The sequence below is a fragment of the Octopus sinensis genome, linkage group LG14 (genome assembly GCF_006345805.1).
Source record: "Octopus sinensis linkage group LG14, ASM634580v1, whole genome shotgun sequence".
Taxonomy (NCBI): Eukaryota; Metazoa; Mollusca; class Cephalopoda; order Octopoda; family Octopodidae; genus Octopus; species Octopus sinensis.
The window spans coordinates 13,740,101-13,803,780 of record NC_043010.1 but is presented as its reverse complement, the minus strand read 5'-3'; the positions used below and the strand labels follow the sequence as shown (position 1 = coordinate 13,803,780).

Genomic DNA, 63,680 nt, shown 5'->3' with positions numbered 1-63,680 from the left:
GTTGCTATTTAGACCGATGTTTGTTAACTAAATGAATCATAGGACGCATGAAGGCTTCACGAATATTTCAATGCTTATGACTGTAAATATATATATACTCAACGTTGCTTTAAAAATGATAATAAAATAAAACATTTGTCAGTCACGGTCTCTTTGCTGCTTGAAACATGGATCTTTTCGGTTTGAACGGCAGTTTTTTAAAAATAATTTCCACGTAACTAAACACTTTTAAACTTCGTATACTGCTGAAATGTGTTTATAAAACATCTTTTTCTCTTGGCTTTATTGAGAAAATTCTATAGTTTGTAAGATATTTGTTGTTGTTTTTTCTTCAATTTCTGAAATTTCAACCAATCAATGACGTCTATTGAGGTGAAAACATTCTGTGCCGTATGAATATGTCCCTCGTTTAAGAAACAGATTGGGTTTATTTACATTTGTGAAGAAAAAAAAGATACCCTTCCCCCCCCTCCTAACCCTAACCATAACCCTAACTAACCCTAACCCTAAGCAGATCGATAGATCGATACTAGGGTCATAATTATGGGTGACAATTTCATATGACACCGCTAGAAAAACCTGCCGTTCAAACCGAAAAGATCCAAATTGGGTCTATGTGATGTAAAATATGGAAATGAAGCAAATTCCTACGAAGATAGACATAAATGATGTCATAAGAATTTATAAACCTCGAAATAACGTGAAACAATTCTTTGGGATGGGTAAGCGGTGGATCTCGAAGCAGAGAGAGCTATAAATAATCGTTTCTTCTATAGGCACAAGGCCTGAATTTTGGTAAGGAGGGTTGAGTCGATTTCATCGACCCAGTACTTTTATCGACTCCGGAAGGATGAAAGGCAAAGTTGACCTCAGTTGAATTTGAACTCAGAGCGTACGGTAAGAAAGGACAGACGAAATGCTTCTAAGCATTTTGTCCGACGTGCTTACGATTCCTTTCTACTCTAGGCACAAGGCCCAAGATTTTTAGGGGCACCAGTCGATTAGATCAACCCCAGTACGCAATAGGTACTTAATTTATCGACTCCGAAAGGATGAAACGCAAAGTCGACTTCGGCGGAATTTGAACTCTGAACATAGACTGATGAAATACCAATTTCTTTATTGCCCACCGGGGGGGCTAAACATAGAAATGGACAGAACAACTGATGGGATCAGTAATGCGGTATGATTTTACATAAAATGCGACTTTTAAAAATTAAATACAATATATAGAAAATCGAATGAAATTAACAATACAGGGACAACACAAATGAAGCGACAACCAGGCCGCGCTCCGACCCCACAAGCCCCGATCTATCGCTGGTATCTTTTTTTGTTCTTTTTTCCCCGTCTGTTTACACGGTTCCTTGCACGCACAACACTCGTGCAACATGCTTCCATCTCTTTTGGAACGTACACTCCGATAGACATCTCTTCTCCAGCCACACCTTCCTTTTCAAATGAAAAGAAAAAAATTATCGTAAATTGTGGCCAGAGATAAAGTTGCCTGTCTAAATTCCTTTTATCCTAGTCTTCCATGCTGCCTCTTTCGCTATTGCTACAACCGTGAGAAAACAATTCTTACCTTCGTTCGTTAAAACTCCCGGTGGGGCAATTTTTATAATTGACTCAGTTAACAGCGGTACTCTTCCTTCGCCGGACAACAGGTGTTCAGCATAAGCCCACATTTCAGATATCTCCGGACACTGAACAATAGCGTGATGGATGGGTTCCCTGTCCGCACCCCCCCCCGCATCTTGGACAGGTCGGCGACTGACGCTTACCGTGTCTTGCAAGCTTATCCCAAACGGGCAAGGCACCTCTGTAGCATTGCTAGGTTAAGGAATTTTGGAAGTTGTCCAACGTGCTCAACCCGAATGTACGGTAAAACAGGCTGTCCAGTTGAATAAATCCGAGATGTAGAGTCTCCCCCAAGGCCATCGTCGCATTCAGACTCTACCAACCCACTATATAAAATCCGTGTGGAACCCCCACCGCTGGCGTTGTCCGAGCGTCGGAATAGCAAGAGGGCCTTACGGCACTCTTTATGCCATTCACTCGACCTCGGTCTACGAGAACACCAGGCTTCCTGTTCGTAAAAACTTTTGAACTCGGGGAACATTTGTCTTGCCAGCGGAGACCACACCCGTTCACTATCCAGGAGAATCCAGAGGTGCTTCAACCTCAACGCATGCCTGCGCATCATTAACCAAGTCATCCCTAAACCTCCCTTTAAAGGCTTTTGACAGCAGACAGAGCGTTTCACAAGTGGGGACCTGCCCTTCCACAAAAAGCGAAAGAGCTGATCAACCACGAATCCGGACAGGGCACGACGGTCAGGCGGTAGGTAATGACCGATGTGATAAACACATTGGCCACCTCCGCCCTCCCTTTCAGGGATAGCCACCGCCAAGACCAGGTCTTGACTACTGCAGCCACCCTGCTCAATACCTCCGTCCAGTTCTTCTCTCTCTGGAGGCCTGGTCCAAACCAAACTCCCAGCAACTTAACCGGTCCCTTCGTCCAGCGCCCAACAACGCTGTCTGAAGGCATCGACTTGCCAACCCAGGTGCCGAGCTGCAAGCCGACCGACTTTTCCCGGTTAATCTCTGCTCCTGCCACCTCCTCGTAAGCCTCAATAGTCTTACCCACTTCACGTAGGCGTGCTACTGAGGTTACGCTGATAGTGATATCATCCGCGTAAGCCGTAATAAGCTCATCTAGACCTGGTTCTCTCGGGATGCCACTCAACCTTCGCAGTAGGGGATCGAGAGCCATCACATACAAAAGTGGTGAGAGCGGACATCCTTGACGAACCGAGCGTCTGATGCAGAACGGCTTCGAAAGGAAACCGTTCACCCGAACTATCGAGTCAATGTTGTGGTACAAAGCGATAAACCACCTGAAGAAGCCAAAGCCCAGGCCGAACCGCGCAAGCACCGTCGCTAAGTATCGATGGTCAACCCTATCAAAAGCTTTAGACTGGTCTAAATGTACCAATGCCCCACCTTTGCCAGATTTATTACCAACCCTCTCTGGTATAGCGAATAAGATGGAGGGTATCCTGAATGGTTCTGCTTGGGATGGCACATGTCTGTGACTCCCCGACTATACCATTCGCAACACGCGCCAATCTTTTTCCTAAGACCTTGGCCAAAATCTTAACTTCTGCGTTTAACAGAGTGATGGGCCTGAAATTCTCTATAACGTTCTCCTTGTCCGGGTCCTTTCTGACCAACGTCACTACTTCCCGGTGCACAGATCTGGGGATAAACCCATTCTGTTGCCAGTTCGCGTACATATCAGCCAGTAGATGCCCGAACAAGTCTGGCATACATTTATACAGCTCGTACGGAAGACCATCAAGTCCCGGCGACTTACCTAATTTACAGTCGGCCAAAGCCTCCATCACCTCCACAGGCGTGATTGACCCTTCGCAAGACTCCGCATCCGACCCCGAGAGGCATGGCAGCCCGGTAAGAAAGTCCTCGAGGGCTCTCCCACCACCAGGACTGCCGTCACCCCCGAACAGCTGGGCGAAGTACTCCCGAAAGGCCTCACACATTTTCTCGGGTTCGTTTACCAAGACACCATTTTGATTCGTCAAAGACCGAATAGTGGAACTATTTCCTTGCCGAGCTTCCACCACCCGGACCCATCCAGCGGCCTTGATTCCTTCACTTCCCATTGCACGTAACTTAGCTCTGGCAATACTTCCCATGTGTTGGGCTTCAAGATGCTGGTTTAACTCCAGTCTTTTCACCCTCGCTTGGTCCGCATTACCAGTCCTCCAGGCTTCTTCTAGTTTCTTAACTAGACCATCTCCTATTCTCTATGAGAACATATTTCAGTGGCAGGAAACATTTTAAACTATGTAAAACACCAGAGAAATAAACCTAGCTGTTTCTTGCAATATAGACATATGAAAGTAAAATTTTCCACGGACCCTTTAAAATACTACCATGAATCCCCAAGTTACTACTTTGCTTTCATGAACCCCACAAAATCTTATATGAACACCAAGGGTCATATGGACCCCAGTCTAGAACCGCTAGATGTTCTCACTCCCGTGCAAACCGGGATCAATAATGTGTCTTGTGACTCTAATGACACTACAGAGTGTCCCTGTGCTGTTTCTGCGTTCTTGAACTTCGTGGAGGCGCAATGGCCCAGTGGTTAGGGCAGCGGATTCGCGGTCGTAGGATCGCGGTTTCGATTCCCAGACCGGGCGTTGTGAGTGTTTATTGAGCGAAAACACCTAAAAGCTCCACGAGGCTCCGGCAGGGGATGGTGGTGATCCCTGCTGTACTCTTTCACCACAACTTTCTCTCACTCTTACTTCCTGCTTCTGTTGTACCTGTATTTCAAAGGGCCGGCCTTGTCACTCTCTGTGTCACGCTGAATATCCCCGAGAACTACGTTAAGGGTGCACGTGTCTGTGGAGTGCTCAGCCACTTACACGTTAATTTCATGAGCAGGCTGTTCCGTTGATTCGGATCAACGGAACCCTCGTCGTCGTGACCGACGGAGTGCTTCCTTCCTCTTGAACCTCACCACGATGGCTCCAAACTTCTTCCCTCTGGCTAGATATGTAATGTCCTGCCAGATGGCTGGGTACACCATTTGCATTTCTTTCTTCGCTCCAAGTAAATATCTCTTTTTAATACAGATCGTATTTAGTTACTCTTTAAATGGCAGTGAAATTCTCCGCATAGTTGCTCTCTTTGAACATAGTTACTGATTTTGTAGCAGGTATCTCATTTACTTTGTGAATGTCGAGGGTATCATTTGAGCCATTGTTCTCATTGTAACAAGGATATTAGTTACACGTTCACTCACTTAGGAAAAACAGAGATCTCATTAACATATTTGCTCTCTTTGTAGCATCGATCTCATTACATTAATTTCTATAATTTTTTTTTTTTAGGAATAGAAGGCGGCGAGCTGGCAGAAACGGTTGCACGCCGGGCGAAATGCGTAGCCGTATTTCGCTGCCGCTACGTTCTGAGTTCAAATTCCGCCGAGGTCGACTTTGCCTTTCATCCTTTCAGGGTCGATAAATTAAGTACCAGTTACGCACTGGGGTCGATGGAATCGACTTAATCCCTTTGTCTGTCCTTGTTTGGGCTTTGGGCTTTGTGTTTAGCTCCTTGTGGGCAGTAAAGAAATATATATATTTTTTTTAGGAATGGTGAATCTCGAAGCAGATAAACTTAAATGACAGTGTGTAATTACTGAGTTAAAAAAGCATTTTGGAGAGAAAAAGTTGAAGGCTCCCTCCCACGCAGTGGGACTGAACCCGGAACCATGTGGTTGGGAAGCAAGCTTCTTACTACACAGCCACTGGCGTGTTTCCACACACTTTCTGTCAACCAAGTTCATTCATAGGGCACTAGGGCACTAGTCGGCACGGGGCTGTAGAAGAAGACACTTGCCCAAGGTACTGTGCTGTGGGACTGAACCGTAACCACATGACTACAACCCGAGCTCCTTAAGCAATGCTTCCAAGAGAAATGTGGGAAAATTAGATCCTGATGACAAGATAACTAGTCCGCGCGGGACTGTAGAAGAAGAGACACTTGCCCTAGGTACTGTGCAGTGGGATTGAACCGTAACCCCATGGCTACAAACCAAGCTCCTTAAGCAATGCTTCCAAGAGAAATGTGGGAAAATTAGATCCTGATGCTGAGATAACAGTTCTGTGAATAAAATCGTATAAACATTTTAAATAAGTCCGCATCTTCTAAGCGAAGAACTTGCTGTTATAGAAATGAGATGCGTGACTATAATTCTTAACATTGTAACTGCGTGTGTAAGGTTCTAACTTATAAACAATGGTAAAGAAAATGTTGATAAAATGTTTCATTTCATAGTTTAGCTCTGAGTCACAATTGTTTAATACAAATTACGGAACGTTATTTGTTAGATAGCTTTAGCATTCTATGGTATATTGACTTAATGATTAGGAATAGAAGAATGTGTTATCAGAACTTAAAAAGAAAACACACACACACACACACACAATATTTTATCTTTCTTTTTATTACAAGGTATTGGTATATATATATATATATATATGTGTGTGTGTGTGTGTGTGTGTGTGCGTGTGTGTATGTATGTATATATATATATGTGTGTATGTGTGTATGTATGTATATATATATATGTATATATATATATATAATATATATATATATGTATATATATATGTGTGTGTGTATGTGTGTATGTATGTAAATATATATGTGTGTGTGTGTGGTGTGTGTGTGTGTGTGCGTATGTATGTATGTATATATATATATATATATTATATATATATATATATATATATATATTATGTATATATATATGTATATATATATATATATATACCGGAGTAAACACATAAATGTGAAACAAGGTGGAAAAAAGAGTACTCAAATACCAGCGGTAGAGTAATATGCTTTATTCAAAAGCAGCAGAAAATTCAACAAAACCTGTTACTCTGAGTTTCACGTTACCGTTCGTCGGACAGTTTTTGCAAGAAAAAAATAATATATATGTAACATACATACATTCATACATACATGTGTATGCGTCCACACACTGACCCACACACATGCGCACAAACAAACAAAAAGAACGCTGCTCGGATAACGGACAGAAACATACGCGTGCACGCACGCACACACACACACACATGCACATATGACGAGTTTCTACACACTTTCTGTCCACCATGTTCACTCATAGGGCATTGGTCGGCTCGGGACTATAGTGGAAGACACTTGCCAAAAATTTCATGGAGATACATGGCGTATTTCAATCATTAGACTACACTATGCTGGGATACAGCCTCGAACAATTCAGGAGAATAGATACTTTTAATATTTTTTGTTTAAGTCTGGTTCTTATTGTATCGGTCTCTTTTGTCGTACTACTAAGTTATGGGACATATACGAGACAACGCATACCCCTCACACATGGATCTAAGAAAGAACTTATGCGTAGTAGAAAGATGGATCTAAGAAAGAACTTATGCGTAGTAGAAAGATCACGTATTCTTTTTAGATCCGAGAATGCTACTACACTGCTTAATTCCAGATCTGAAATTTTTAGCAGGTGCAAACATATGAACAAGTTTCTCTTGTCGAACTGAAGTTCACAACCCGCTCCGAATCGAGTGGTTGTCTTCCAGACTTTGGTATCCTTTCCGTTATATCGTTCCGCACCAGTTTCATTAACTATTGATTCTACAAACAAACAGGACGAAGATCTTGGTTTTCTTGCTTTTCTGTGTTTTTTTCTTCTTCTCATTTTCTCACGGTCCAGCATCCTTATTTTTAAATAAAATCTAACGCATGAATTGAGACTGAAAGATTTTTTTGGAGATACATGGCGTGTTTTATAAATCTGCCAATTTAAAGTATCGTAAAAGCTTGAAATTATTAGTAGATTTTTCATAATTGTATATATATATATATATATAGGCGCAGGAGTGGCTGTGTGGTAAGTAGCTTGCTAACCAACACATGGTTCCGGGTTCAGTCCCACTATGTGGCATCTTGGGCAAGTGTCTTCTGCTATAGCCCCGGGCCGACCAATGCCTTGTGAGTGGATTTGGTAGACGGAAACTGAAAGAAGCCTGTCGTATATATATATATATATATATATATGTATGTGTGTGTGTGTGTATGTGTGTTTGTCCCCCTAGCGTTGCTTGACAACCGATGCTGGTGTGTTTACGTCCCCGTAACTTAGCGGTTCGGCAAAAGAGACCGATAGAATAAGTACTGGGCTTACAAAGAATAAGTCCCGGGGTCGATTTGCTCGACTAAAGGCGGTGCTCCAGCATGGCCGCAGTCAAATGACTGAAACAAGTAAAAGAGTAAAAGAGTATATATATATGTGTGTGTGTGTGTGTGTGTGTGTACAGGAGCATTGGTTATAGAACAAACATTAAATTTGGGTCGACTTTACACACAACACCACACCTCAAACATAGACGTCATTGATTGGTTGAAATTGCAGAAATTGAAGGAAAAACAACAACAAATATCTTACAAACTATAGAATTTTCTCAATAAAGCCAAGAGAAAAAGATGTTTTATAAACACATTCTACCAGTATACGAAGTTTAAAAGTGTTTAGTTTCGTGGAAATTATTTTTAAAAACTGCCGTTCAAACCGAAAAGATCCGTATTTATTATCTCTGTTGGTAATAAAAAAAAACAGATACTAAATGCATAAAAGTAGATGATATTTGCCCAAGTTACCACCCAATGGGATTGGAAGTAAACCCCCCACGGGTTTGTGATGCAAACTTCGTAACCTCATAACTACACCTGCGCCCTGGGAATCTAACTTTTACTGTTCTCTCCGGACAAGGCAACGGCAAGGTTTTCGTTTTCCTTCTCCGTCTCAGAGGAAAATCTCAGATACTTGCGGTTCTTTCTTTCTTTCTTTCTTTCCTTCTTTCTTTCCTTCTTTCTTTCTTTCTTTCTTTCTTTCTTTCTTTCTTTCTTTCTTTCTTTCTTTCTTTCTTTCTTTCTTTCTTTCTTTCTTTCTTCCTTTCTATCTTTCTTTCTTTCCTTCCTTCTTTCTTTCTTTCTTTCTTTCTTTCTTTCTTTCTTTCTTTTTTGCGTTAGATCACAAACAACATCAGCTCTTCCATTTTAAAAAAATTATCCTCCGGTAATCATTTTTATATTCACTATTTTTTTTTTCTAATTTAGCCAAAAGACCAACAACTATAAAATGAGAAGGTTTCTATAAACCATCGAGTCCAGAACTTGACAAGCACTTTACTTTATCGACCTCGGAGGTATGAATGAATTGTGGACATCAACGCAATTTTCCTTCAGCTAGTGTTTGCAAGGGACATTACTCCTTTTAATATATTTGTTGAAGGGACATAACTCTCTGCTCGAAGTCAGCCTTGGTGACGCAAATCTATGATAAAGGCATTCCAGGCACGATTGTCAATCTCTGAATCAGAATGTGCGTCGATGACAATTTATTATAGTATGACGTTTCCTGGTTTTAGATAGTGTGTAATTCGGGGGGAGATTTGGCTGGTATTTTTTAACAGCTTTTGTTCTTTTGTTGGTTCGTGGAAGGTCAACAGTGATGTTCGGGTGAATAAAGGATTGAATAAAGTGAATAAAGTGTGCTTGTTTTACGAATGTTTGACTCATCTCTACATGAGTTCGACATTAAAATCTGTGTCTTACTTGAATATATTCGTGTGGAAATGCTGAATTACAATACAATAACGACCTATATCAAAGGTACAGATTTATTTAGCTAGAACAGGTTACAAGCCGAAGCGGCGAAGAAGGGGGCAAAAATATATATAAAGAATTTGAAAGACTGCCTTTTAGGTCTTATAAATTGAGCGCTTCTATGCGGTCTGTGTTTCGTAAGAAAATATATAACTATTTATATCTATGTGTATATATACATACATACATATATATATACATATATATATACATATATATATATATATATATTATATATATATATATATATATATATATATATATATATGTATGTATGTATGTATGTATGTATGTATGTATGTATGTATGTATGTATGTATGTATGTATATGGAGGCGCAATGGCCCAGTGGTTAGGGTAGCGGACTCGCGGTCGTATGATCGCGGTTTCGATTTTCAGACCGGTCGTTGTGAGTGTTTATTGAGCGAAAACACCTAAAAAGCTCCACGACGCTCCGGCAGTGGGTGGTGGCGATCCCTGCTGTACTCTTTCGCCACAACTTTCTCTCACTCTTTCTTCTGTTGGCCTGCTCGCTTAGCCAGTGGGGTGGCGTCATTTGAAGGCCAAAACAATGCGAAGCGCATTGTGACCAGCGATGTGTAGCAACATCTGATAGCCTGGTCGGTCACGTGATGGTGGTGATATATATATATATATATATATATATGCTTCACAATTTCTGTACACCAAATTCACTTATAGGGCATTAAAGTATTGGGACTATAGTATTAGGGACTCCAGCTCCGGATTTTCTGTCGGGGTTTACTCCCTTAGCCTTCCCCAGGAGGGGGTCTTGCCGTAAGGCAGCGGAGGTTTGAAATTGGAGTTTCTTTCTCCTAGTTGGGCTACCCAGTCAAGGCTATCGAGTCCCAACTACCCGAAGCAACTGAATGTGCGTCTATGACAATTTAATATAGTATGACCTTCCTGGTTTTAGATAGTGTGTAACTCAAGTTTCCCATGCAATTGGACTGAACCCAAAAACCACGTGACTGAGAAGCTATCGTCTTACTACGCAACGTAAATTGGTCGGAATTGGCACCGTTTTTAGATTTAAAATAATAACAAAAACACATAAAATAACAGGAATTCATGAATGATCAACTTTAGGCAAAAAATTAAAAAAGAAAGGATAAAAATAACAGTACTTGACAGTAATCAATTCGTGTGTTGTTCAAGTCGAATGAAAGCTGCAACATTCTTTAGAATGATATTACTGAGAGACCTTCTCACGCTATCTCTAAACATTTATTTAGTAGATAATTTCTGTTTTTTCTGAAATAGAAAACAGTCATAATTAGAAAAGCACGAAGTTATAATTAAAACACGCCAGGTGACTGTGTTGCTAATTACACTATAGAGTCCTCATTATCACCTATGTATAATTATAAACTTAATGATTTGAAAGAATCTCGTGACCTTAAACGTACTGGGAAAAGTTCATCGACCTCTCTGTTTTCTTTAATGACTTTAAAACGATTACGGACGATGGCAGTAAACAAACACAAAAAGCTCATTTTTCTGTAGTGGAATGGAAGCACTCCGTCGGTTACGACGACGAGGGTTCCGGTTGATCCGAATCAACGGAACAGCCTGCTCGTGAAATTAACGTGTAAGTGGCTGAGCACTCCACAGACACATGTACCCTTAACGTAGTTCTCGGGGATATTCAGCGTGACACAGAGAGTGACAAGGCCGGCCCTTTGAAATACAGGTACAACAGAAACAGGAAGTAAGAGTGAGAGAAAGTTGTGGTGAAAGAGTACAGCAGGGATCACCACCACCCCTGCCGGAGCCTCGTGGAGCTTTAGGTGCTTTCGCTCAATAAACACTCACAACGCCCGGTCTGGGAATCGAAACCGCGATCCTACGACCGCGAATCCGCTGCCCTAACCACTGGGCCATTGCGCCTCCACATCATTTTTCTGTAGTGTAGTATTTACGAATATATATAAAAAAAACCCTTGGCGGACCAACGAGAAACATATTATCTACATCGAAAAGGAAAGTTTAAAAAAAAACTGTCGTAGATCGAGACTGCAAAAGTCACGAAGAAGTCACTTAATCTGCTTATATGACTGAATCGATTTAATCCGTTTGTCTGTCCTTGTTTGTCTCCTCTATGTTTAGCCCCTTGTGCGCATCCTTTCGGGGTCGATAAATTAAGTACCAGTTATGCACTGGGGTCGATGTGATCGACTTAATCCGTTTGTCTGTCCTTGTTTGCTCCCTCGGTGTTTAGCCCCTTGTGGGTAGTAAAGAAATAGGTATTTCGCCTGTCTTTACGTTCCGAGTTCAAATTCCGCCGAGGTCGACTTTGCCTTTCATCGTTTCGGGGTCGATAAATTAAGTACCAGTTACGCACTGGGGTCGATGTAATCGATTTAATCCGTTTGTCTGTCCTTGTTTGTCCCCTCTGTGTTTAGCCCCTTGTGGGTAGTAAAGAAATATATATGTAGCACCAAAAACCCTTCAAATATAAACTACCGTCTTAAAACAAGAAGTATACATTGGACATAGCCGGGAGTGGTAGCGGGGATAAGCTCCCATTGCCTACAAAGTGTTCCCACGGCGTGCGTCTCAAATAGTCTCTGACAGTCAAGTCCAACTCCTGGCCTTCCCGCAGCGAAACTGTTCCCACTGAAAGGAGAAGGGGCAAAGGCGAGTCACTGGCGCCTTAAAACCAGTTGCTTCGGGTAGTTGGGACTCGATAGCCTTGACTGGCAGCCCAGCTAGGGGAGGGAAACTCTGATTTCAGACCTCCGCTGCCTTGCGGCAAGACCCCTCCTGGGGGAAGGCTAAGGGAGTAAACCCCGACAGAAAATCCGGAGCTGGAGTCCCTAAGGCGGCCTGACACAACACGTCATCACCGGCAACTCCCGCGACGCATCTGGTGCCAAGCTGTATCGACCCGTCGTTCCCTTGGAGCTACCAGCTGCGTGGAGAGGGGGGGGGGATCAAACTGCATGGGTAACAGCTGATCCCTCATACAAACCTGCCCAGGCCTTGTAGCTCAACATCCGAGCTACACCATCGTCTCTCGAGACGGACGGGTGCCGACGACGACACTGGACAATGCTGTCGTAGCGATATGGCTGACTTAGGGCAAAACAACAGCTGCCAATGGAAAGTGCAGACGATTATCTGAAGGAAAGAAAAACTTGATTTGTTTTCATACCATCTCCATATTGGAGTTCTGCCCAATATCTATTTATGGTATACTGCCACTAATACATTCATACTTCAAGCTAATTAACATCTAACACAAGGTGGCGAGCTGGCAGAACCGTTAGCACGCCGGGCGAAATGCGTAGCCGTATTTCGTCTGCCGTTACGTTCCGAGTTCAAATTCCGCCAGGGTCGACTTTGCCTTTCATCCTTTCGGGGTTGATAAATTAAGTACTAGTTACACACTGGGGTCGACTTAATCCGTTTGTCTGTTCTTGTTTGTCCCCTCTATGTTTGGCCCCTTGTGGGTAATAAAGAAATAAATATACAGATGATTTGAAAAGGTTCTATCCATTAACTCACAGATGTGCTGTCCACTCTAGGTTTTCTTTTCTTTTTTTTTATTGCAACTACATCGGCATATGCTCCTCTGTACTATCTACCTCAGCTTCTCCCCTTCAGTTGTGTAGCTAGCCCAAAATAGCCTTTGAGTTTGCATCTCCGCTGCCCCACCCCTCTTGTACAAGATTATGCAGCAGACCCCAAAAATGCCACCTGTGAAAAAGCATCGCCCCGAGTGGACCGCCCTTGTTGCGCCTTCCTACTCTAGATCAGCATCATCCACTATATCTTTTCCTCTTCTATCTTCTAGTAACAATAATCCTTTCTACTATATGCACAAAACCTGAAATTTGGGGTGTGTAACGGGTACTTATTTCATTGACCCCGAAAGGATGAAAGGCAAAATCGACCTCGGCAGAATATGAACTCAAAATGTGAAGACAGACGAAATACCTATTTCTATTTATTTACTACCCACAAGGGTCTAAACACAGAGAGGACAAACAAGGACAGACAAACAGATTAAGTCGATTATATCGACCCAAGTACGTAACTGGTACTTAATTTATCGACCCCGAAAGGATGAAAGGCAAAGTCGACCTCGGCGGAATTTGAACTCAGAACGTAACGGCAGACGAAACACTTATTTCTTTACTACCCACAAGGGGCTAAACACAGAGAGGACAAACAAGGACAGACAGACAAACAGATTAAGTCGATTATATCGACCCCAGTGCGTAACTGGTACTTATTTAATCGACCCCGAAAGGATGAAAGGCAAAGTCGACCCCGGCGGAATTTGAACTCAGAACGTAACGGCAGACGAAATACGGCTACGCATTTCGCCCGGCGTGCTAACGCTTCTGCCAGCTTGCCGCCTTTCTAGTAGTAGTAATAATAATAATAATAATTTATTCTTTTATTGGCCTCAAGGGCTCAGATACAAAACATTAAAAGACATGCAGCAACATTAAAGACAAAAACAGGACGATGCAATGGGTTTTCGCGTGTATATAATGTAATTAAAAAGGGGAACAAATTAAACTCCCAATAGAAGAGGCGTTTTAAGGTCCTCGTGGAAAAACCCACAAAAGCCACGGGTGCCTGAACAACAGAGCAAAAGCCCTTCTACTTTTTTTTACAGGTGTACGCTCAGAACTGGTCCTTTCACACTAGCCATTCTTCCAACATTCACCCACCTTTCAAAAAACTTGCTACAAGGCAACACTTCCCTCTCCAACCGCAACTTCCTTTTCAAGTTTCTCTTGAAAAAGTTGATGAAGGTTTGGCCAAAGAGGAAAATGTCTGTCTTTGGCCCTTTCAAACGGATCCACCATACTACCTCTTTTGCTACAGCCACTAGACAAATAAAAGTTGCCTGCGCCTCCCGGCCAAACGAGGGTGGCGGGGAAATTTTCACAATGGATTCAGAAGATAGCCGGATTCATCCTACACGCGACAGCAGGTGTTCAACATAAACCCACAGGTCAGCAATACTCGGGCACTGGACTAGGGCGTGCAGAACGGTTTCATCGTTCTGGGCGCACTTCGAGCTGGCCCGGCTGACGGCACTTCCGTGTCTGTAAAGTTTATCTCCAACAGGCAGCGCCCCTCAGTAGCACTGCCAGGCAAGGGATTTCTGCAAGTTATCCATAGGCCCTGGCCCGAAAGTTCTCCGAAACAGACCGGTTAGTTGATCTTCATCGACACCCAGAGTTACCCCGAGAACGTCGTCGCACTTTCCTTTCACTAGCCCTCTATAGAACGTTAGAGTAGAACTACCATCGACAGCATTACCCGTCAGGCGGAGGGCTGTGAGCGCTTGACGTCACTCGAGGTGCCAAGCGCCCCTCCTCGGTCTACGTCTAATCCAGGATTGCAGCTCAGTCAAAGAGACAAACTGTAGAAAAGTGTCCCTTACAAACGGTGGCCACACCTGCTCACTGTCAAGGAAATGCTGGAGATGCCGCAACCTGAGCGCTTGTCTGCGCATCAGTAACCACGGCATGCCCAGCCCTCCATTCAGCAGCTGTTGACAGCAGATGGAGCACCTGACCAGTGGAACCTGATCCTTCCACAGAAAGCGGAAGAGTAAGCGCACCAGCTTGGTCAACCAGCAAACAGGGCAAGGGACGACTGTCAAGCGGTAATAGATGACGGATGCGATGGTCGCATTCGCCACCTCCGCCCGACCTTTCAGGGACAGCTTTCTCTCGGCCCATTTCTGGGTGAGAATGGCTACCCTGCTCATCACTTTGTCCCAGTTCTTCAGCTGGGAATCCGGACCAAACCAAACTCCGAGCAACGTAACGGTACCGTCTGTTGAGCGCCCCATCACGCTGCTGGACGTCATGAACTTGCCTCTCCAGGTGCCGAGTTGCAAGCCCACTGACTTTTCTGCATTAATTTTAGCTCCTGTTACCGCTTCATATTCCTGTAGTGTTTCTCGAATCAGGTCTATATGCCTGAAATAATTGCATAAATACCAAATACTATACTACAATAACTACTTCCTAAGCGCCTCGGTAGCGCAGTAGGCAGCGCGTCAGTCTCATAATCAATGCGAAGAAAGAGCCATCTGAAGGTCGTGAGTTCGATCCTCACCCGGGGCAGTACTTTTTTTTTTATATAAATTGTTAACGAAATGTCTATGTCAGTTAGTGTCGTCTGTATAATAGCATGTGTGTATACATATGCATATACACATGCTATGATACTTCCGCAGTAGTGGCTCAAGGGTCAGTACGTACAGAAGGGAGGAGAGAAGGCAACCTTGACGCACCGAACACAAGATTCTGAATGGCTCCGACAGGTGACCATTCACCCGAACAACTGAGTAGATGCCGTTGTACAAAGCAGCAATCCAACCGCGGAAAACTGGACCGAAACCGGCTGCCTTGAGAACAGCTGCCAAGTATTGATGGTCGACCCTATCAAAGGCTTTAGATTGATCTAAATTGATCAGAGCCCCACCCATGCCAGCTTAGTTACCCACCCTCTCTATGATGTAGCGCATAAGTTGGAGGTCATCGTGAATACTCCTGGATAGGATGGCGCGTGTTTGCGCGTTGTCAACCAGTTTAGATCGACCCCAGTACGCAACTGGTACTTAATTCATCGACCCCGAAAGGATGAAAGGCAAAGTCGACCTCGGCGAAATAATAATAATGATAATAATAATTACAATAATGGTTTCAATTTTTGGCACAAGGCCAGCAATTTTAGGGGAAGGGAAGTCAATTACGTTTGCCCCAGTTCTCAACTGGTACTTATTTTATCGACCCTAAAAGGATGACAGCCAAAGCGGAATTTGAACTCAGAACGTATAATGGCTTCAAATTGTGGCACAGGGCTGGCAGATTTTGAAGGGAGGGGAAAAAATCGCTTACTTCGACCCTAGTGCTTGACTGGTACTATATTTTATCGAACCGGAATGGCTGAAAAACAAAGTTGACGTCGGCTGGATATGAACTGAGCACGACTAGCCAAAATCGCAAAGCATTTTGATTATACTACCTCTTCTACCTTGTACGTGTGGGTGTGGATGTATGTGAGTGAGAGAGAGCAGTGTGTCTATGTGCAAGCAAGTATGAATGTGTATATGTACATATATGTGTGTGCATGGATAGCCGTCGACAGTGTGATTGTCGGTTAAAGGCTGAAATAATTACATAAATACCATACTAGAACGAATACTTTCTAAGCGCCTCGGTAGCGCAGTAGGCAGCGCGTCAGTCTCATAATCAATGCGAAGAAAGAGCCATCTGAAGGTCGTGAGTTCGATCCTCACCTGGGGCAGTACTTTTTTTTTTTTAATACGGAATCCACGAATTAACACTTCAGTGATAGGAAATCCCTATTAATAATTCTTATTTAGTATTTGAAATCCTTAATAATTCAGGTTTTCAGATATTGCGATTCATACAAATATAATTCATATTCAATAAAGAGTTCTGTTGTGTCTGGGGAGAGTCATTCTCTTTTGGTGTCTTATAATTTAACATAGGCGCAGGAGTGGCTGTGTGGTAAGTAGCTTGCTTACCAACCACATGGTTCCAGGTTCAGTCCCACTGCGTGGCATCTTGGGCAAGTGTCTTCTACTATAGCCTCGGGCCGACCAAAGCCTTGTGAGTGGATTTGGTAGACGGAAACTGAAAGAAGCCCGTCGTATATATGTATGTATATATATATATGTGTGTATGTTTGTCCCCCTAGCATTGCTTGACAACCGATGCTGGTGTGTTTACGTCCCCGTAACTTAGCGGTTCGGCAAAAGAGACCGATAGAATAAGTACTGGGCTTACAAAGAATAAGTCCTGGGGTCGATTTGCTCGACTAAAGGAAATTTTACCGGTGAGTGTGTTAAATTATAAGGCACCAAAAGAGAACGACTCTCCCCAGACACAACAGAATATACTTCAACACACGAACTCACATAAAGAATCTTGCAAACCAAATCCAACCAAATCCAAAAACGAAGCAATAAAGAGTTCTCCCCCTTGAAAGGGACTCGTCCAAGTCTTCATCGTCGTGTGATGAATGTGGTAAATAAGAGTCTACGTAATTATTGCATTTTCTTCGTTAAATGGAGAATAGTAAAATCAATTCCTTTAGGATCTGAATTTGGAATCTGGAGAGACGTAATGTACCCTGGCTACGCAGAGGAGAGGGCATGACTATCACATTAACAGACACCAGAACTTTTCTTTTGGTCTAAATTTTAGTTATCTCCCTTGAGTAAGAAAGCCGTCGACAGCCTGATTGTCGGTTAATAGCTGAAATAATTGCATAAATACCAAATACTTATACTACAACAAATGCTTTCTAAGCGCCTCGGTAGCGCAGTAGGCAGCGCGTCAGTCTCATAATCAATGCAAAGAAAGAGCCATCTGAAGGTCGTGAGTTCGATCCTCACCCGGGGCAGTACTTTTTTTTTTTTTTATAATTTGTTAACGAAATATTTCTGAACACATTTTATACCAATATATATTCTGTGGTAACATTGTTTCTTTTATCTTCTGATTAGATATTAATTACCTAGGAAGTACAGCTAATTATTGATTATAACCAGTTATAATCTACATTGGCAAAAGACCCCAGTGCGTAACTGGTACTTAATTAATCGACCCCGAAACGATGAAAGGCAAAGTCGACCTCGGCGGAATTCGAATTCAGAACATAACGGCAGACAAAATACCTATTTCTTTACTGCCCACAAGGGGCTAAACACAGAGAGGACAAACAAGGACAGACACACGGATTAAGTCGATTATATCGATCCCAGTGCGTAACTGGTACTTATTTAATCGACCCCGAAAGGATGAAAGAGCAAAGTCGACCTCGGCGGAATTTGAACTCACAACGTAACGGCAGACGAAATACCGCTAAGCATTTCGCCCGGTGTGCTAACGTTTCTGCCAGTGCGCTGCCTTTATACTCTTTTGATACCAACCTGATGCCACCCTTGGTTCTATGATAGAAACTTGTTATTTTAACCCTCTAGCATTCAGATTACTCTGTCATGTGTAATGCTTATTTATTCATTGTTTTGTATTAATCACACATTATCTCATAGCTTTGAGATTTCAATGATGTGATTGTATATTTTTAGAATGACATTGTAGGATAGTTGTGAGGAGCTGGGTCTGGCTAGTTTGGAATATAAAGCAGGTAGAATATTTGGGTCTGATATGGCTCATTTAAATGCTAAAAGCTTAAAGTGATTTATATAAAAATCTATCAAAATTTTATGTTGCTTCAAACACTAGCTTAAAAATGGAGTTATTTCACTAAACACTACATAATATTCAAATTAGGAGAAATGAAAACAAGTGTATTTTCAACTGAAATATCATATCAAAAGGGTTAATAATACATGAAAAAGTCTCCAAAAAGTATTCTATAACTCCAAACAGCTAGATCACAGAGTAGTTAGTTGTTTTTGTTTGTTTGTTTTCTTTTGCTTTTTTTTTTTTAATATCCATTTATACTCTCCATCCACTTTGTTGAGAACCATACTCTGCACTCTCCCCAGGATTGAACCTATTTCTTCCATATGCCTACAGTTAATGGTGCTGAGTGAAACATGACATGGGGCTGGAAACATGACATGGGATTGGAAAGTTTGTTTCCATCCACTTGATTTCCAAATTAAGTACCAGTTACGCACTGGGGTCGATGTAATCGACTTGATACGTCTGTCTGTCCTTGTTTGTCCCCTCTGTGTTTAGCCCCTTATGGGTAGTAAAGAAATAGGTATCAAAAGAGTTAAAGGTGTGGAACTTTTGTATATATTGAACACAATAAACAATGCATGGATTTTACGCTACTTGTGAAAATACATTCATCCTTGTACAGTGATAACTACTTAAGTACCATCACATATAATGTTATCAAAAGTAATCAGTCCCAAACTGATTACAATAAGCAGCTTCCACTGTATACATAAATCGTAAGATGTACCCTGTGTAAGCTATGGACACATAAGAGGTGCAGCAATATCAAAGGAAGGCTAACTGGGAAGATAGTTTTTGTGTGTGGCAAATGCTCAGGAGCAATAAACACTGAAGATGTGCAGAGAACAACTTCCGCCACATTCCAGGGAGAAAAACTAGAAGTAGTTGATAGCTTCCGTTACCTAGGTGACCTAGTCAGTAGCGGGGGAGGGTGCGCTGAAAGTGTAACTGCTAGAATAAGAATAGCTTGGGCAAAGTTCAGAGAGCTCTTACTTCTGCTGGTGACAAAGGGACTCTCGCTCAGAGTAAAAGGTAGACTGTATGATGCATGTGTACGAACAGCCATATTACATGGCAGTGGAACATGGGCTGTGGCTGCTGAGGACATGCATAAGCTCACAAGGAATGAAGCCAGCTTGCTCCGATGGATGTGTAATGTCAGTGTGCATATACGAAAGAGTGTAAGTACCTTAAGAGAAAAGTTGGACCTAAGAAGCATCAGTTGTGGTGTGCAAGAGAGACAACTGCACTGGTATGGTCATGTGTTGCGAATGGATGAGGATAGCTGTGTGAAAAAGTGTCACACCTTAGCGGTTGCGGGAACCTGTGGAAGAGGTAGACCCAGGATGAAGTGGTGCATGGCCTTCGAACATTAGGCCTCGCTGAGGCAATGACTTGTGACTGAGACTTCTGGAAATATGCTGTGCTTGAGAAGACCCGGCAAGCCAAATGAGACCATAGCCTCGTGACCTATGCCAGGGGTGTAACCAGCCCACTTATGCATACCTTTCCTTCTTTGGACACTAGACTCTGCTTGCGAAGACCTGTTGAGGCAAGTGAAATCGAAATCAAATTTGATGACTGGCATCCGTGCTAGTGGGGCGCTAAGAGCACCATCTGAGCATGATTGTTGACAGAGCAGCTAACTGGCTTCTGTGCCGGTGGCACATAAAAGGCACAATTCGAGGCACTTGTGCCAGAGGCACATGTAAAAGAATTCGAGTGAGGTCGTTGCCAGTACCGCCTGACTGGCCCCCATGCCGGAGGCACATAAAAAGCACTCACTACACTCTCAGAGTGGTTGGCATTAAGAAGGTCATCCAGCTGTAGAAACTCTGCCAGATCAAGATTGGAGCCTGGTGCAGCCATCTGGTTCGCCAGTCCTCAGTCAAATCGTCCAACCCATGCTAGTATGGAAAGCGGACGTTAAACGATGATGATGATGATGACAGGCAGTCTGAGAGACATGCCAAGAAAATGGTTTTGGTATATTCTTTTTACTGTCTTTTTAAGTCTTCTAAATTCATACAATTAAACAATACAGGCCCAGGCAATAGCTAAGTGTTTAAGTAGCTCACTTTGCAACCATGTGGTTCCATGTCCAGATGCACTGATAGACACTGTGTCAGTGTCCCCAGGCTGACTTATGCCTTGAGTGAACTTGGTACATGAAAACTGTGTGGAAACCTGGTCTGTGTGCGTATTCAGGTTTGTCTCCCACAGCTGCTTCACAACCAGCTCTGGTTTGTTTATGTCACTGTAACTTACAGGTTCAGCAAGACTGATGGAATACCAAGCATACAAAAAAAAAAAATTAAATTAAATTTTAAAAAGTTGATTTGTTCAAGTGACTAAACTCTCTCTCCTTTACTCTTTTACTTGTTTCAGTCATTTGACTGCGGCCATGCTGGAGCACCGCCTTTAATCGAGCAACTCGACCCCGGGACTTATTCTTTGTAAGCCCAGTACTTATTCTATCGGTCTCTTTTGCTGAACCGCTAAGTGACGGGGACGTAAACACACCAGCATCGATTGTCAAACAATGCTAGGGAGACAAACACAGACACACAAACACATACACACACATATATATATATACATATATACGACAGGCTTCTTTCAGTTTCCGTCTACCAAATCCACTCACAAGGCATTGGTCGGTCCAGGGCTATAGCAGAAGACACTTGCCCAAGGTGCCACGCAGTGGGACTGAACCCGGAACCATGTGGTTGGTAAACAAGCTACTTACCACACAGCCACTCCTGTGCCTAAAGCAAGTAAGAAATAATCCACCATTCCAGTTTGCTGATCATAATTAAATAGAACGATGTCGTATTTGTCTTTCTCAGACAAGAGTGCGATGTGACAGAGAATGACGCCACTTCAGTAGAACAAGGGCAGGGAGTGAATTCTGGATAAAGGATGGGTAAGTGGTATGCGGAGTCGCATGGCTTAGAGGTTAGGGTGTTGGACATGTGAGCATAAGCTTGTGATTTCGATTCCTGGACTGAGCAATATGCTGCATTCTTGAGCACAATACTCCAGTCCACTCAGCTGGTAAAAATGAGTAATCCTAGGCACAGGAGTGGCTGTGTGGTAAGTAGCTTGCTAACCAACCACATGGTTCCGGGTTCAGTCCCACTGCGTGACATCTTGGGCAAGTGTCTTCTACTATAGCCTCAAGCCAGTGAAAAATTTGAGTGGATTTGCTAGACGGAAACTGAAAGAAGCCTGTCGTATATATGTATATATATATATATATATATGTATATGTGTGTTTGTGTGTCTGTGTTTGTCCCCCTAGCATTGCTTGACAACCGATGCTGGTGTGTTTACGTCCCCGTCACTTAGCGGTTTGGCAAAAGAGACCGATAGAATAAGCACTGGGCTTACAAAGAATAAGTCCCGGGGTCGATTTGTTCGACTAAAGGCGGTGCTCCAGCATGGCCGCAGTCAAAATGACTGAAACAAGTAAAAGAGTAAAGGGTAAAGAGAGACCGGCGTCCTGTCCAGAGAGGAATAATTAAGGCAGATAAACTGGCCCTGTGGTCCTTATGGAGTAACGTGGACTAACCATGGGTAAGTGGTTAGTATGAAGCTTTAGACACAATATGGGTGAGAAGAGGTGGAAATATGAGTGAACTGGGTGGGCCTGAGTGGAGGTGGCATGAGATCAGCCAGGTATGAAGAGCAGTGGACCACTGTCGCAGTAGTGGTGGCATAAAAGGTGTGAGAAGGCAGCACATTTGTTGGTGAAAGATTGGAATGAGTTGAAGAGGGGCTCTATGTCTGTCATTTGGGTACATAGCAGCAATTGTTGTTTGTTCCTTCTCGAGCCATGCCTGGCTCATAAGGGCCGGTTTTCCCGGTTTCTTGGCGTATAAGTTCCCCACCTGGACGGGACGCCGGTCTGTCACAGGTGAGCTGCAAGATGTAGGAGGAAAGAGTGAGAGAAAGTTGTGGCGAAAGAGTCAGCAGAAGTTTCGCCATTACCTTCTGCTGGAGCTTAGGTGTTTTGCTCATAAACACACACATCATCCGGTCTGAGATTCGAACACGCGATCCCTCGACCGCTGCTCTAACCACTAGGCCATGTGTCTCCACACACATAGCAGCAATGCTGTCACAGATGCTGACGTGTCCCATTACTCTTTACTCTTTTACTTGTTTCAGTCATTTGACTGTGGCCATGCAGAAGCACTGCCTTTAGTCGAACAAATCGCCCCAGGACTTATTCTTTATAAGCCTAGTACTTATTCTATCAGTCTCTTTTGCCAAACTGCTAAGTTACAGGAATGTAAACACACCAGCATCAATTGTCAAGCGATGTTGGGGGCGACAAACACAGACATACAAACACATATATACGACGGGCTTTTTTCAGTTTCCGTCTACCAAATCCACTCACAAGGCTTTGGTCGGCCCGAGGCTATAGTAGAAAACACTTGACCAAGGTGCCACGCAGTGGAACTGAACCTGGAACAATGTGGTTGGCAAGCAAGCTACTTACCACACAGCCACTCCTGCGCCCATTGTCAGTTTCACTTGAATATTATAAAGATTTAGTAACAGTTGGGTGTATATGTATATTCTGGCAAGTCTTTAACTCTTCAGCATTCAAACTGACCGTATCTGGCCAAAATATTCTGTTTTACACAGAAACTGGCCGGATCAGGCCTCTTACACCAACCCTACAATGTTGTTGCAAACATAAACAATCTCATCAGTGAAATCTTGAAGATACAACACAATGCATGATTAATTCAAAAACAATTCTTTAATTCTTTTACTTGTTTCAGTCATTTTGACAGTGGCCATGCTGGAGCACCACCTTTAGTCAAGCAAATCGACCCCAGGGTTGGTTTATTCTTTGTAAGCCTAGTACTTATTCTTTTAATCTCTTTTGCCGAACCGCTAAGTTATGGGGATGTAAACACACCAGCATCAGTTGATGTTGGGAGGGACAAACACATACATACATATCATCATCATCATCGTTTAACGTCCGCTTTCCATGCTAGCATGGGTTGGACGGTTCAACTGGGGTCTGGGAAGCCAGAAGGCTGCACCAGGCTCCAGTCTGATCTGGCAATGTTTCTATGGCTGGATGCCCTTCCTAACGCCAACCACTCCGTGAGTGTAGTGGGTGCTTTTTACATGCCATACGAAGTTGGCAAACGGCCACGATCGGATGGTGCTTTTTATGTGCCACTGGCATGGAGACCAGACGAAGCTGGCAATGGCCACAGTCGGATGGTGCTTTTTATGTGCCACCGGCACGGAGGGCAGTCAGGACGGCGCTGGCTTATATATATATACCAGAGTAAACACATATGAAGCTTTAGACACAATATGGGTGACAAGAGGTGGAAAAATGAGTGAACTGGGTAGGCCTGAGTGGAGGTGACAACCATCTCGGTTCTATTTTAACAAAACTGTCCAACGAACGGGAACGTGAAACTCCGAGTAACAGCTTTTGTTAAATTTCTGCTGCTTTTAAATAAAGTATATATACATATATACAATGGGCTTCTTTCAGTTTCCGTGTACCAAATCCACTCACAAGGCTTTGATCAGCCCAAGGCTATAGTAGAAGGCTCTTTCCCAAGGTGCCACACAATGGGACTGAACCTGGAACCATGTGGTTGGTAAGCAAGCTACTTACCACACAGCCACTCCTGTGAATATATAAATAAGCATTACATTTAACAGAATAACCTGAATTCTAAAGGTGTTAAAATGCATTGCTTGATTAAATCTATTTGGAGTCATATTGATTTGATTATCCACTGAAAGATAGAAGAGAGTTGTTTGATGAAGAAGGTGAGGATATGGAGGACAGACAGCTTCGGATGAACTCCAAAAACATACTTTCTCTTTTACTTGTTTCAGTCATTTGACTGTGGCCATGCTGGAGCACCGCCTTTAGTAGAGCAAATCGACCCCAGGACTTATTCTTTGTAAGCCTAATACTTATTCTATCAGACTCTTTTGCCAAACTGCTAAACACACCACCAAGAATTGAACCCACAACCTCACGATCATAAGCTCGCCGCTCTAACCACTGAGCCATGCACCTTCACAAGTAAAGATTAATTATAATTCTATTTTTGGTCGAGCTAGTCTCTTACTATTTAGAGTTTTGTTTGTGGGTGTGCAGGGTCATGAAGCAAGTTACAACCAAGTGGACTCACAGGCAAAACTCAGAGTAGCAAAAGACTGAGCTAACCAATAAAAATATGTATATAAACATATAGGCACAGGAGTGGCAGTGTGGTAAGTAGCTTGCTTACCAACCACATGGTTCCGGGTTCAGTCCCACTGCGTGGCACCTTGGGCAAGTGTCTTCTACTATAGCCTCAGGCCGACCAATGCCTTGTGAGTGGATTTGGTAGACGGAAACTGAAAGAAGCCCGTCGTATATATGTATATATGTGCGTGTGTGTGTGTTTGTGTGTCTGTGTTTGTCCCCCTAGCATTGCTTGACAACCGATGCTGGTGTGTTTATGTCCCCGTTACTTAGCGGTTCGGCAAAAAGAGACCGATAGAATAAATACTGGGCTTACAAAAGAATAAGTCCCGGGGTTGAGTTGCTCGATTAAAGGCGGTGCTCCAGCATGGCCGCAGTCAAATGACTGAAACAAGTAAAAGAGTAAAAGAGAGTAACCATATATATGAGTATATGTATGTATATACGTGTGCAACGTGGGTGTATCTGAGAATGTTTACATTCTGCACTTTGACATTCATATGAAAAAAAAAAGGCCTTGAGCTACAAATGGTGGTCTTTGCTGACAATTCCCAATTAACAAACAGTCTCTCTGCTTTTGAAGACATCTTCTCTCTATATATAAACGGCAAAATGTCTGTCTGTGTGTGTGTCCTTTATACAAATCCACAATTTTTCAGTTAGAGGGCTCGCACTTTCTATGGTCATTCAAAACCGTCCAAGGGAGGTCGTGCACATCTTTACATTTCCCCAGTCACCCCGCAAAGCCATTAAAAAATCAATAGAAATGACTTTTTTGTGAATTTTCTATCCAAAACCCAATCAAAATGCCCGAAACTTGATACACCAATTGAATGCCAGCTAGCTGTATGTGATTGGTCAGAGATTTGGACAGTACTCACGTGTATGTGCGCACAAACGCAGCTGTATATGCATGCACTAGCACCATGACCCGGCAACGCTGGGTCATAGTGCTAATCAAGAAAAAAAAACAAAAAACAACCCTCGATAATTTGTACTCATCTAAGCCATGCTAACATGGAAAAAAGGGATATAAAGGAAAATGAATAAAGACATAAAATCTAAACTCCAAAACAAATGGTTATTTTTTATGATTGTAATACAAAACATTTCTTCAGTCATGATCAAAGAACTACACAGGTAACATTTTCGGTAAACACCCAAAACATCTGCAGCAGCTGAAATCTAACAATATTTTTTTAAAGTGTTTATCATATTAGGGTAGGGTAGTCTTAGTATATTTCCTTTAAACTTTCTTATTAAAAAAAAAAAAAAAAGACGAATGATTAATGGAGAGAGGATGAAATATAATATCCAGAGATCCTTTGTTGAAAGAAAGTCTTTCAATGGATAACATTTAAAACGTAGAAGAAAACTGGGACTAATTTAAAATTTATAAAATTTCAGTGCATAATTTGATTTTAACCCTTTAGTATTTAAACCAGCCAAAATATTTAATCTGTTTTATGTTCAAACTGACAAGATCCAGGCCCTCGCACCTACCCTACAATGTTATTCTACATGAAGTAATTACACCATCAAGATCTTGAAGATATGAGATAATGCATGATTAATTCAAATCAATGGGAATCAATAGGCATTATGCTTGATAGAATAATCTGAACACTAAAGGGTTAAGTCTATTTTATAAACTCTTCTAATAAATGTCTGGATTTGTGGTTTTACAAATATCTTTTAAAAATTTCATTTGAAGAAACAAGAACAAAACAAAAAAGAAAAAAAAAAACTTTCATATTTGGCTTGATTAAACATTATAGTAATAATAATAATAATAATCATAATAATAGTAGTAGTAATAATAATAATAATAATTATAAATGGTGACTATATAACAGGTGATAACATCATAGAAATTCACAAATAGCAAAAGAAATTGAACTGTTATTGGTGACAGCTGGATACAGGTAGCAATATGCCAGGTGTCCTGCCTCATTCCCCTTTTTAATTTTGTCATTGGTTTTTTGAGTCAGTTACTTAAAAATCCAAGCAAAATGGCATTGTCTCAGAGCTGAAGGAAAAACTCCAAATAGAATCAGAAAAATAGAAATAGTCTGGATATGATTGATAATAGGAATCATGCCGAATTCACAGAAAAAAAAAAGAAAAAAAGTAGGGGTGTGGGGAGGTGTGTTAATTAATTGTTTGTTTGATATAAAAATAATTCATAGAAAAATGTTTTTTTCTTTTTGCTTTCGCAATGAAAAGCTAAAGAGGAATTGACAAAAAAAAAAAAAAGAAAAAACAAAAAAAAAACAATCTTTTAGTAAGCTGATTGATTCCTAATTGTTTGGAAATATTTGGTTGTTTGCTGCAAATATTTGGGATGCATTTGGATACATTTGTATGGTTGGAAACACAGGTGTACTTGGATACAATTGTATGGTAGTAGGGTACATTTGAGTGGTGGCCGGATACATTGGGGCGTTGGGTAAGTTTGTGTGCTGGGGGATCTCTGTGGTATGGTGTCGTGGTACATTTGAATGCTGGGGTGGCACAGTAGGAGCAGTCGTGGTTGGGTGGTGTGTAATATTTAACTGGTGATTGTTGTTGCTGTTGTTGTTAGGATTTTCCCCAGTGTTGCCTGATGAGGATGACGACGATGATGTTTGCTGAAGAGTGCAGTTCACTTTTTTGGAACATTTATTAGTTCGTTGATGGCGCTCGAGGTGATCTTTGCGAGAAAATGCATACCCACAGGTTGAGCATTTGAAAGGACGTTCACCAGAATGAGTTTTCTGATGTTCTTTTAAGTGGGACCGTTGTAAAAACGTCTTTGAACACACATCACAACTGAATAATTTCTCTCCCAAATGACTGCGTTGATGTCTCTTCCAGTTTCCCTTTTCCGTGAAAACTTTCCCGCATATGTTACACTCGAACGGTAAAACAACAGAATGGATACGTTTGTGCAGGCTCACGAGAGATCTTTGAGAGAAGGCCTTCCAGCAGATGTCACAGTTCAATGGATTCTCGTGAGATTTTGATCTTGTAGGAGTTGTGTCCCCGCTTGGTTTGAACTGTTTGTTACCTGTATGTATACGACTTTTGTGAACTTGTAAATGTGTACGTTGAGAGAATGCTTTACCGCACTCGTCGCATTGGAATGGTTTAAGTGCTTTGTGAATTTTCTCATGAACATTTACGCCAGCCCTCTGAGAAAAAGCCTTCCAGCAAGCTTTACAATTAAATGGGTTCTCACTTTGATACGGGGGCGAACTTGTGCCTCCGTTGTTATGGTATGGCTGGAGAGCTTTCTCGTGCGTCTTCATGTGTCTCGTCAGGTCACCACTACGAGAGAAAGTGCAACCACAGATATCACATTTAAATGGTTTGTCTACCGAATTAATCACTGTGTGCCCCATGTTTTGTTTCTGATTCTGTGAAGCCCTGCCACAGACATCACAATTGTATGGATTGTCATCGTAAGAAGAGGAATGGAGAGGCGGTCTTGCTGTATTGTTCGGGGACAGAGTTTTGGTATGGATTGCCATATGTCTAGACAGGTTGCCGTTGCGTGAGAAGCTGTGGTCGCAGATGTTGCACTTAAAAGGCTTCTCCCCAGTGTGAGTAACTTGGTGCTGCTTCAAGTGATATTTCTGGCTAAAGGCTTTACCACATATGTCACAGTTGAAGGGTTTTTCCATTTGGTGAGTCAGCTTGTGTCGTTCTAAGTTGTCGTACCTTGAAAACGTCTTCATACAGATACTGCAATTGTACATTCGTTCCATATTATGAACTGACGAAGAATTATGCATCTGGTTAGACACAAGCATTGAATTCATGACAATGAAAGAATCTTGATTTTTTTGATAATTAGAAAAAAAAAAAAAAAGAAAAAAAAAACTTTTTAACAAAGTGAAAATGCCAACATTTGAAATATAAAGTTGAAAATAAGGTTTAAATTTTAGTCTTGTTCACTTCATTTGATTTGATAAAATATTAAGACTAGATTATCTTTGGTATAAAAATGGATTGTGCACTTGTAAATGGATAAATAGAATAGACTTCTTTTTGAGATGTAGTTCTGTCTTGTAGAAACTTCAAGAATCTTGATGTGCTGAACTTCAACAATAAAAAATGGATAAAATAAAAATGTAATTTTAATATATGAAGTTCCAGTGTCATCTATGTTTAAATTGTTAAACAGACAGTTCTTTGGAAATCATGTTCCATTTCAGCTGGAAGATTTGGTGAATGTTACCTAAAAAAGAAAAAAAAAAAGAAAGAAAATTATATATCGTTAGGAAAATAATGTGAAGCAATTAATAAAAGAAGCTAACAGAAATATGCAGAAAAAGGTACAAAGTGTTTAAATACATAATCACTGATTATGTAAACAGTTAACTTTCATGACCATAAAATAAATTATCTTCATCTCTCTCAGCTAGAGGGCTCGCACTTTCTATGGTCATTCAAAACCGTCCAAGGGTGGTCGTGCACATCTTTACATTTCCCCAGTCACCCTGCAAAGCCATTAAAAAATCAATAGAAGTGACTTTTTTGTGAATTTTCTATCCAAAACCCAATCAAAATGCCCGAAACTTGATATGCCAATTGAATGCCAGCTAGCTGTATGTGATTGGTCGGAGATTTGGACAGTACTCGCGTGTATGTGCGCACGCACGCAGCTGTATATGCATGCACTAACACTATGACCCGGCAGTGTTTCAAATAATTTTTTTTAGATAATAAAAAATTAGGTGGGATTTAATAAAACAACTTATTCAATTTTATATTCAAGAGATAAGGAATTATGTACATTATTTACATTTGACGGGAACGTTGTGTTGACAACAAACAAGAGGAGGACAAATATCCGTCAAATGTAAATAACAAACTTATTCAATATTAAACTCATCTCTGTAGCATAATTTTTAGGTAGATTTTAAAATTCACAACACCAATTGACAAGGACAGGTGCACATTTGGCTGGAAATGATATTAGCTTTATTTTTTTAATTTGGTATATGAAATTGTCATCCATAATTATGACCCTAGTTTCGATCTATTGCATTTCAATCTGTTTTAGGGTTAGGGTTACGGTTAGGGCTGGGCGGAAGGGTATCTTTTTTTCTTCACAAATGTAAATAAACCCAATCTATTTCTTAAACGAGGGACATATTCATACGGCACAGAATGTTTTTTTTACCTCAATAGACGTCACTGATTGGTTTGAAATTGCAGAAATTGAAGAAAAACAACAACAAATATCTTACAAACTATAGAATTTTCTCAATAAAGCCGAGAGAAAAAGATGTTTTATAAACACATTCTACCAGTATACGAAGTTTAAAAATTTTTTAGTTACCAAGAAATTATGTTAAAAACTGCCGTTCAAACCGAAAAGATCCCAAACAAGATTATTAAATGCAGCTGTAGTTTATATCTTTTTATACATGGTAATGTGTATATGGGTTCAATACAGTGGCTCACAGTTAGAAATAGAGCACAGCGTGGAAAAGCTATCAAAATACTCAGCCCTATTACAAACACATAGCACTGCATAGTGTCAATCTACAGTTTAAAATATGTTGATCCTAAGAGTAAACCTGTCTTAGTTACAGACATATCCCAATGCCAATAATAGGATACAAACTATTAATTAGACATTCTAATGACTTGGCCAACTTCTGTGCCAATATAAAAATACAACATCAACAACAATGCTTAGTGTAAATTTTTACAATCAGGCATAATTATATCAATTCTTTGTTGCTTAGGCCAAAGAGGAAGGGCAGTGCCTAAGATCACTTTGCAGTGCTCCTGAGATTAATGGGAGGAAGTTATCCTCATATGAAAGACCTGGTCCTAATATTTGCAACAAAGTGGACTCTGCTAAGGCACCCAAGGACCAGGTTAAACCTGTTGATAGATCAAGTCTACTATCCAAGAACAGAAATAAACTTCCTCAGTTTACTCTGACCAAATTTCACTCACAAAGTTTTGGTAGGCAGAAGACTATGGTAAAAGACATTTTCCCAAGATGCCATAGAGAGGAATTGAACTCAAAACCAAACTGTTGACAAGCAAGCTTCTTAACCTCACAGCCATGCTTTTAGCAATGGGCTCTTGAATGGTATATCGAATAAGCCAAAATATTTGCGAATAAATAACTTTAAAGAACTGCCAGAGCAGCTAACTGGTTTCCGTGCCGGTGGCATGAAGGAGGCACCATTCGAGCGGGATCGTTACCAGCATCGCCTTACTGGCACCTGTGCCGGTGGCATGTGTAAAATATTCGAGCGAGGTCGTTGCCAGTACTGCCTGACTGGCCCCCCCGTGCCGGTGGTACGTAAAAGAACCCACCACTACACTCTCGGAGTGGTTGGCGTTAGGAAGGGCATCCAGCTGTAGAAACTCTGCCAGATCAAGACTGGAGCCTGGTGCAGCCATCTGGTTCGCCAGCTCTCAGTCAAAATCGTCCAACCCATGATAGCATGGAAAGCGGACGTTTAACGACGATGATGCTGACGATGAAAGATAACATGAGATTTTGAAGCAATAAACAAGATTCAGAGTTTCTAAAGAAACAAATGAATTTCAAATCCTTTGGGGGCATCTGGCAAAATTCCGATCCTAAAAATAAGGGGGTTTATATTTGAGTGAACAAAGTTAATTTTACAGGGAATAACAAAAAAAAAAGAAATCGAAAGAATGTGTGACTACAGATCAGAAATATCAATCTACACTTTTCCAGTATTGCAACATTTTTTTCCCATGCAAATTCTCTCACCAGTTACCTTACTTACTTTAGAGTAGATAATTACTTTTACAAGAGACATGAACTGAAGCGGGGGAAATTTCCTAAGGATCCATTCTGTTTGAACACAATATACAATTACATGTCTGTGTTGATGTACTTAACGTGATGTTTCAGGAGAAAAAAATTAACTGACATAATAGATCGACGTTCAAATTCCACCGAGGTCGACTTTGCCTTTCATCCTTTCGGGGTCGATTAAATAAGTACCAGTTACGCACTGGGGTTGATACAATCGACTTAATCCGTTTGTCTGTCCTTGTTTGTCCTCTCTGTGTTTAGCCTCTTGTGGGTAGTAAAGAAATAGATATCTATTTGAAAAAAAAATTCTGTTAAGTGTGAGTGAGCTGGGCCGAGAAAAGTGAGACACTAAACTAGCAGATACAGCAAAGAAAGGCATGGGATTGTTTCTAGTCTAAATATAAATTCTATTTTATTTAGTAACATAAAAAAGTACACTACCGAATTTCTGGCAAATGATGATGATCCGGGTCCCCCCACCCGCCCTTTTTTTTATAATCTGGACAGAATAATGCGAGTGAGGACAGTTAAATTTCCCGCTATTATAATTAATAACTTTTTTCTCTACCAGGCCTTTAGGACATACATGTGTTTTCACAAGTAACACACATTTCGTGAAGGCAGAAACACTCTCCCCCTAAACCTAACAATAATAGTACAATGGAGCAAACGTTTAAAACTAAATCTAGCAACACGTGCCAACTCCCAAGGGACCCCTCCTCTTTGTGAAGAGCAAGTTCACAGATAACTTACCTTCACTGCGGAGAATACAGTGTCCCAACATGAAAGAGATAAAGGTAAATATATATACCCTTCATAGTCAGGTTTCAAGAGGGGCATGGCGAGGGCTCAGCAATTAGGGGGTTTGCGAGTGGCATTAAATTTTTCTTTTAAATAATTACACCAACAAATTATGGTTGAAGAAGGCTTCTAGCTATATGACATATTTCTAATGAACAGGCCTGGCGTGAAGGTTTAGTAGAGAAAAAAGTTGTTAACAGTGTGCAGTAGTTTTCTAGGAATTTACTCAGAATTCGTATTACGTAACTTGTTACTTAGGCAAAATTTATAACAAGTTTAGAACCTAAGATGCCAGAGAATTGGCGGTGTACTTGTATATAAAAAATATATGAAATTTAGAAGGTACCCTACAACAATTTTATACTGAAAAGAAACCTTTGATGAACGTTTTTATTCAGTAAAATGGAGAAAAGTTGTTTTTTTTTCAAGTCTCAAGTCAGACCTGATTGAACAGAAGATATGTGTTTCTTTATTACCCACAAGGGGCTAAACATAGAGGGGACAAACAAGGGCAGACAAACTAATTGAGTCGATTACATCGACTCCAGTGCGTAACTGGTACTTAAGTTATAGAGCCTGAAAGGATGAAAGGCAAAGTCGACCTCGGCGGAATTTGAACTCAGAACGTAGCGGCAGACAAAATACCGCGATTGGACAGAAGATATAGTTAAGTCATGGGCAAAGGGCGGCTTGCTTCTGATTTGTCCCCACCCCCCATATATAATTAGTGTACCCCGGATTTATCTCGTGTCTTCCTTTGAGCCTGGTAGGACTATTTTCAGCGGGTCGAGCCCCACTCGCTAGTTCACCAGTTCCATAGTATGATCGGAAATCAACAAATTGGTATCAATGAGAGCCGCTAATAAACAAGCTGGACCCTACCTGCTGACAACTGACCAAAGAAAGACCACCCTCTCCCAGATATAAACAAAATCGTGATTTACAGTGCTAGAACAAGTTTGGCAAAAAAAGAGAAGGCACTAGTTTTCACAGTTGTCGTTTAATCCCATAATTAGCCTGGACAAAATAGAATTTTCCAAAACAGTCCAACCGTCTGGGACTGTATCATTTAATTCATCCTCTTTCCAAGATGATGGGATGAGTGAGATTTGGCCGCTGCTATTTCTAGCAGTCCTTCCACCTGTCTAAGAGGCCGTGTAACGGTTCACAGGCGCTGGACTTCATCAGACGAAAAATTGCCTAGCTACCACCACCACAAACTGAAAATTCTAGCAACGAGGAATTTATCACAGCTGTCATTTTACAGAATCTAACCAAATTAAAACTAATTTCTTCTTGTATTTTAATGTGAAATATCGCTTGTTCTTCGGTCCTACATTAAAAGACAAGTTGTCTTTCCATTCCTTATCTTCCGAAATACTTTCTCTTCCTACAAGTACTTGTTTTATGATGTCTTACATCACAATTTTCGGTCAATTTTCAGAAATCTACCCAAATTTTCAAGACAATTCTATCTTTAAATTAATTTAATTCGTCGTTCTTCAGTCGTGAAGCAAACAGACAGAAGAATCTCCGAATAATCTTACAATTTCATCCTGTCAAGAATTTCAAAAATATTAATGATAAAAAAAAATCTTTTTTTTTTTTTTTTCAAAGTAAAATCGATACGAATCGATGATCGAATATAACCATCCCATTACAGCCTGATCGTATTTATCTATCACATACGGGCACCCTTAAATATTTAATTAGAGACAAAATAATTTCTTGAAAGAAGAAAGTAGTCTTCGGTGTTAGCCAAGAAGGCATATGGAAACATTGACTTAGTGTTTCTTTCATTCTAATCATTTATTTATTGTAGTATATACTAACCATTTTTAAGAAACTACAACAGCAAAAAACATTCGTGGGCCACATATGAGACATGTCCAGTTCATTTAGTTTGCCTGTTTTATATTTTTTGAGTCAACCTCATTATTTTCTACATAGCAAAGGTAATCTTTCGTTTTAACTCGAAATAATGTAAACACTGAATCGGCCATACATACATACACACACACATACATAGATACAGATACACATACACACACACACACATAGATACACACACACATACATACATAGATACACATACACACACATACATAGATACAGATACACATACACACACACACACATAGATACACACACACATACATACATAGATACACATACATACATACACACACATAGATACATACACACACACACACATACATGCATACATACATATACACATACACCGAGTAAAAAATTTCAGTTATCACGGAAAGGTCTACTACAAACGAAAGATTGCCTTTTCTTTTAATACATCCATAATTAAGGACGTATATATAATTCATTCGGATTTTCTTTTTCGCTAGCTCCGTAAAAAATCTAACCCCGCAAAAAAATGCAGACATCTCAGAAAGAAAGAAAAAAAATGTGACCAATTTGTTTTTGTTTTTTTTTTAATATTGTAACGAGAAAACAACGAGAAGAGCTTTTATAATGCAGGATAATAGGATTATAGCACATCTGAGGTTCCATACTTGAAAAATCGGTCATCGTTTGATGGACCTATTTACGTATATATACATATATATATATATATTTACGTATATATACATACATATATAAAATGGTTTTATATAACCCCTTTTAATTGATTAAACAAAAGGGCAGGTTTGAGTAAAAAAAATAATGATTTGTCACAGAGAAAGAGAAAACCCAGTTTCACTATGGAGGAGAAACTGAACAGAGAGAGAGAGAGAAGAGAGAGAATATATAATAAGAGTGATTAAGCACACACACACACACATCAAAAATTAAAATGAAAACGATGGTTCTACACGATGGGAAAAACGGGATTAACGAAGCCAAGGCAGGAGTAGTAATAATAAGGGTCATGTAAATAGATGAAGAGACAAGTGTAGTTGTGTGTCAAATGGGCTGGTGACTAGGAAAAATGGGCCTGTGTATATTTATGTGCACGTGTAAGACAATACACTAAGTAAATAGATATACCTATACAAATAAAGACTACATTATTAATTAACTTGTATCTAGGTGCAAGTGTAAATAAGTTAAAACGAAAGATATTAAAAGAAAAAAAGACTTAACAAAGCTAGGTACCAAAGCTAAAAGGTGGATTGAGTCTTAAATCCGAACATATGTCAGTGAAGGACAATCGAAAATAAGAATATTTTACACTGGCACCAAGTCCATAAATTTATTATAGGGGATAATACAAACGATGAAGTATATAATTTGTAACTGAGAAAAAGCTAAGTTGACTTCAAACATGAAATCTAAATCTTCTGGGGACTGCTGTTTCTAATAACCTGACAACAGAACTGGAATAAAATACGAAATATATATATATATATATATAATATATATATATATATATATATATATATCTTATAATCAAGGGCTAAAGAAGGTTATTCTAAAGCCAATACACTGATTTATCCACTTATAATCTACACACACACACACACACATATATATATATATATATATTATATATATATATATATATAATATATATATATATATATGTATATATATATATATTATATATATATATATATATAGTATATATATATATATATATATAATATATATATATATATTATATATATATATATATATATATATTATATATATATATATATATATAATTAAAAAAAGGTTAGGTTGTATTAAAATATGATATTGTCTTAGTATAAATGGCCCAAAACATGCACATAGATTTTATGTTAAATGATTGGATGGAGAAAGCAGCAAAATATTATTATATAACATAAACCAAGTGACACAGAAAGAAAACAATACCAAGATAATGGGAAATATAGATGAATGAGTAGATATAACAATTTTAAGGTACTTAAATACTAACAAAAATGTATAAAGTATAAGAACATCTCTATAAATCGGAGACAAAATCACAAAAAATAAATGTGAAAAATGAGGAAGGCGGTTTAGAAAACCTATGACCGACAATTTCTTTGCTGCTCTTCGTAAACACATTTAATTAATTATAAGTTGGTACTTGTACCTTATAAGTTTAAATTTAAATATTAGTTTTAATCGAAAATCTAGTTTCATTTCTAATCCTCCTGCGCGATATATATCCCATCTTAATTGAACTTTTGTCAATAAACTAAGATGTCATCAGCAGAACAAATAACAAATGGTAAAAAAATATTCTGGAGGACAAACAATAATGCGGAAGTATTTAAGAGAGAGATAGACAGAGAGAGAGAGAGAGAATAGTTGGAAAGCTTTTGAGAATAAATTGGCGGGACCATCTCTGAGAGGATAGAGCTAGAGTGAGAGAGAACCATAGAATGGAGAGATAGAGATTTAAATAATCAATAACATAGAAAACGTGTGTATTGTATGAATATAAATAATAATGATAGAGATGCTGAAAGGTACGATAGACATTGCAGTATTGCACTAACCAGAATGCAGTTTTAAGGGAAAAAGCTGAAGGACTGTATTAGGTTCTTTCTGCTTGTCATCTTGATCATACTTTCTTCCCATTCTTTCACCATATCTTACAGTTTTTTTTTTTAAACATGCAATTACAGTACTCCTTAACTGGCTTTCTTCACTTCATCTCCTCCCTTCTAGCTCATTCATTATCCCTCACAATTTCTTTGCTTTTATTCTACTATAAATTTAAGTTTCCCTTCATAAATTCCACCAGCATGAGTTTTGCACCTTTTACTAAATCAACTGCTTTGGTATGCAAATTATTACTAAAAAAAACTTTGTCCATCATTAATTACTATCAAATAGCTTCAGTGTAATTTTTTTTAAGATATAAAAAAAAAATTACTGAATTTGTTTTTTTTGCTTTTCTCTGGCAGAACAACTCAGTTTATTTACCCTTATACAATCTGTCGTCCAACATATTTTGATTTAATTATACATGTGTCAGCCCTTGTGGCCAATAAAACGAATTAATTATACATATGTGTGTGTGTGTGTAAAGAGATCCAAGATTTAATCAAGGTTTTGTTTATCTGGTCAAGAGGTACTGGTGTGGCGGTGTAAAAAATATATATGCTACCAATTCAATAGATTCTACTCCAAAATATAAAAATGGGACAAAAACACAAGATTTAATCAAGGTTTTCTGGTCAAGAGGTACAGGTGTGGTGGTGCAAAAAATATAAATGCTAACAATTCAATAGGGACAAAAACAATCTAAAGCAAATGGAAAATAATAAAGTTGTTGATCCAGTTATTTAATTCCAGCCGAATGAAACGAATACTCTTTCACTCTTTTACTTGTTTCAGTCATTTGACTGCGGCCATGCTGGAGCACCGCCTTTAGTCGAACAAGTCGACCCCGGGACTTATTCTTTTTTGTAAGCCCAGTACTTATTCTATCGGTCTCTTTTTGCCGAACCGCTCGCTAAGCGACGGAGACGTAAACACACCATGATCGGTTGTCAAGCATTGCTAGAGGGACAAACAAATATATATATATACATATATACGACAGGCTTTTTGCTGAACCGCTAAGTGACGGAGACGTAAACACACCATCATCGGTTGTCAAGCAATGCTAGAGGGACAAACACAGATACACATACAAATATATATATATATACGACAGGCTTTTTGCTGAACCGCTAAGTGACGGAGACGTAAACACACCATCATTGGTTGTCAAGCAATGCTAGAGGAACAAACATATATACACATATACAAATAAATATATATATATACATATATACGACCGGCTTTTTGCCGAACCGCTAGGTGACGGAGACGTAAACACACCATCATCGGTTGTCAAGCAATGCTAGAGGGACAAACACATACATATATATATATATATATACATATATACGACGGGCTTCTTTCAGTTTCCGTCTACCAAATCCACTCACAAGGCTTTGGTCGGCCCGGGGCTATAAGTAGAAGACACTTGCCCAAGATGCCACGCAACGCAGTGGGAGGGACTGAACCCAGAACCATGTGGTTGGTTGGTAAGCAAGCTTACTTACTCACCACACAGCCACTCCCTGCGCCTATAATAATAACAATGATAATTTACATTGAAATAAGAAAGGTGAGATGGGTGGGTTTTGCGATGAACGAAGATGAATGAATGAATGAAAAAAGGCCAAGGAGAGAATTATTCTTATGATTAGAGTAGAGTAAGCTCGGTGCAGTTATCTGCCCTTTGTTTACATCCTTTTGCTGTTTGAGTCACTCACTCACAGATTCCTGGAAAAAAAACTGAGTAAATAAAACATTTTTGTCTGTCTGTCTGTATGTCATTGTGCCTCCCCCTATGATGCCGTTCCCGTGCGCGCGTGTTGTGTCGGTGTGTGTGGAATGATAAAGAGTTGCAGTTTGTTGGTGTTAAAATAACCCGGTCTCTTTTCGGCGGGGGCCTTAAGTGGTCGTCCTGTTTCACAAAGGTAGGTGCTTACCCACCACTCATCTCACAGACACGGCAACTTTCTGAGATGTCTAAGCAACGGGCGGCTGTTTTTCACCTCCCACCTTGTCGAAAATCTCTATCTCTTCCTTCCACTTGTATGCAAAACGGTCTTCGAAAGCAGCCTCACTTCTCGTCCATCCTCGTCCGTTCCTCCTCCACACACAGCATCACCCTCACAACACAACACAACACCAAACATTCATTCACACACACACACTCCTTCAGAGTTACAATCGACTTTCTAAGTCCCGTCCTTTTATAACTTTTTTTTTTTTGTGCAGATTTCTTTCATCAACTATTACAATTCGATCTCGTTTCTCTGGCCGAAAATATATTTCTTCCGAAAAAATATATATTTTTGATGACATATTGGCTCTCTTTTCCCTTTTTTTTACAAACCAATCATCTCTCACCCTTTCACTCACTCACTCACTCTATCTATCTATCACTCTCTCTCTCTTTCACTGCCTCCTCCTCCTCCTCCTCCCACCACCGTACATCTCTCTGCTGTCCTATCCTCTCTCTCTCTTTTTTTCCCTTCTTCTTCTTCACTCTCCTTCTCACACAAACCAACTTCCTATAAAGCTTCTCTCTCATTCCTCCTTCCTCCCCCCCACTCTTTCATTCCTTCCCATTCACGATCAAGGCCTTTCGTAAACACATCACATACATCAGCGTATATATATATAAATAATATATATATATAAATATTTATATATATCTATGTAGTCAATTCTCACACAACATCATCATCACACACGGACACATATTTTCTCCTCCTATTACCTTGATCATTGTTGTGTAGCTCCTTTTTTTTCTTGTAGTCATTTCATACAACTTCTCCTCCGTTCCCTCACGCTGCTACCTCTGCGTCCTCCTGCTACTCTGTTACAGTTTCCTCAAGCTCGATTTCTCCTCACGCTGTTACTATTATCGCCGTTTCTCCCTCCATTTACCTACTACCTCTCATTTCATCTTACTCTCCTCTCGCTCTTACTCTTTACGTTGCTTTTCCCTCCCGTTTTTTTTTTTGCTTCTCTCTCCTTTTATATTTTCTTCTTTCTTTCTTTATTTTTTTTGTTTCACTTCTCTCGCTGTTACTATTGTCGCTGTTGCTCCCTCTTATATAGTTTTGCCCTTTCTCTTTGTTCTCACTATCTTTTTCCCCCTCACCCCTCATTGTAAATAAAATTGTTTATGCTTAATCGCTCTTACCACTTCTGTTTTTGCTCCCTCCTATCCTTTTCTCTTTAGCTCTTCTATTCCAATCCATCACTCTTATTTTCATTGTTTTAACTCTCTCTCATTTTCCTTGGCCTCTTTACTATTTTTTCTCTGCTTTGCTTTAAATCTAGGACCGATCGTCGGCTCTTTCCTCATCAAATATTACTAACTTTCCACCTTGTACAGCACAACCAAAGAACTATCTTATCGAGTCTGTACGTGGTGGATCCACATGCTAGAAATAGCAACCTTGTCTCACCCCGTCCTTAAAAGAAAAGAAGGCACTGGATAACGTTAGTCTTATAGATAAATAGAAGGGACAGTGACAACTTTGAACGGCTTCGATGATGGGGGTTTGTTCAATCACGGCTGACCTTGGGCTAAAACACCAGCTCAATCATCGAGTGAATCTTTGTAGCCACTCGACCTGCTAGAAACAGCAGCCAACTTTACTTCACATCGAACCATTCTGTCTTAAATGGAAAGTACACATTGGGCCAATGTACTTCTAGTTATCCTATAAAAAACGTGATCATAGATAGACTGCTCTTCCATTATAGAAACTTTATCGTGGTAGTCTTTACTATTGTCATGTATACATGCCAAACACACATATACACTCACTTACCTATTGTATGTAATTAATTGGCACATACATCATGTGGATGTATTCATGTATGTAAAGATAGCTCTTTCATACATACATGTGTCTGTATGTATATATATATATTTATATATATGTGTTTAAGTATATACACGTGTGCATATATATATATATATGTATGTATACATAGACACACAAATAGGTACACTCATAATCGAATATATATTTTACACGGAAATTCAAGGGAATGATATATAACAATGTCCAATAAGGGAATTTATAATCACATTATTTTTTAATCTACTTTCCAGCGATTTCCTTAATTTCGGTTTAATGTGCACAATGTATAAATTCATTCATTTTCTTCAGCTTTCATTTCACCCCCCCCCGTTCTGACTGACTTCCTCATCCATCCATCCATGCACACCTCTCTTTCCTTCTTTCTTTCTCTCTCTCTCTCTCTCTCTCACACACACATTAGACATATACATATATTTCTACACGTATGTATGCATATGTATATAAGATGTGTGTGTGTGAAATATACACACGTATATTTTGAGAGCATATATTGCACATTTAGAAATGTGCATATGTGTGCGTATATATATATATATATATATATATATATATGTGTGTGTGTGTGTGTGTGTGTATATATATACATACATGTAATGTATTTTAGGTAATCAATATTCCTACACCTATGCTTTTCCATTTTGGTGGGGGTGTTAGGGGGGGGGCATATCCCTTTTTGTATATTAAAATTCACCCTACTTTCGTTCGTCATTCTCATCCAATATATATTACTTGTTTCCTTCACTTTTGATTCCTTCCTTCCTCATCTCACTTTCCTTTTTCTTCTTTTCCCATTGTAATTCTCTTGTCCTATCCCCTACCCACCATTTTCTTCTCCATCTCCTCTCATCTCTCTCCCTGTCTCTCTATCTTATCCTTTCTCCTCTTTGTCTTATCTTTTCGTCTCAATTTTCCCCCACTAATCCTTTTAATTAATCTCTACTTGAATGCATCTATCTTCATAATTTCGATCATCTTATTTTTTTTTCATAAATTCTTCATCCCCTTTTTCACATTTTAAATTCATCTCTATTTTTCAAAAATCTTATTTCTTTCATAATTTCGCTTTCTTTTAATTCACTTTAATTCTCTTCCCCCAATTCTTTAATTTTCTTTTCTGAATTTTTTAATCCCTTATTTCTTCATTTCAATTATCCTGTTCCTTTTTTTTTCCCTATCCTTCTGCTCCCGTATTCTTTAATTATAATTTTCCTCAAAAGATACCATCTGTCTTCGTTTCTTATCTCATTTTCTTCTCTCCTACGTGTTCTGTCTTAATACAATTCATATGATTCTATCTTTTGTTTTGATTTTTTTGCTCCTGTTACTCCCCCTCTCTCTATCTTTCTCTCCCGCTCGCTCTAACACTCCCTCTCCTTCCTCCTTATCTTCTCTTCTCTCACCTTCCTCCTCTTATTCCCTCCCCTTCCTCCCTCTCACCCTTTTCTTTTACTCGCTCACCCTCCTCTTTCTCTCTCCTGTCTTTCTCCTTTCTCCCTCCCTCTGTCTTTCTCTCTCCTGTCTTTCTTCTTTCTCCCTCCTTCTGTCTTTCTCTCTCCTCTCTTTCTCCTTTCTCCCTCCTTCTGTCTTTCTCTCTTTCATTACTACACATTCCCTTCTCCATCAGACTTCTACATTCATTCATTTTTTTTTAGTCCGTTCTCGTTTACAAGTAGAGTAACCCATAGTTCTTATTTGACCCCTTTCTTCGTGTTGCTGTCTTTTCAATTTTTTTCCCCTTTCTCTTATTCTCTCTCCTATTATCCCTACTTAACAACATATTCTATCTATCACTGCCCCCTTTTTTCTCTTCCCGTTACTAAAAAAGATTTCCCTCGTAAAAGCCTCTCCATGGTCGCTAGGTCTGCTAGAAATAGTAATCAAACCTACCTCAAATCACACCCCACTGTTTTAAACAAGGTAAAAACGACAAGTTACATAATGTAAGATATTCTATTAGAAGAGAGTCGAAAATTAGTTGCCAAAACAAGACATTGTAATTTCTCCGAATCTGTATGTATGTATGTGGAAAAAAAAACCCCACCAAAAAACAAATGAAATCTTATCCCAATCTCACCCAACTTTTTTCCCGTGAATTTTCAGTTTTCTCTTGTTCAATTATTATTTTTTTTTTGTTACGTGGTGGAGATATATGTTACGGATAATTTTGAATAATCATAATCTCACGTTTAAAACATAAATCTGAGAACAAATTCGAAAGAAAGTAAAAAAAAAACTGAAAAGTTGTGCGAAAGGGCAGGTGAAGGGGCGTCCCCCCCTTTTTATTTTTTTGCAGTTTTTGTAATCAACGATGTTAAAAACATACAAATCCAAATTAATTAGTTTTGGGCCCTTAATATAATTTCCAACTCTATCCTATAGGAATGCCCATAATGTAGGTACTATGTAATACAACATACTCTTAAAAAAGGCGGGATGGGCATAGCTGGCATACCTTCGATCATAAACTGCTCCATCAGGGCTCACTTGATGTTAAACAGCAACTATTAACTCTTACGATATCAGTTTTCGCTTTTCAGCACCTGACTCTTGTGTTACCAACTTTTTAAATACTTCACTGACATTATTTAATTCGACTTCTCTCCTTTCTTTCTAGAATTAACAATTGCTGACATTACTTATTGTTATTCGTTCCCTTTTTAGGGTGTATCTCTGAAATTCTAAATTCTATCTTTGGCAATCTTTCGTCTCTAGTAGACCTTTCCGTCGATTTCCGTAAAAAAAATTTTTTTTTTTTACATATGGGCTTGCGGGAACTTTTGAAGTAATGAGAGCGAAAGAGACTAAGAGAAAGCGATTGTATGACGAGGGAAGTTCTTTTGAAGTTACCGTGCATGGGAAGCATTGATGTACATGTGTGTGTTTGATGGGGTGTGGGAGACAGACAGTATGTTGTGTAAGTGAAGTGCTTCTGTTAGTGTGTGTGAAGAGACAGAGTAATGTGTGAAAGAAAGAGATAACTGACATTTTTTACTCTGTGTATGTGTATATGTATGTATATTACTTCAAAAGTTCCCGCAAGCCCATATGTAAAAAAAAAAAAAAATTTTTTTACGGAAATCGACGGAAAGGTCTACTAGAGACGAAAGATCACCCTATCTTTCTCCATTCTTCCCTGTTAATTTTTCCTTTTTCACATTCCAGTTCAGACTTCATATCCCAGCCATCCCATCGTTTCTTTACCATTTCCTGCTGATCTTGACACTTTTTTCAATTTTCTTTCCTATTATTTTTCTTCCTCACAATTTAAATTCCTTGTTATACACTTCTTATCATCTCTAATTCCTCTTGTAATTTTGACGTTTCTTTATTTACCTTGAATAGTTTACTGGTATTTTTATAAATTTGTTTGACGAACGTTAACATTAGTAATAAATATTAGCGTATTATGTATTACTCTTTTTACTTGTTTCAGTCATTTGACTGCGGCCATGCTGGAGCACCGCCTTTAGTCGAGCAAATCGACCCCGGGACTTAATCTTTGTAAGCCCAGTACTTATTCTATCAGTCTCTTTTGCCGAACCGCTAAGTGACGAGGACGTAAACACACCAGCATCGGTTGTCAAGCGATGCTAGGGGGACAAACACACACACATATATATATATATATATATATATATATATATATATATACATATATACGACAGGCTTCTTTCAGTTTTCGTCTAATAAATCCACTCACAAGGCATTGGTCGGTCCGGGGCCATAACAGAAGACACTTGCCCATGATGCCACGCAGTGGGACTGAACCCGGAACAATGTGGTTGGTTAGCAAATTTTTATTTTGAAAGTAAAACCTATATTTCCATATATAATAGTCTGAAAACCAGATGAAATTACAGACTTTACTAAGTCTTAAAATAAAAGACTTTATTGTGTACCGATCTGGTTGTGATAATGAAACATAAGTTGAACTATCATCGTATCCATCCTTGGCATTGTATGAAGCTACACATTTGCTCCTATTGTCATTTATATTCGTTGTATCAACTTACAGAGTATTACTCCTATCACGAAAGTTTTGAAATATTTCACTGCTCGAAACAGTTCAGACAGTTTTCAAGTGTTGACAACAGGAAAAGAATTTGGCAATTTTAAACTACAAACAAATACTTTTTATCACAATCGTCATATATTCTGAATTGGTACTGTATTAAGATGGTGCATGTAATCTGTCGCCTGGCTTACACAATATTTGTCACTTGGATGGATGCCTTTGGCGAAGTCCTTTCTCTCTCTTCGTGGTAAGTAGCTTGTAAACCAACCACATGGTTCCGGGTTCAGTCCCACTGCGTGGCATCTTGGGCAAGTGTCTTCTGCTATAGCCCCGGGCCGACCAATGCCTTGTGAGTGGATTTGGTTGACGGAAACTGAAAGAAGCCTGTCGTATATATGTATATATATATGTATGTGTGTGTCTGTGTTTGTCCCCCTAGCATTGCTTGACAACCGATGCTGGTGTGTTTACGTCCCCGTCACTTAGCGGTTCGGCAAAAGAGACCGAAAGAATAAGTACTGGGCTTACAAAGAATAAGTCCCGGGGTCGATTTGCTCGACTAAAGGCGGTGCTCCAGCATGGCCGCAGTCAAATGACTGAAACAAGTAAAAGAGTAACCATTCAAGAGAAGTCTTCGTGTGAGAATAACTTCTTTGTTTCCTCCTACATGACATGGAAGTGCCATGCTGCTGCTCTCCCTCTTACGACTAAATAATAATAAAAATACAATATATAAGTCGTAGGCTGTGAGACTTAGTCACAAATTAAATTTAACTTGGTGAGTTAAAGGTATCAAGATAAAACAGAGGAAAGCTACTTATTTATAGGCGCAGGAGTGGCTGTGTGGTAAGTAGCCTGTTTACCAACCACATGGTTCCGGGTTCAGTCCCACTGCGTGGCACCTTGGGCAAGTGTCTTCTACTATACTTGTGAGTGGATTTGGTAGACGGAAAACTGAAAGAAGCCCGTCGTATATATATATATATATGTGTGTGTGTGTGTATATGTTTGTGTGTCTGTGTTTGTCCCCCTAGTATTGCTTGACAACCGATGCTGGTGTATTTATGTCCCCGTTACTTAGCGGTTCGGCAAAAGAGACCGATTGAATAAGTACTGGGCTTACAAAAGAATAAGTCCCGGGGTCGAGTTGCTCGATTAAAGGCGGTGCTCCAGCATGGCCACAGTCAAATAACTGGAATAAGTAAAAGAGTATAAAAGAGTAAATAGTATTAAAATAGAAACAAAAACTGGCCTGACAATGATTGCTAAATGTAACATGGTTGAATGATAAAGAAGTTCATTTCATAACCCCCAAAGTTCTGGGTTTGGCCCCACTGTGTAGTTATCTTTCGGAAGTAGCCTCAGCCCATCAGATGAATTGTGTCTGTCATTCAAAGGTCCAGCCTTGTTACACACTGTGGGGACATGTGTCTGTGGAGTGCTCAACCACGTACTCGCTAATTCAACAAACAGATCAGTCAGTTGATTGAACAACTGAGCACTTACCAAAACTGATGGAGAACTAGAGTACCAATAGAGTGTGAGTCATGAATTAATAAATAAACAGGAGTGGCTGTGTGGTAAGTAGCTTGCTAACCAACTACATGGTTCCGGGTTCAGTCCCACTGCATGGCATCTTGGGCAAGTGTCTTCTGCTACAGCCCCGGGCCGACCAATGCCTTGTGAGTGGATTTGGTAGACGGAAACTGAAAGAAGCCTGTCGTATATATGTATATATATATATAAGTGTGTGTGGGTTTGTGTGTCTGTGTTTGTCCCCCTAGCATTGTTTGACAACCGATGCTGGTGTGTTTACGTCCCCGTCACTTAGCGGTTCGGCAAAAGAGACCAATAGAATAAGTACTGGGCTTACAAAGAATAAGTCCCGGGGTCGATTTGATCGACTAAAGGTGGTGCTCCAGCATGGCCGCGGTCAAATGACTGAAACAAGTAAAAGAGTATACAGACACATTGGATATATGATGCTGAATGTTCATCCAGTTACGCTGCTTGCATGGATTCCCATGACTCTTTGTTGTCATCCATTTCTAGTGCTCATATGAATTTGAATTGGAAGTTTGAGACAATGAATCTTTTCTTGTGGAGGCACATGGCCTAGTGGTTAGAGCAGCGGACTCGCGGTCGAAGGATCGCGGGTTCGAATCTTAGACCGGACGATGTGTGTGTTTATGAGCGAAAACACCTAAGCTCCACGCGGCTCCGGCAGAAGATAATGGCGAAACTTCTGCTAACTCTTTCATCACAACCTTCTCTCACTCTTTCCTCCTGCATCTTGCAGCTCACCTGCGACGGACTGGCGTCCCATCCAGGTAGGGAACCTATACGCCAAGAAACCGGGAAACCGGCCCTTATGGGCCAGGCATGGCTCGAGAAGGAACAAACAACAAAATCTGTTGCTAACTGAATACACAACCATGGACACCATCCTTATGGATGCAATGCAGTTACGCTCTTGATGGAGCTTAGCGATCCTGATTGCTGATTTTGTAGGATTCCTTTGCTCAGCATCAGTATAAGAATCACTGTTGGTTCAATTGAGATCTTCCACAGCCTCTTCAGAATCCACCATGACTTTGCTATATCCCTGGCAGAGTGACTGAACAGGTGCTATGCCTTGCCTCAGGACAGCCCCTAACTATACAGGGTACAGTTGTCATTGCATGAGGTATTTTCGGAATACCTGCATACCTATCATATTGAATCGGGACCGCCTTCGGTCACGACACTGACCAATGGATTGCACCTAGAAAGTTACCCTCCTAGTCACAAGTCTGGGCAAGGTGGTTTTGTGGAAGACCAGCAGTCACCCATGCATACTGGCCTCCCCTCTCCATGCCACCAGTGTTATCCAAGGGAAAGGCAGCAGCAGGAATGGATGAAAGGCAAAGTCGACCTCGGCTGAATTTGAACTCAGAACATAACAGCAGACAAAATACTGCTGCACATTTCGCCCGGCGTGCTAACGATTCTGCCAGCTCACCGCCTGATGATATACCATGTCTCCTGTGACCCACTTCTTGTAAAAGGTTGTGCATGCTTGGTCTAGGACCACAGCACATGCTCTTTTCATATTATGGTTGATGGCAGGATACAATGTGGTAGTCAAGGCATATCGTCTGATTATGTAATCTTTTTTTCATTTGGTGATGAAGGAGTTTTACTGGAACTACAGTGATTTATGTAGAACCATCCACAATTTTACATGAAAGGCTGATAACTTAAATTATTTATGATTTCATCCAAAAATTACATGTGTTGGAAATGATGTGGTTGATTGAATTAAAACCAGTTCATGTCTGAACTTATGTTATAAACCTTGGAGGAATAAAAAGCTATATTGTTACTAATGAGAGCTGGACTTAGAATGTAGAGGAATGATTTTAAATACCGAAAGTGCTCTACCACTTCTGACACTCTCCTGCCTTTTATTAGAATTAACTAGCACTATGACCCGGCAACGCCAGGTCATACTGCTAGTGCATGCATATACAGCTGCGTGCGTGCACACATCCACGCGAGTACTGTCCAAATCTCCAACCAATCACATACAGCTAGCTGGCATTCAATTGACGTATCAAGTTTCGGGCATTTTGATTGGGTTTTGGATAGAAAATTCACAAAAAAGTCACTTCTGTTGATTTTTTAATGGCTTTGCGGGGTGACTGGGGAAATGTAAAGATGTGCACGACCACCCTTGGATGGTTTTCAAGGACCATAGAAAGTGCGAGCCCACTAACTGAAAAATTGTGGATTTGTATAAAGGACACATACACACACACACAGACAGACATTTTGCTGTTTATATATATAGAGATATTGAATTCTCACATTGACAGAAGACCATTATTTTATAGGGAAAGCATATAATTGACTTAATCAATCTCAATATCTCGTTGCTACTATTTAATCAATGCTCAGAAGGATTAAAGGCAAATTCAAACTTGGTGATATTTGAACTCGGAACATAAAGAGACGGGATTAAATACTTCACTGTAAAATTTTCTGCTACTCACTGCTTCTAAATTTGAATTTAATTTTACCAGCGTCGCCTTACTGGCACTTATGCCTCTGCTAGTAGGGGGCTAAGAACACCATCCTAGCATGATCGTTGCCAGAGCAGCCAACTGGCTTCCGTACCCAAGGCACGTAAAAGGGTACCATTCGAGCGTGATCGTTACCAACGCCGCTTCACTGGCACGTGTAAAAAGATTCGAGCGAGGTCATTGCCAGTACTGCCTGAGTGGCCCCCGTGCAGGTGGCACGTAAAAAGCACCCACTACACTCTTGGAGTGGTTGGCGTTAGGAAGGGCATCCAGCTGTAGAAACTCTGCTAGATCAAGACTGGAGCCTGATGCAGCCATCTGGTTGCCAGCCCTCGGTCAAAACCGTCCAACCCATGCTAGCATGAAAAACGGATGTTAAATGATGATGATAATGAAATGTAAGCTTCCTTCAAACCAAGCAATGATGTAGTTATTAGTCTCCAGTTAAAGCACTTCAAATCACACTGCTAATGCCCTTGTAAGGAGTATGTCATACAACCCCATATCTTGTTCCTTAAAAACAAACAGTATAAAATCAGTAAAAGCTAACATAAGAATTATGAAAATTATTCTGCTTTAAATTTTTTGTGACCACATTTCTAATAAAATATACTACTTTTGCATTTCAATAAATTTTGAAAATAAAATAACTTTTTTTTTTCATTATTAATCTACTGTCTGGGACATAATTTAATGAAAGGTTCACAAAATCATAGCAGTGAGATTTAATTTAAACATGAATACTTCGAAATTGACAGTTTTCTATAATAGAAGAAAAATGACCTCAGGTGGTCCTGTATCAAAAGGTTGATAGTAATTAAAATATGATTTTCTTGTAATTTTCTTGGGGCACACACACACACATATACACACACACACACACACACACACACACACACATGCACAGAGAGAGAGAGAGAGAGAGAGAGAAGTGGATGAATACACTTAAAATGGAATACCATATAACTTGCAGCCAAAATGTCTGGCATACTTTTTGTAACATTTAGTATCTAATAGTGTCTAATAAACATACAATCCAAACACATCTGATCTCTTTGTCACTTCCAGACCAGCTTTTACCAAACTATTGTCATCATTACTCCTATCAAATCATCTGACCACTGCTTAATGGCAGCTAGCCACCACACATATACACATTGCGCAATACATTTCACCTCTAAAATCTAGAGTATTCAAATTGGCTAACTGGTCAGATTTCTGCAGGTTACCTCCTTGATGAAACATATTCTCATGGAGAAAGCCACCATATTTACTATCTACTTAACTTCCAATTCACCAATGCATACATCATCATCATCATCATCATTTTAACATTTACCTTTTCTATGAATCGTATGGATCAGATGGAAGTTGCTGAAGCAAATTTTCTATGGCTGGGTACCCTTCCTGTTGCCAACCTGCAACTGCTTCTAACCAAAGTAATATTTCCCCATGGTCAGACATGTTTTCAAGGAAGATCAGAATGCCTCTTTGCATTCTTACTGCATCTTCCAGACCCTACTCCGAGCACTTCACCCAACCCCATCACTCCCTTCAAAATGTCAAACTCTTTCTGACTCCTTCCTTTCTGCCCATACTTTCCCTCAAAATATTAACTTACATATGTTCAACTTTATCAATTTCATCCATCTTGTGGAGTGGGGGACTGTTTCTTACCCATTAAAAAATGTATCTTGATTTGGCAGTTCAGGGGTTGGGGGGCATCTAAGATATTGGTAGTTAGAGAATATGGAGAGAGTACAAGTGTTTGGGTCTTCCAAGATATCACCAACCACTCAAAGCTCGATATGTTTGGCAGATGTAAAAGACTCCTAATTTTCTGTTGAAGTTATTTAAAATAAAATAATGCTTATGTTAATGGATCAAAGTTATTAAAAATTAATTGATTGTTATTTTAAAAGTCTCAATAATTTTTAGTAGTATTGTAACTATTACCAATTATACTATGACTCTATGCATAGGTAATATCTTTATATATAAAAGTAAGGTTGTGTGTCTGTCTACTCCGATTTAAATTCCTAACTACTCCCACATTTTGCGGTGCAGTTTAACCAAAACCGGGTATCTTATAGTCGTGATTCATATCGAGCCCTTCTGGGTATTAGCGCGCGTCTACGATGAGTCTACGATTTAAAAAATAATTTACCATCATTTTTTTTCCATTTTAATGCATATTTTTTAAATATAAGGGAAGTAACTCTCTAAAAATGTCTATGATGAGTCAACGATTTAAAAAAAAATTTACCATCATATTTTTTTCCATTTTTAATGGATTTTTTTGCTATTTTTCGGCTATAACTCTCTAAAAATGCTTTATAGTTATTTCCCTTACAAACCCGAGCAACGCCGGGCGATACTGCTAGTGTGTATATAAAAAATTTCTTTTTATATATCTTCATAATCTATCCAAATTATTAATATGAAATTATACTTTAATATATTTTCAGCTTACTGATGCAACAAGTTCTAACTGGATGGTAAATATTAGTTGGAGTAATATTAACTGGATTTATATTAACATCACCTGAAACACATTAATGGTAAAAGAGAAGAAAAACTGATAATCACTGATGCCATATTTCTACCAAAGAACAGTACTATGTATCCAATCCAACCGATGTATCCTGTAGGAAACCATTTAAATTTTGAAGTCCAAAATCAAGGGTTTTTCCAAAATGACCAACATTCGCATTCCAATCTGCAATCATTGCCAAGTTTAGAAAACAAAAATTCAAAATCTCAACCTGAGAACCTTAAAACCCACCCATCTCAAGAAAAGCCCTTCAAATGTGAAATATGTAGAAAAGGTTTTGCACGCAGAGTTAATCTTGATAATCATGAGCGTTCCGCAGCAGGGGACAAGCATTATTACTGCAGCTACTGTGAAAAAGCTTTCTCACAGCAAATCTTTGTGAAGAACCACGAACGAGTACATACCGGTGAAAAACCTTTCAACTGTAATGATTGTGATAAAACATTTAGTCAACAAGTTAACCTACGTAATCATCAGAGAATTCATTCTGGGGAAAAGCCCTTCCTTTGTAATGTTTGCCCTAAAGCCTTCAGCCAGCAAGGTAACTTGAATACACATATGAGGACCCACTCTGGTAATCGTCCTTACTCTTGTGATTCCTGTGATCGCACTTTTACTCAGAAAGTTAATCTAGACAGCCATAAACGCATCCACACGGGGGATCTCTTTACCTGTACCACATGTTCTAAAGAATTCACATTGGAAATTAATTTACGTAATCACGAACGGATTCACACAGGGGAAAAACCGTATCAGTGCTCGGTTTGTAGTCGTCCTTTCAGTCAACAAACGGCTTTAAAAAACCACGAACGGATCCACACGGGCCAACGTCCTTACCATTGTACTGTTTGTGATAAATCTTTCTCGCAACTCGGTAACCTCAGCATTCATTTACGAACCCATTCGGGAGAAAAACCTTATAAATGTTCCGATTGTGGGAAAGCCTTTAGCCAAAGGACTAACTTAGATAGTCATAGGCGTATACATACTGGTGAGTTATTTAAATGTTCATTTTGTCCAAAAGCCTTCTATCAACAGATTAATCTTCGAAATCATGAGCGTATTCATACCGGGGAGAGGCCCTTCACTTGCTCTTTCTGTTCAAAATCTTTTAGCCAGCAAACTGCTTTGAAGAACCACGAAAGGGTTCATACCGGAGAAAAGCCCTACCAGTGTAATTTTTGTCCAAAATCTTTCAGTCAACTTGGGAACCTTAGTATTCACATGCGAATACACACAGGGGTTCGACCCTTTACCTGTATGGAATGTGGTAAAACGTTTAGTCAAAAGACAAATCTTGACAATCACAAACGAATTCATACCGGAGAGTTATTCAAATGTTCTTATTGCCCCAAAGCTTTCACTTTACAAATTCACTTGAACAATCACGAACGGGTCCATTCTGGGGAGAAACCCTTTCAGTGTACAATCTGTTCCAAGTCATTCAGTCAGCAAGGTAACTTGAAGACACACATGCGAATACACACGGGCGAAAAACCTTATTCTTGTAATCTGTGTGGAAAAGCTTTTTCCCAAAGAGGTAATTTAAATAATCACATACGCACTCACACCAGCACTGGTTCTGCAAACAATAATTCTGAATGTGAAACTATGTCTTGTAATAAAACTCTTTCTGAAAAGCAAAATAGTATGAAAAGTGTTCTTGGAAAACAACCGTATAATTGCAATGTTGACAAAGATTCTTCTTTCTCTTCTCACAAACAAATCTCCATGTCTAGTAAATATAACAGTTCTGTACCAGTGAGCAGTAGTAATGAAGTATCCTCTAACAATGATTCCACTAGTAATAACAACCCGAACCAAGACCGTTCTCTTCATCGTCATCACCATCATCATCACCACCATCACCACCACCCTTCAGCTATGATGGAGGAACGACGTCGACTGGAATCACAGATGACTGCTTCCATGAGGCTACCACCATCTTCAGTGTCTTCTTCTTGGATGGCAGCATCGTATCTCCATGAGATTCCTCCTAACTGGGAGAATAACTATTTATGGCCTCGCGGTTTCCCCATGGGACCAATGTCATCTTCATCTTGGCACAATGTGCCTGGGCCTCTTGCTCATGAACAGAAACAGAATAAAACAAAGGAATTAGCTTTGAACTCTCAAGATTCTGTTCAAAGAACTATTTAACTTGTAACCTATTCTCTATATGTACTGGAACAAACCATATTTCCATGTGTACACTTTATATTGTTCAGATGCTTCATAATAGAAATTGCCTTTCACTGTAAAAGTGTAATTTGTGTATACACTAAATTATGTTTACATTTTCCTACAAAACTCTTTTACAAACATCTAATTTTATCATAGTTTATGATGCATTCATTTTCGTCTAATCTTCTTTTCAAATTCTAATAGCAGTAATTGCAAACCTTACACTGAAAGTATTATTAAATTTCTCTGTAACAAACGTGTTTTGTTACATGTGAAAGTGCTAAAGAAAACTTGTGGTGTCTACGAGTTTCTTTCACACACTTCATTTGTCTCAAATTTGATTTTATATGCTGTAATCAAATTATTTCAAATAACTTTGTTAACCTAATTAGATTTCAGTCTTAGAAAACAAATCTCAGTCATTTTGCTCCACTTTAAAATGTATTCGAGCTTTAGCAGCAAATTGTAATTGTGACTATGAAATGATTGCTGCCATATATATTTCTTGGTTATGTAAGTAGAGTATGATAACTATGTCTCTTCCCTCTACCCAAAGATAAAATACAAATGTAGAAAATAATATCAAGAAAACATTATAAATTTATTTATTAATATCAGGTTTCAATTACAATTAAATTACATTAATTTAATGGATAGAAGTATGAATTTCCTCAGGATTTTGACTTGATGAGCTTTGTAGGTGAAAGACAGTTCTGAAATGGGTTTGTGTGACTTGATGAGGAAAATTCTTATTAATGAAGTTAGCAACTTCTTTTCATTTAGAAATACCAAATTTAATGCAATTTTTTTCGTTTTTTTGCTATAAAAGTTTTAACTTCAGCTTTCATATGTTTGAAGTTACTATTTAAACTAAATATAACTTTGGGGCACTACTTCATATACACACATACATGCATACATACATGTATATATAAAGGGTACTCTTAAATGGGCTGGTTATACAGCACTGGCATAGGCCATGGTTATGGTCTCACTTGGCTTGCTGGGTCTTCTCAAGCACAGCATATCTCCAAAGATCTCGGTCACTTGTCATTGCCTTGATGAAGCCCAATATTTGAAGGTCATGCTTCACCACCTCATCCCAGGTCTTCCTGGGTCTACCTCTTCTGCAAGTTCCCTCAACTGCTAGGGTGTGACAATTTTTCACACAGCTGTCCTCATCCATTCGCAGCACATGACCATACCAGTGCAGTCGTCTCTCTTGCACACTAGATCTGATGCTTCTTAAGTCCAACTTTTCTCTCAAGGCACTTTCACTCTGTTGTGTATGACATTACACATCCATTGGAGCATACTGGCTTCATTCCTAGCAAGCTTGCGCATGTCCTCAGCAGTCATGGCCCATGTTTCACTGCCATGTAGCATAGCTGTTTGCACGCATGTGTCATACAGTCCACCTTTTACTCTGAGTGAGAGTCCCTTTGTCACCATCAGAGGTAAGAGCTCTCTGAACTTTGCCCAGGCTATCCTTTACTCTAGCAGCTACACTTTTAGAGCATCCACCCCAGCTACTAACTTGGTCACCTAGGTAATGGAAGCTATCAGCTACTTGTAGCTTTTACCCCTGGAATGTGACAGAAGCTGTTCTCTGCACATTTTCAGTATTTATTGCTCCTGAGCATTTGCCACACACAAAAACTATCATCCCAGTTAGCCTTCCTTTGATATTGCTGCACCTCTTATGTGTCCATAGCTTACACCAGGTGCACCTTATAGAGTTTCTACCTACGCCTTTTCTACAGATTGAGCAGGGCCATCTACCTGAAGGGATTTGTGGTTTGTCTGCCTTCCTACTTATTAAGAGTTTGGTTTTTGCTGGGTTGACACTAAGGCCCTTCGATTCTAATCCTTGCTTTCACACCTGAAACTTCTCTAGTTCAGATAATGACTCAGTTATTAGAGCAAGGTCATCAGCATAGAGAAGCTCCCAAAGGCATCCTGTCTTGAATTCCTCTGTTATTGCCTGGAGGACTATGATGAATAAGAGGGGGCTGAGGACTGATCTTTGGTGGACCCTTAGCCCTACTCGGAATTCTTCACTATACTCGTTGCCAACCCTGTACATACATACCTTGTACAGCTCACACTAACTATTCATCTATCCATAGTTTCCTCATTGATCATCAGATAAGGGATCAGGGGACCCTTTCAAAGGCTTTCTCCATGTCAACAAAAGCCAGTTACAGAGGTTTATCTTTGGCTAGGTATTTCTCCTGCAGCTGTCTTACCAGAAATATAGCATCAGTGGTGCTTTTCCCTGGCACAAACCCAAACTACATCTCATATAGACTGACTCTCTCCCTAATTAAGTGGGCTATGACCCTCTCCGTTACTTTCATTACCTGATCCAACAACTTGATACCTCTGTAATTATTTGTATCTAATGTGTCACCTTTATCTTTGTAGCAGTTGACTATGGTGCTGCTACACCAGTCATTGGGTATGACTCCTTCATGTACCACCTGGTTGACTAGACTATAGCCAATACCGCCAGATATTTTAAGCAACTCTGTGGTGATTCCTGATGGGCCAGGGGCTTTCCCTGTCTTCATACCCTTAATTGCTTTATCTACCAAGATACTGTCAATTCGGATATCTGGTCCCTCTGTTGGGTTGACATTCGGCAAACTCTCTTTCTCCCATTCATTCTCTTCATTTAGCAACCTTTCATAGCGGCGTCTCCAAACCTCTCTCCTTGCAACCTTGTTAAATGCAAGTGAACCATCATCCATGCGGACACATTTCTCTTCTATGACATCATGATTCTCTTTCTTGAGGTGTTTCATTGCAACATGAAACACCTCAAGTCTTTGGTCCTCATGACGCAGAACATTGGCAAATTTTTTTTATCTGCTTCCTCTCTGGCTAAATAAACCTACCTCCTAGCTTCCCTTCTGGCAGTTTGATACAATTCCCTGCTACCACCATTCTTCCAGTCATTCCATGCCTGTTTCTTTTCCCTAACGGCCCTGTCAACTACATTGTTCCACCACCACGTTACCTTGGGTTGAGAGGGGACTTTGCGCCATCCACAGATCTGGTCAGTGGCCCTCAACCGGTTGCCCCATGGAAACCTCCGGTTGTCTTCCACATCATGTGATACCATATCCCCCTCTATTTTGTCAAAAGCTTCAAGTAATACATCTCTAAATCTCTGTCCATTCATAGGATCCTTAAGCTTCCAGACCCTTCTTCTCCATGCTGGTCGTCTTCTGTGCATCCATTTAGCCCTGATACTGAAGTTTGCTAACTACTAATCTATGTTGTGATGTGCATTCTTCATCTCGGAAGGTTTTAGCATTTATAAGTAACCATCTTTCCCGTTCCCTGGTGAGGATGTAGTCAATTTGACTAGTGTGTCTACCAGATTGGTAGGTGATTATGTGACTGGCAGGTTTCCTGAAGTTAGTGTTACAAACCATAAGATCATTTGATCACAGAACTCCAGCAGCCTGGTTCCCTCCTCATTATGGAAAGCGAACGTTAAACGATGATGAATGAACAATATATGTATATATACCGGAGTAAACACATAAATGTGAAACAAGGTGGAAAAAAGAGTACTCAAATACCAGTGGTAGAGTAATATGCTTTATTTAAAGCAGCAGAAAATTCAACAAAACCTGTTACTCTGAGTTTCCCGGGTTTTGTTGAATTTTCTGCTGCTTTAAATAAAGTATATTTATATATATATATATATATATATATAATATATATATATATATATATATATATATATATATATATATAAAGGAATATTTGAAACCTCTTCAATATGTCAATTTCTAAGTAGATTTAAAAATTAATCAACCATTTAAACTGTAAAAGTAATTTAGTCATGAAATAATTTCAGCACTATGAAATGTATTTTATGATTCAGTCAACATGGTTGTGTGAATAATGTTTAGTGTGGTGGTGGTGGTAGTGGTGGTGGTGGTGGTGGTGGTGGTGGTGGTGGTGGTGGTAGTGGCAATGGTTCATGAGTTTGTATCTTACAGCAGACTTTTCATTGTGTATCTGGATGTGACAGTTAATTCTACTCATTTCAACTGATGACGGTGGAGAACAAGTATTAGACTTCTCTGAGATGGATTCGGATCTTTTCGGTTTGAACGGTAGTTTTTTAAAATAATTTCCACGTAACTAAACACTTTTAAACTTCGTATACTGCTAGAATGTGTTTATAAAACATCTTTTTCTCTTGGCTTTATTGAGAAAATTCTATAGTTTGTAAGATATTTGTTGTTTTTTTTTCTTCAATTTCTGCAATTTCAACCAATCAATGACGTCTATTGAGGTGAAAACATTCTGTGCCGTATGAAAATGTCCCTCGCTTAAGAAACAGACTGGGTTTATTTACATTTGTGAAGAAAAAAAATACCCTTCCCCCACCCAAACCCTAACCCTAAAACAGATTGAAATGCAATAGATCGATACTAGGGTCATAATTATGGGTGACAATTTCATATGACACTGCTAGAAAAAACTGCCGTTCAAACCGAAAAGATCCTTAGATTCTTGTTGCAGATTGCTCTCATAATCTGGGGGAGAATTGTTTTAATTTGCTTAAAACTATAGAAACCAGAGTTGGACACCTACGAATAATTTGCGTTTAACCGTTTACTTCTGAAATGTAATGCTTATTTATTCACATTGTTTGGAATTAATCTTGCATTATCTTGTAGCTTTGAGATTTTGATGGTGTGATTGTTTATTTTATAGAATGACATTTTAGGGTAAGTGTGAAAGGCTAGATCTGGCCTGTTTGAATATAAAATGGAATATTTGTGCCGGATATAACTGGTTTAACCTTTTAGCATTCAGATAATTCTGTCAAGCATAATGCTTATTTATTCAAATTGGTTTGAATTAATCATGCATTATCTCACTGCTTCTAGATTTCAATGGTGACGGTGCGTGGCTTAGTGGTTAGGGCATTCTGCTCACGATTGTAAGGTTGTGAGTTCAATTCCTGGCGACGACTTGTGTCCTTGAGCAAGACACTTTATTTCACATTGCTCCAGTCCACTCAGCTGGCAAAAATGAGTTGCACCTGTATTTCAAAGGGCCAGCCTTGTCACACTCTGTGTCATGCTGAATCACCCTGAGAACTACGTGTTAAGGGTACACATGTCTGTGTAATGCTCAGCCACTTGCACGTTAATTTCATGAGCAGGCTGTTCCGTTGATCGTATCAGCTGGGACCCTCGTCGTCGTAACCGACGGAATGCTCCTAGATTTCAATGTGTTTGTATATTTTTAGAATGACCTTGTAGGTGTGAGAAGCCAAAGTCGGTCAGTTTGAACATAGAACATTTGGCCCTAAAATGTCCAGCTTAAGTGCTAAAGGGCTAAATAATCTTTCTTTGTTTATGTTTCATTGAAGGCCATCATTCATTTCCAGTTTGTCATTTATTGATTCATTATATAGTTTATGTGGAGGCGCAATGGCCCAGTGGTTAGGGCAGTGGACTCGTGGTCGTAGGATCACGGTTTCGATTCCCAGACCGGGCGTTATGAGTGTTTATTGAGCGAAAACACCTAAAAGCTCCACAAGGCTCCGGCAGGGGGTGGTGATCCCTGCTGTACTCTTTCACCACTCTTTCTCCTACTCTTTCTTCTGTTGGCCTGCTCGCTTAGCCAGCGGGGTGGCGTCATTCGAAGGCTAAAACAATGCAAAACGCATTGTGACCAGCGATGTGTAACTACATCTGATGGACTGGTCGGAAAAAAGGAAGAAAGATTATATAGTTTATATGATAGTTCTTAACACCTTATAATTCTGAAGGTGAGGGGGTGAAATGAATTTGTGTTATGTTGATGCCTTTCATAAAAGCTTTAACGATGCACTTAAAATTAAAAAGAAAGAAAAATGTGTGACCTGAAACGAAAACCTGCAAGCTGTCATGTCTTCTTTCTTCATCGGTTGCTTTGCATCACTTGCCACTAATTCCTCAAGTATCAAGCAGTTGAGAAACAAATCCCTATTTTGGATAGGAATACACACACACACACACACACACACACAACTATGTAATAATTTTAAGAGGAATCTTATTTGTTGTATACTCTTACTCTTTTACTCTTTTACTTGTTTCAGTCATTTGACTGCGACCATGCTGGAGCACCGCCTTTAATCGAGCAACTCGACCACCGGGACTTATTCTTTTTGTAAGCCCAGTACTTATTCTATCGGTCTCTTTTGCCGAACCGCTAAGTAATGGGGACATAAACACACCAGCATCGGTTGTCAAGCAATGCTAGGGGGACAAACACACACACACAAATATATATATATATATACATATATACGACGGGCTTCTTTCAGTTTTCCGTCTACCAAATCCACTCACAAGGCATTGGTCGGCCCGGGGCTATAGCAGAAGACACTTGCCCAAGATGCCACGCAGTGGGACTGAACCCGGAACCATGTGGTTGGTTAGCAAGCTATTACCACAAAGCCACTCCTGCACCTGTATATCAACTCCTCAAATGCAAGTCAAACAAAGCGTCTTGTTCAAAAATGCAAGCAATACTTACAGCAAGATACAAGCTCATGTTAACCCGTTTGTTTATATGAATGTGATATACGAATGTAATTTTCTGTAATTTGTAATATGAATGGGATGTCTAGCACACCTACACATCTTTACATCTGTCTACACTGTAAGTTTACTAAATAAAGAAATAGTTTTTATAAGTCATCATCATCATCATCATCATCATCTCCATTGCAGCCAATCTTCATAGCAAACCAAGGAAACTATGTCACTCTTAGATTTTCAGTTGCTGAATAATACTGTCTGTTAGTTGCAACTCTTGACAGAAGAGTCACCTGTCTCTTTTATTTTTTTTTTTTCCTCTCTTTTTCTATTTTTTCCCTTTTTTTCTTTTTTACCTCCCCCCCCGGTGAGTGAAAAGTCATCATCGTAGCTAAAATATAATAAACAATAGAGTTGTTTACTACTTAGCTAATTAGAACAGTTGGAAATGGTACCACAAGAGAAAACAGTTCTTTCCCTCTGTTGACTCTTGAAACCATGAAAAAAAAAATGGTATACTAAATAAATTATGTATAAAAATAAGGATAGGAGTGGCTGTGTGGTAAGTAGCTTGCTTACGAACCACATGGTTCCGGGTTCAGTCCCACTGCGTGGCACTTTGGGCAAGTGTCTTCTGCTATAGCCTCGGGCCGACCAAAGCCTTGTGAGTGGATTTGGTAGACGGAAACTGAAAGAAACCTGTCGTATATATGTATATGTATTATATATATATATATATATGAATATATATATGTATATATATATATATATATATGTATATATATATATATATATATATATATATATATATATATATATATGTATATATATATATGTATATATATATGTATATATATATACATATATATATATATATATATATGTATGTGTGTGTCTGTGTTTGTCCTCCCCATCATCGCTTGACAACCGATGCTTGTGTGTTTACGTCCCTGTAACTTAGCGGTTCGGCAAAAGAGACGACAAAGAATAAGTCCTGGGATCGACTTGGTCGACTTAAAGGCGGTGCTCCAGCATGGCCACAGTCAATTGACTGAAACAAGTAAAAGTCTAAGTGTACAGATACAATGGTGGACAACAAACAAGAGAGATTATTTGAATAGTTAGTAAATAAAAGGTTTTAGACGCACATTCATGAATCTTTGTAACTTATTGTTTTCACACTTAATGTATCATGCACCTTATTTACATTTACAATAGAAACCTGATATATTGAAATGTGTCCTATTGAAATGCAACTTGTTTTTGAATAATACTGTTGACGTCATAAACACCTGTAAATTTTGGAGAGAATATGGAATAATTCTTTTTTGGAACAGTGGAACTCAAAGCAGATAAAGTTATAAAAAGTAGCCATAGGTGTGGTTGTGTGGTGAGAAGCTTGCTTCCGAACCATGTGGTTCCAGGTTCAGTCCCACTGCATGACACCTTGGATAGGTGTCTTCTATTATAACATCAGGCCGAACTCAAAGCAGATAAAGCTATAAAAAAATAGCCTTAGGTGTGCTTGTGTGGTGAGAAGTTTGCTTCCGAACCATGTGGTTCCGGGTTCAGTCCCACTGCATGACACCTTGGACAGGTGTCTTCTATTATAACATCAGGCCGAACTCAAAGCAGATAAAGCTATAAAAAATAGCCATAGGTGTGGTTGTGTGGTGAGAAGCTTGCTTCCGAACCATGTGGTTCCGGGTTCAGTTCCACTGCATGACACCTTGGACAGGTGTCTTCTATTATAACATCAGGCCGAACTCAAAGCAGATAAAGCTATAAAAAAATAGCCATAGGTGTGGTTGTGTGGTGAGAAGCTTGCTTCCGAACCATGTGGTTCTGGGTTCAGTCCCACTGCATGACACCTTGGACAGGTGTCTTCTATTATAACATCAGGCCGAACTCAAAGCAGATAAAGCTATAAAAAAATAGCCTTAGGTGTGCTTGTGTGGTGAGAAGTTTGCTTCCGAACCATGTGGTTCCGGGTTCAGTCCCACTGCATGACACCTTGGACAGGTGTCTTCTATTATAACATCAGGCCGAACTCAAAGCAGATAAAGCTATAAAAAATAGCCATAGGTGTGGTTGTGTGGTGAGAAGCTTGCTTCCGAACCATGTGGTTCCGGGTTCAGTCCCACTGCATGACACCTTGGACAGGTGTCTTCTATTATAACATCAGGCCGAACTCAAAGCAGATAAAGCTATAAAAAATAGCCATAGGTGTGGTTGTGTGGTGAGAAGCTTGCTTCCGAACCATGTGGTTCTGGGTTCAGTCCCACTGCATGACACCTTGGACAGGTGTCTTCTATTATAACATCAGGCCGAACTCAAAGCAGAAAGCTATAAAAAATAGCCATAGGTGTGTGTGTGTGGTGAGAAGTTTGCTTCCGAACCATGTGGTTCCGGGTTCAGTTCCACTGCATGACACCTTGGACAGGTGTCTTCTATTATAACATCAGGCCGAACTCAAAGCAGATAAAGCTATAAAAAAATAGCCATAGGTGTGGTTGTGTGGTGAGAAGCTTGCTTCCGAACCATGTGGTTCTGGGTTCAGTCCCACTGCATGACACCTTGGACAGGTGTCTTCTATTATAACATCAGGCCGAACTCAAAGCAGATAAAGCTATAAAAAATAGCCATAGGTGTGGTTGTGTGGTGAGAAGTTTGCTTCCGAACCATGTGGTTCTGGGTTTAGTCCCACTGCATGACACCTTGGACAGGTGTCTTCTATTATAACATCAGGCCGAACTCAAAGCAGATAAAGCTATAAAAAAATAGCCATAGGTGTGGTTGTGTGGTGAGAAGCTTGCTTCCGAACCATGTGGTTCCGGGTTCAGTCCCACTGCATGACACCTTGGACAGGTGTCTTCTATTATAACATCAGGCCGAACTCAAAGCAGATAAAGCTATAAAAAATAGCCATAGGTGTGGTTGTGTGGTGAGAAGTTTGCTTCCGAACCATGTGGTTCCGGGTTCAGTTCCACTGCATGACACCTTGGACAGGAGTCTGCTATTATAACATCAGGCCGAACTCAAAGCAGATAAAGCTATAAAAAAATAGCCATAGGTGTGGTTGTGTGGTGAGAAGCTTGCTTCCGAACCATGTGGTTCTGGGTTCAGTCCCACTGCATGACACCTTGGACAGGTGTCTTCTATTATAACATCAGGCCGAACTCAAAGCAGATAAAGCTATAAAAAAATAGCCATAGGTGTGGTTGTGTGGTGAGAAGCTTGCTTCCGAACCATGTGGTTCTGGGTTCAGTCCCACTGCATGACACCTTGGACAGGTGTCTTCTATTATAACATCAGGCCGAACTCAAAGCAGATAAAGCTATAAAAAATAGCCATAGGTGTGGTTGTGTGGTGAGAAGTTTGCTTCCGAACCATGTGGTTCCGGGTTCAGTTCCACTGCATGACACCTTGGACAGGTGTCTTCTATTATAACATCAGGCCGAACTCAAAGCAGATAAAGCTATAAAAAATAGCCATAGGTGTGGTTGTGTGGTGAGAAGCTTGCTTCCGAACCATGTGGTTCTGGGTTCAGTTCCACTGCATGACACCTTGGACAGGA

General features: G+C 39.8%; 2 protein-coding genes and 3 non-coding genes across 7 annotated transcripts; 4 read left to right on the top strand and 1 right to left on the bottom strand.

Annotated features, from left to right (window-relative positions):
* Positions 1–15,291: 15,291 nt before the first annotated feature.
* On the top strand, positions 15,292–15,384 carry Trnam-cau. The gene is made up of 2 exons: positions 15,292–15,328; positions 15,349–15,384. It is a non-coding gene; the product is annotated as a tRNA-Met (tRNA).
* Positions 15,385–16,477: 1,093 nt separating this feature from the next.
* Positions 16,478–16,570, top strand: Trnam-cau. The gene is made up of 2 exons: positions 16,478–16,514; positions 16,535–16,570. It is a non-coding gene; the product is annotated as a tRNA-Met (tRNA).
* Positions 16,571–17,602: 1,032 nt separating this feature from the next.
* Positions 17,603–17,695, top strand: Trnam-cau. The gene is made up of 2 exons: positions 17,603–17,639; positions 17,660–17,695. It is a non-coding gene; the product is annotated as a tRNA-Met (tRNA).
* An 8,798-nt stretch (positions 17,696–26,493) lies between these two features.
* Positions 26,494–39,772, bottom strand: LOC115219057 (zinc finger protein OZF-like). Of its 2 annotated transcripts, none has more exons than XM_029789110.2 (2): positions 39,601–39,772; positions 26,494–28,979 (listed from the first exon to the last, which is right to left on the bottom strand). In XM_029789110.2, exon 2 carries the CDS (start codon positions 28,558–28,560, stop codon positions 27,058–27,060), a length of 1,503 nt encoding a protein of 500 aa, XP_029644970.1. In that variant the 5' UTR covers positions 28,561–28,979; positions 39,601–39,772; the 3' UTR covers positions 26,494–27,057. The 2 variants fall into 2 exon arrangements, with proteins under 2 accessions (XP_029644970.1, XP_036364543.1); XM_036508650.1 differs by lacking the exon at positions 39,601–39,772 and adding an exon at positions 36,812–37,206.
* LOC115219152 (zinc finger protein 883-like) lies at positions 32,161–54,326 on the top strand. Of its 2 annotated transcripts, none has more exons than XM_036508649.1 (2): positions 32,161–32,356; positions 51,271–54,326. In XM_036508649.1, exon 2 carries the CDS (start codon positions 51,423–51,425, stop codon positions 53,514–53,516), a length of 2,094 nt encoding a protein of 697 aa, XP_036364542.1. In that variant the 5' UTR covers positions 32,161–32,356; positions 51,271–51,422; the 3' UTR covers positions 53,517–54,326. The 2 variants fall into 2 exon arrangements, with proteins under 2 accessions (XP_036364542.1, XP_029645116.1); XM_029789256.2 differs by lacking the exon at positions 32,161–32,356 and adding an exon at positions 38,523–38,791.
* The last annotated feature ends 9,354 nt before the right edge of the window (positions 54,327–63,680 follow it).

What these genes read in the sequence shown, in the direction of transcription:
- LOC115219152 (XM_036508649.1), top strand. Translation starts at nt 51,423, where the DNA reads ATGTATCCAATCCAACCGATGTATCCTGTAGGAAACCATTTAAATTTT.
- LOC115219057 (XM_029789110.2), bottom strand. Translation starts at nt 28,560, where the DNA reads ATGAATTCAATGCTTGTGTCTAACCAGATGCATAATTCTTCGTCAGTT.